General features: G+C 55.0%; 2 protein-coding genes across 5 annotated transcripts in view; one reads left to right on the top strand and one right to left on the bottom strand.

Moving 5' to 3' along the window:
- Window positions 1–439: 439 nt before the first annotated feature.
- Window positions 440–39,121, bottom strand: LOC119112267 (very low-density lipoprotein receptor). 3 transcript variants are annotated; one of them, XM_037236375.1, is made up of 18 exons: window positions 38,978–39,121; window positions 37,083–37,208; window positions 18,359–18,481; window positions 17,014–17,136; window positions 14,477–14,592; window positions 12,914–13,024; window positions 12,349–12,494; window positions 11,323–11,447; window positions 9,938–10,186; window positions 9,346–9,505; window positions 7,471–7,611; window positions 5,857–6,078; window positions 5,215–5,569; window positions 4,616–4,814; window positions 3,195–3,316; window positions 2,808–2,948; window positions 2,292–2,352; window positions 440–1,755 (listed from the first exon to the last, which is right to left on the bottom strand). In XM_037236375.1, exons 1-17 carry the CDS (start codon window positions 39,057–39,059, stop codon window positions 2,308–2,310), a joined length of 2,586 nt encoding a protein of 861 aa, XP_037092270.1. In that variant the 5' UTR covers window positions 39,060–39,121; the 3' UTR covers window positions 440–1,755; window positions 2,292–2,307. The 3 variants fall into 3 exon arrangements, with proteins under 3 accessions (XP_037092270.1, XP_037092269.1, XP_037092271.1); XM_037236374.1 differs by lacking the exon at window positions 17,014–17,136 and adding an exon at window positions 17,207–17,332; XM_037236376.1 differs by lacking the exons at window positions 2,292–2,352; window positions 17,014–17,136 and adding an exon at window positions 17,207–17,332.
- Window positions 39,122–60,345: 21,224 nt separating this feature from the next.
- The window catches only part of LOC119111997 (protein unc-119 homolog B), a 13,925-nt gene continuing 3,200 nt past the window's right edge, over window positions 60,346–71,070 (top strand). For both annotated transcript variants that reach the window (XM_037235923.1, XM_037235922.1), the window contains exons 1-6: window positions 60,346–60,418; window positions 61,039–61,143; window positions 63,281–63,361; window positions 64,240–64,350; window positions 64,937–65,048; window positions 65,723–65,895. In XM_037235923.1, coding sequence (XP_037091818.1) covers window positions 61,056–61,143; window positions 63,281–63,361; window positions 64,240–64,350; window positions 64,937–65,048; window positions 65,723–65,895 — 565 coding nt within the window. In that variant the 5' untranslated portion in view covers window positions 60,346–60,418; window positions 61,039–61,055. The remainder of the gene's footprint in view (window positions 60,419–61,038; window positions 61,144–63,280; window positions 63,362–64,239; window positions 64,351–64,936; window positions 65,049–65,722; window positions 65,896–71,070) is intronic.

Raw genomic sequence — 71,070 nt, forward strand, 5'->3', positions numbered from 1 at the left:
TGTCAAGCCGCGTTCCCTACGCAGGTAATCGTCAAGTGAACCAGACCACAAACCCCAGCGATTTCGACGCCCCGGCAGCATGGCTCGCGACGTATTGAAACAGCCGGTAGCGGTGGTATCCGCAGCCCGCGAGAAGCACCCGGGGAACCGTACGCAAGATGCTGCCCGATCACGGACCATTCAAGACCGGTTAACAGTTTACAACTCTATAGATAAGGGCAGCTGGGTCGCTTCTGCTACCCGTAGACCGCAACGTTTGCTGCGTTCGCTCCTCCATCATTGCGACGTCGAAGGATGACCTTGCTGAGCCATGCGCGGGCTCCACGACTCAACGGCAGCGCGGCAAGAATGGCTCGGTAGAGGTGACGTAAATAATCATGGCTACCAACCATCCGCAGTGGGAGCCGGCCTCACCCACGCGGCATGCGTCCAGCGGAAGTCGTTGGAAATCGTGTATTAACGAATCATGCTGGACATGGATGATGGGACTTTGTCCCTATTGTACGACATACGCGGCACCAAGCCCCTTACAAGTTTGCGGTGATGGCATGGGGTCGCGCCCATATTAATCGATATGTACAAAATAAATATGGGATTCAACACACGCAGCGAACATCTGGCGACAACATTCAGACACTAACACATCGAAAGCTCTTGCCACCGTCTACCAGACCTACATTTCCTAAGCGTCCATCGGCAACGCGAGTCGGATGGCGACACTTGAGTCTTGAGGCAGACTCCCACGGATGCCGTATCCGCTAGCGCATCCGGCAAATGGACTCGGACCACAAACAAGGGCTACGAGGTCGGTCGCCGAAAAAACGCGACGACGAAGATTTTGCAGTTATCACAAACACCTGGTTTCTAGCAAATACATGCCTATCGTCGAGCCTTCACTGCTGCCGTCCGCATGGTGGCGACCACAACTAGCCTCCGCATGCGATGTAGGAAACTTGCAGGCAGCAAGCAAAAGTGGTATATCAGTAGGTATGCGGGCGATATTGGCCGTCGTCTTCCGTTCCCCTTGAGCCAGGGAAGACATCAATTACGAGATACTACCAGCCGCGGACAACTGGTGGCGACGCGCGCAGCAGTACTGCATCAGCCGGTCAGCCTCATGACTTCCGCGACTGGCATCGCTGCCTCCCTCAACCCCGGGTCGCACGGCGGTCGGTAGAGTGAAGACAACCCGGCTCAGGGACCAGCGACGTGCGACGGAGAGTCCGGCCTTCCTCCTGATCATGCCCAGCCGTCGACAGGCGTCCCGGTTCAGACCGCGCCACGCACATGCGTTTGAGACCCAGAGATACAGAACGCGAGATTTTCCCCTGACCGCGAGCCTGCCGTTTGCCGGCGCCGCGTTACACAGCGCGCCTAGTTTCGATCACCGTGGGCTGCGCAGCGGCTGACGGCCTGCTGGGCAGCCGAGCACCGAGCCCACAAGCACCTGGCTCGCAGGAGTCACGCAATACATCCTGGTCGGACCTGAACACATGAGCACGCGAGGACGCGGACGCGCCCCAGAGTCGGCGCAGACCGTCTCTGTCCGGTCGCGCTCGGGCCACTGACGCCCCGCGCTGACAACAATTGGAACGGCGACAGACGGCGCGTGCGTGGACTAGACATCGCTGTCATGGCGGGGCGGTGCGACGCGACGGGCTCCGGGGGCGATGACGCAGGCCTGCCCCCCTATCACAGACGGACGCCGGCCGGCGCTCAGACCACGTGCTGCGACCGGTTCAGCGGCTGTAGACTCTGCCGGGGCGGGAGACGGGCGGCGTCAGTGTCAGCAGCGGCAGCGGCACGGTATCGTTCCAGACGCGACCGGCCAGTACGCCCGGTCACCGCACAGATCGCATGACTTGTAACGGCGCATTGGGAGAACGGGACGGCATGAGTGTAAGACTTTCGGATAAAAGACGCTGGCAAGTGAGGCGTTGGGAACTGGACTGTCGGCACGCCTCTGCAACCAAATACTGATGAACAGTGACGCCAGAGATAGAAGCAAACTTCCAGGAAAACGCCCGCCACCAGAGGTCCGTCTCATTCTGTATCTTCATCGGCCACCTTACTGACAAACGACAACTAAATAAAACCGGTAGCATGCAGACACAACGATGCCAAAACCACCAAACACACTACGCACAGAAACGGAAACAGAGGCGTAAAATAAAATGTGAATTCCTTTTCCTGCATCACCACCAACAACGACAGACACCAAGCGCTCCGGCGGCCCCACCAGCACGGCGAGGAGCGAGGCATGCACGCGGAGCGGACTGCCACCTACGTACCGGGCCTGACAGCGGCTCAGCACACGTGACTGACCAGCATCGGCTCGGCTGTGAGCGGCGGCTGGCGCGGCGAGACGGAGCCGTCAGACTGGCGCGCGCGCGCACACACACCCCCAAACACACACACACACACACGCGCGACACGGCGGCACGGGCGACGGCACAGGGGTGCGGTGCGCACGCCCGTCCCACCGCCCGGCGCCAGGCGGTGCTGCGCTGCAGTGTTATGTGCACTGTGCAAGCGTGCCGTCGCGTGACGCTGTGAGGGCCGAGGTGGCCGAAGACGTTACGGTTATCAACAACCTGGTCCGGGTCATCCTAAAATGAACTGCTCGTGGGGCACACGAGTCCCAAGAAGTATCCTGTTACATACCGCCGGCGTTAGTGGGAAGTGACGGGGATTGCACTCCACTTCACGACAAAGAAGTCGCTTCAAGAGGAACCAAAGCACGGTGCGTCTGTGCAAATGCGCTGTGCAGGTAATGGTCAGCTTGACCCCATCGTGAACACACATACCTCTTCATTTCCTCTGCCAGGGTGGCCAGGACTCCTGGACTTCTCCAGCTTGATGGAATCGACAGTGGTCTTCTTGTAAATGGGGTTATCGAAGTTGCGGAAGCCTTTGGTCGGGCATTGGCGATAGATGATGTACCCAATCTGAGGAAAGAGCACGTCATCAGGCTCCGCACTGCCGTCGGGAACGCTGCCCAGCTCCAGCTCCAGCTCCAGCTCCAGCTCCAGCTCCAGCTTCAGCTCCAGCTCGTGAAAAGCTGGGACAACCAGACTGCCAACGTAACGGACAGAATTTTCACTCCGCGCAACCTGCACAGCGACATCTGCTTCGTCGGGCCTCTGTCTTCGCCCAACGAGTGGACGCCAATCGCCGCGCGTCATGTGTCTCACCGCGGCCAGCACGAGGACGAAGACGATGGAGCCGATGACGACGCCGGCGATGGTGCCGTCGTCGGCGGCGACCGGTGCGTGGCGCTCCACCGACCCCGACTCCGGCGACGTGGCGGCCGTCACTGCGAGCAGACACGGCGAGGTCAGCCCACGGGGAGCACGCGCCCCACAGAGAGCGCCGAGTCCTGCTCGGGGCCGCGACCAGTACACATACGAGCACTTCTCAGTGTTTGCTGATTGGCAGACTGGTAACAAAGATGGCGGACTGCACAGCAATAAAGACTGGCAAAAGTTACACGAAGCACTTGCTCGCCCGCTTGCGCGCTTGCTGGCACTTGCGGTGCAGCTTGAAAAAGTTGTAGGAAAAGTATTTCTGAGCGCAATAAGCTAGCTGGCACTGTCGTACCATTCTGGATGGCAACGGTCGGCTCCAAACGTTTGGCCGGGTAACCGTGCAGCCGGCTTTCGTTTCGAAAGACGGTAAGGTCGGGTGGCGTTGGGACGACCAGTGAATGGCGTGCGGGAGGTGTAAAATTCAACCGTTTGGGCTCATGCTTCCCTGCAAAAGACGTTCAAACAAGCGTGAGGCAATGACGCAGAACGACTGGCTGTGGCCCCGGCCAGTGCATGGACGCCACGCACCTTAATAGGCACGCCCAGACAGCAGATCCCAGGGCCAAGCGGCCGCTTAGCATGCTGGTTGGGAACTCGTGCAGGTCATGCCAGTTCAAATTTCGATGGCATTTTCCACGAAAGATTTCCTTAACCTGGGGTGACGTTGAACTCAAGCACGCGATGCTACGCTATTTCAGGTTTGAACTTTCGTGTGAAAAGCACGGCCATTCTCAGATGTCAGAACGTCATTACATTTAGGAATAACATATTCTGATAGTTCAGTTGGCTCACGCACAACCACCTAAATGCGAGGAGGGGTTGAATGTCCTTACACTTGACATCGGGCTTTTAGTCATAAATGGGTTCTAAGTTGCAGAACGGGCATTTCAAAAATGCTAGTATTACACCAATGATATAGAAACAAGTCGGGCCCATAGATTTTCCCAGAAAAGCGTTGAGAAATGAAACCATGAATAGTGGTAGAAGGCGCCACATAACCCAGACTACGTTTCAACCACGTTCAGTTGCATAACAAATCCATACGTTTTAGCCCTGGATTTCAGCCCTCGCGGTTCGCCTCGCGCATGCACCCACGCGGCCACGCCATGCTACATCCCAGCCATGCCACGGTCAGACATGCCACATGCTCTACCATGCCACCGTCCCGACATGCCAACAGCATCACGCCCATGCCAAGTCTCCTCCCATAGCGCATGCCCTGTCATGCCATGAAGCCACCAGTCGACCACCGCCACGCCGCCGGCCGCGCGGCACGAGGCCCCCGGAGCCCGGCCCGGACCACTGACCACTTTCGACACAGCTGAGCTGGTCGGGCCCGAGCGCCAGGCCGTCGGGGCACGCGCAGCCCGTGCGCCGCCGGCTGCCGGCCGTCCGCGGCGCCGGCAGGCACAGGTGCGAGCACTGGCCGTTGATCGGCAGACAGTGGTTGGTGGCGTTCGGCTGCCTGTACGGGTGGTACACCAGCACGTCCACCGGGAACTGAAGCTGCAAGAGGCGACGAGGCGCGCCGGTCAGCGGGGCTCCACGCGCCACACAAACTTTGACAGCACTGGACTTGGTACATGTTCAGATGACAAGAAACTTTTTGATTAGATTGACTAAATCTGATTAGATGATTAGATGAGATGACTGGATTTTGTGACGGAAACTTAAGCAAGATCGTTTGCAACATCCTCCGCACCTTCAACGAGACGACATCCTGTTCTAATTTCTCCCACGCGGTTAAAACCATCACAAAACGCGCCATTCAGAGCCAAACAAAAAGCTACAATCCCATCTCTGCGTCCTTGCTCGACGAGTTGTTCAAATACGAGATCATCCACTCAGCCAACACGGCGGCGGCACATCAATGCAGTGTCAGAGCGCACAGCCGCCGGCCGCTTACATTCCCCATGGGCGCGACGCTCGTGACACCGGCGCCAGTGAACTTGTTGGCTTTGAACACGCTCATCTTGTCCCAGTCGGTCCAGTAGATCCAGTCCTCGAAGGTGGTGATGCTGAACGGATGGTGCAGCGCCAGCGGACTGCTCAGCACGATGCGCCGGTTAGCGCCGTCGAAGTCGGCGCTCTCGATCAGCTTCAGCTTGGCGTCCACCCAGAAGACGCGCTGCTTGACGAAGTCCAGCGTCACGCCGTTGGGCCACTCGATGCGCGTGTCGACGATGGTCTGCCGCTGGCTGCCGTCCATGCCGGCGCGCTCGATCCGCGGCCGCGCGCCCCAGTCCGACCAGTACATCCAGCTGGGCCGGGGACGAGACAGCGCCGTTAGTCGCCAGCCAGCGCCGCGGCGGCGACCGGCGGCCGACGCGCACCGGCGGCCAGAAGCTGTCGAGTCAGACCTTGTCTCGACAGCGACGCAAAAGCCCAGGCCTTATTGCCGCGGGAGAGCTCAGCATTATCCTTCTATGCACTCATCTCTTATGATCACCCTCATCCCCTCGCGCCGCACCTTTACGAGCAAACGAGTGGTGGCCACATCCGAGAAGACGGCTGCAGTGCACGGCCCGTGCGACGGCGGCTCACTCACCCCTGCACCGGATCGAGTGTGATGGAGCGCGGTTTGAGCAGGTCAGTGCGCACCACCGTGGCGTGCGCGCCGCCATCGAGGTCGGACACGTCGATCGTGCTGCCGACGCCGCGCTGGTTGCGGATCCAGTACAGGTGCCGGTACAGCCAGTCCACGGCGATGCCGTCAGCCCTGACGTCCCGCACCACCACCGTCCGCTCGGTCGCCTCGTCGATCGGCGCCCTGCAGCAGGCGGGGTCAGGTCAGTGATGCAATCCATGCCGAGCTACCCCGGGACGGTAGGGTCCTGGGCAGGACGCCGTGCCCTATGCCGGGCCAGACACCGCATTCGGCTGGAGCACCACAGGCTGCGTCGCTAACGTTCCCACCAACGTGCGAGTACATTCTACGCATTATCCCAGCGCTGGGAAATTCTCGAGAATCCCGCTCCTCGCGCCCCCGGAGACTGTGCGCCAGGCCGACCAGTATGCAGCGCGGACAGCCAGCTCCTCGCCGGTCTCCGGGCGGCTCGCTGACACTCGGCGACAGGCGGCGCGCCGGCACGAGACGAGCCCACCCGGGGGGCGCGCGGCCCGACCGGCGCGCGGAGCCGTGATGCCCCCGGGGCCCGAGCGCTAGTGAGTTAGGAGGCCAGCGCAGATCAAAGACCGCCCGATCCATCACAGGACGGCCGGGGAGTACGGAGAGAGCGGGGCGAGAGAGAGAGAGAGAGCGAGAGCGCCCGCGACCGCCCGCGATATGCCCTCTGACGTGGCTCGTTACGGCCGGGCCAGCCACGTCGGCTTCCAGAATTACGGCCTCAGGTCTGGAGCGGCACAGATCGGAAACTGAGTTCCTGGGCGGGTGGTCAGAGTTTGGCAGGAGCGGCGTCACGCGACGAGATGATCCCGCACTGGCTTTGCGATCGTCAGCCCGCTCGTTCCCCGGCTTCGCCGTCGTCGACGGGCGATGATGGCAATTTCCGTCGGGCGCCTATTGAACGCTATCGTCGGAGGCGGGCCAATTAGTTTAATTAATGTCCACATCAGACTTCAGAGTTATCTGAGGCAGCAGACCACGTTCGAATTGCCACACTAAGCGAGCTGATTCCGTGGGCCAGCAGCGCAGCGCCATTTTCGGAGCGTGATGCCCCATGCCATCACTCGTTACTGACCGCCACCAATGCCCCGGGATGTGCCGCAGGACGGCTCAGTCCACGCTCGCAGGCATAAGCATGGTGCCGGCGCGGCGGTGATGACCGGCGGCGGCTAGGAGCCCCGCTCAATCATCACTGCACGTCGATAGCACATAGGACGCGTCTCGCGCCCCGCCGCCATCCGCACGTCGCCAGCGCGGCGCCAGCAATCCCATTACCGACGGGGCGCCGGCGGGCACGGCGGCGCCGGACGAGCAGGCGCCGCCACCCCTCCCCCCGACCACTCGATGCCGCTCGGGCGCCGCACCGGCCGACGCGCCCAGAACGGCGCGCAATTTGTCTCGTCCCGTCCCGCCAAGATTGCCGCCGCCCGCGGTCGCCTGTCGACGCCGCGGCGCGGCCGGCTCCGGAGCGCCGCTCTCAGATTTGCATACGGCGGCGCCGCCGGCCGGTCGGGACGCACGGCCGGATGGGCTCACTTGTAGATGCGCTGGTCGCTGAAGTCCGACCAGTACACCAGGCCCGTGCGGAACTCGTAGTCGACCGAGCTGGCTGAGCGTGTCTTGTTGACGATTGACGTCATCTCGCGCTGGTACAGGCCCACCTTCCGGATGTCGCGCCTGCAACAGAGCGGCGAGTGTCACACGAAGTCTTAGCGGACGGGTGGCGAGTGCGAACCGACTCGCCCGGTGGCACAACGCCCAAACATCTCATTCCACGAACCACTTTCCGTTGTGACAATCCTTTCCAGGAGCGTTCGTGTTCAGTTTTTCTCACCGGACGAATGGGCAGCTCGGGGGCGGGGGCGGGGGCGGGGGGCAGGGACGGGGGAGGCGCTCGGGACCGTCCGCTCAGTCGGTTTCGGCCGCCCGGGTCACAGGGCAGACAAGTGGCCGGTCCAATGTCCGGCCACAGCTGCGCCGGACGACTTAATGACGCTCGGTCGGCGAGCGCGGACCGGTGCCGGCCGCAGCCGCCCGTTATCAGTGACCGGATGTCCGACGGCGTGGCGCTGACCGTTCCCGAACCGTCGCCGGCTGGGCGGACGGAGCGCCCAGGAGCGGGAGCGCGGGAGGGAGCGCAGGAGCGCCCAGGCACTTTCAGCGCCACACAGCCGGCGTTCACGCGGGACGGACTCCTCAAGCGCGAGCCTCGCCGGTGTCGTCCACGACACTGAAGACGTTCTGCGCCCCAGTCATATCGCGAGGAGAAGTTCAGTCCCTAAGCTCCACGTTCGCGACAAACACCTCCGTTTAGTTGGCCTCACTTCATCGGGCGAACAGCTTCAGCGATGCCCACTCGGCTTTCAACGGCACGGAAACTCGAACGGGCAAGGAAATTTCAACGGCAACCATTCGCGGGCAGGACCCGGCGGAACGGAGCTCGTCTCCGGCCAGATTCTAGAAACAGCACCGTACTCGGCTGCATCGCACTTTACGAGTGTCCATTACGGCCTATCGGCGCCAGGCCGGCCGGCCGGCCGGATATGTAGCCCAGCGTCGGGCTTTAATCACGGCCAATGATTGTGCCAGGTCCCGCGCCGCGCCGACGGCTGCAGGAGCCTCACTCCGTGGCAGACAGCCGCCGCTGACAAGATCTGGGCTGCTGGACGTGGACGTGCAGCACATAAGGCCTGATGATGATTTGGGCTTTGGGGCGCACCAACTACGTTGGCCATATGGCGCCCATGGCACATGAGGTCTCTGCGCAGGTCATGGCACGGGTCACGGTGCAGGGAACGGTGCAAGTCACGGCGCATGTCATAGCGCAATGAACGGTACATGTCACGGCGTAAGTCACGGCACAGGTCAGCGCGCAGGTCGCGCACGCCAGAGCTCCAGCCTGTTTAATCAACAGCAGAAGATGGATTGGCGGCGACGTCAGCGGTCCCCTAACTATTCATTTGATTACCCAAAGCACTGGCTTGCATCTCGTCGTCCTGACATCGCACATCAATTATGCAAACAGCGCGCACAGCTCAGGAAAGTTCTGTCACGACTTGATGTGATTCCCGGTGGCGGATGACAGCCGGGGCCGACTGAGATGTTTCCGCGCCGCAGCCAAAAGGTCACCGGGCCGGCCCTCTCCGTCTGGGATCCGCCGGAGTTGCACTCTCGGATCCGATGACCCCGAGCCAGACCCCATCGATCTCCATGCCGACGGCCCAAAAGTCCAAGCCGGCGGAGCGCTTTAAGCCCGTCCGGCACGAACAGCGACGATATGAAAGCCACGCTGTGCAGTACATAAAGCCTCGAAAACATCAAACGGAGGCGGAGGAGATACTCCGCCGACGAGGAGCGCATCATCCACACCGAGCACAAGAGCGCTGCCGGGCACATCCGTCCACCACCTACCCGTGCGTCAGGAGGAGCGACGCGTGCACTTCGACGGCCTTGCAGAACGTGTGGTCGGCAGGGTCGCGCTTGTAGCCCTCGATGCACTCGCACTTGAACGAGCCTTTCTCGTTGATGCAGGTCTGGCTGCAGGACCCCGGCGTCTGGCACTCGTCAATATCTGCCGACACGGGAGCCCAGTCGCACCACACGCCAGAGAGAACAGGCCACACACGCTGAACAGGCCACACACCTCCGCACGTGACACGCACGGACGCCCCGCTACAAACGCTCGGGTGACGCACCACCATCGTAAAGGTGACCAAGGGTGACGTAACCGGACGGTGACACTATCCAGCTAGCACTGCAGCACCGTCCACGCGACCGGGCTGAGCGTCATCTCGGCGCGGCCGCCTCCTCCAAGACAATTTTTCAAACCAAGCCGACACCCACGCGCATAAGCCTGCACGTCTCAGACCCGACAGCAGGCGGAGAACTGCGACGCTTAGTCAGCCTCTGCGTCCGGGGCCGGCAGGCGCCGCCGGTCCGGCCGCCCGGCCGCTCACTGGCTCGTTCGCCCCCCTCCTCCCCAGGCCGCCGCCCGGCCACTCACCGTCGCACGTCTTGCCGTCCTCCATCAGCCGGAAGCCGCGCGGGCAGAAGCAGCGGAAGCCGACCGGCTGGTTGCGGCAGCCGTGGCTGCAGCCGCCGTTGTCCTGGGCGCACTCGTTACGCTGACAGAGCGCGCCCTCGTCCGAGCCGTCGCCGCAGTCGTCGGCGCCGTTGCAGGCCAGCTCGATGGCCACGCAGCGGCCGCTGGCGCACGTGAAGTGTTGCTCGGGGTCGCACAGCGTCGTCACGTCTGTCGCAGGGCGATCGGTCAGGGGAATCCTAGGGCCGCGCCGGGAGGGTGCCGGCGCGTGCAGAGCTGGGCGGACAGCGGCACCGGACAGACGGCGGCCACGACCGGGACGCGCCGGCGAAAGAGAGGTGTGGGTACTGTGCATCCGACTAGCAGATCAGTTCCGTGGAAAAACGCAGTTGCAGTGCAGGCAAAGCGCAAAACGAGCCAAACGATGACGGCAGTGACTATCGGGATGTGTAGAAAGAAATGGGCGTTTGCGGGGGGCTTCGGCTGTAAAATCCAGACGAGAAACGATCACGCACATGGTCAGTTCCAACCGTCTCGAGTAACATGACAGAATAAGCACATTCACCGATTCCCGGTGTATCAAGTGTAATTTCTGAGCTTTGGCGGAAAGCATATGTAACGTTGGTCCCCCCACATCAGATGTTCCAACCGAACGTCCGGCGTCTTTACTGCATACCAAGTCCTGCCTTTGTTCTGAGTCACCACGGCAGCAGGCGTTGGACAATACCGCGCGTCACCCCAAGTCTGCTCCACGAGCGACGCTGTTTTGCGCGCCGGCGCCGGACGCGCGCCTGTCAGCCCATTAGAGGCGTGACGTGACGGGACGGCCGAGCAGGCCAGCGCCGTGCTCGGAGCCTGCCATTCCGGCCGCGGCGCTCGCCTCTTTCTCGGCTCGGAGCCTGCCCCTGCTTTGTGCGACCCAGCCGCGGCCGACGGCACTACGCGCAGAAGGGAGGCGAGCGACGAGCGGTGGGGTTAGGGTGGCCCGGCCCCTGGCGGGCACGCCAGTCCGGGCCCAGCGCTGGTTCAGCGTGGGCGTTGGACCCTCAGATAAACTTCGCAGACCCACATAGTCCCCCCGGCAGACATCCACCAGCTGGTGTGCGAAGCCCGCTTGTATGGGCTGCGTGCCAGACCGGCCTTGGGCCGTGTCAGCGTTTTTACATTCTTACCGACGGAATCCACACACGCCGGCCGAATGGCACCCAGCCACGAACAGGCCCGATGAAGGAGACACATTTGCCAGGGTTCTGCCCACGCCCGCTCGGCCTCCCCGACACGGGCCCATGGCCCGTCGGCCGGGCCGGCGGAGGGGGGGGGGGGGGGGGGGGTCGCGCGTCACTTACTGCACTTGCTCTCGTCGCTGGCGTCTCGGCAGTCCGGCGAGCCGTTACACACCAGCGCGCGGGCCACGCACTCGCCCAGACCGCCGCACTGGAACTGGTCCGCCGGACACGGCGGTCGGCTGCACCTGAGACAGCGCACCAACAGCGCCATCAGCCTGGCGATCTCCTCACGTAATGGCCACTTCTACTCTCAGAAACATCGCCGAAAATAAACACAGTCGGTTACGTCAGGTCTTCAGACCTTGATAAAAACTGTTCCCTGCCAAATCGACCCAGAGGTTAAAGTGAGCAACATATAATTTCGTCTCGTGCATTAATGATACGATCTGGCAAAAACAGCTTATAAAAAACAAGAAAACCCGTGAGTGGTGTGTGATACGCGCCAGTAGCCACAGCTCTAAACTTACCAAAGAACTCGACGGCGCCCCGTCAGCTTAGCGGAAGTTTATGCGGCTGGATTTCCAGACCGGGATACACTTTATCTGACTGCCAGACCGGCGAAATTCAAAACGCATGCAGCCAGAGAGCGGGCTAAATGGGGCTAATTTGAATACTTTGTGTTAGTTTAACTGATTTATTTTCAGCTCCTCGAATGGATGAGGACGGCTCTAGCGCTCGGGGGACTACAACTTTGGACTAGCTAACTAGTACCACCACCAGAGCACCATCACAGTGAAACTACACCCCGCCGGGGAAGAACGCCGACAAACTGCTTCCGACAAACGTTCACGAGCGGCGGTTCCATTGGGACCAGCCTAGTCGTTGCGTTCCTGTAAGTTATGTGTGACGGACGACCCCGTGGGCGTTGGCGTGAACTACCTCTGGCAATCGGCTCGCCACAGCGGATACTCTCCGTGCCTTTAGCTCTAAACCCACAGCTCTTTCCTACCACCTCTGGAGCACGCTGCACAAAGAAAGGTACTCAGCAGCGCCCGCACGCCACCGCACCATACGGCGACGACGCGCTGGGCAGCGCGAGGCGCAGATGTTGCCGACAGGGGAAGGCGGGAGGGGGCTGCCACTCACTTGGCGGGGTCCTCGTCCGAGCTGTCCGGACAGTCGTGGTCGCCGTCGCATATCCAGCCGCGGTGGATGCACGTCATCTGGTCGGCGCACATCTCCTCCCCCGGCGGACACACGCTGGCCGCAGACGACGGCTCCACCTGGCAGTTCTGTCCAGCGCACGGCAGGCCGCATCACACGTGCGCTCCCAGCAGGCGGAGCGGCATTACACGTGCGCACCCGCGATCTCCGGCCCGCTGCCACTGCCGCACTGCGGCGTTGGCTCGCAGTCGCTCTCAGAAAGGGATCTCACGGCGCGCTTATTTTCCAGCTACTCCGGACCAGAGGGAGCACCCGGCAGCACGAGATGTGTCTACCAAAGCCGCGGCATCAGCCCGACAGCCACACAGTTAGTGTCGCTTGAGAGCAGTCTCCTGCCACCGGAAACATACCGCCGCCGGAGGCAAATCTAATCAATAGCGGCCGCCGGCGAGCCGAAAACAGTCCCCGCACCCGACAAATGGCAGGGGGAGTTCGATCAAACCGGCGTCTCGGCGCGGCTGGCGGCGGCGGCGCGCGCGCGCCTCACCTGCTCGTCGCTGGCGTCCCGGCAGTCGCGGTCGCCGTCGCAGTGCAGGCTGCGACTGATGCACTCGCCGCTGCCGCAGGTGAACTCCGAGTCGGGGCTGCAGGTGGGCCGCTGCGGCACAGAGCAGCCGCTCGGTCTCGGCACGACGGCGGCGCAGGACCAGCGCACAGCGACCGCAGGGCAGGACAGGACAGGACAGGACAGGACAGGGCAGGGCAGGACAGGACAGGACAGGACAGGACAGGACAGGACAGGGACAGGACAGGACAGGACAGGGCAGGGCAGGGCAGGGCAGGGCAGGCGGGACGGGACGGGACGGGACGGGACGGGACGGGACGGGGACAGGACAGGACAGGACAGGACAGGACAGGACAGGACAGGACAGGGCAGGGCAGGGCAGGGCAGGGGGCAGGGCCACGGCAGGGCACGGGCAGGGCAGGGCAGGGCAGGGCAGGGCAGGGCAGGGCAGGGCAGGGCAGGGCAGGGCAGGACAGAACAGGACAGGACAGGACAGGGCAGGGCAGGGCTGGGCTGGGCTGGGCTGGGCTGGGCTGGGCTGGGCTGGGCTGGGCTGGGCTGGGCTGGGCTGGGCTGGGCTGGGCTGGGCTGAGCTGGGCTGGGCTGAGCTGGACTGGGCGGCGTCGGGGCTTCGACTTCCCTGCCTGTTCAACAGACTACGTCCCTACAGCTCGCCCGTTCAAATTCACGCTTGGAGGCACTTTAACGCAGTTCAGCCAAACGGAACTCAAATTCTTGAGTGCCTGGTCGAGGCACGTAAAACGCCGCCATTTCGCAGCCGTTGGAAAGGAGAGCCCAATTTGCCAGAGCTAGAATGCAAATGGGGTCTTCAGAGATGATTGATTACCTAGAATAGCAGCGGCAATGTTCTCACACGGGATTTTACATTTAAGTCATAGACTTCGAAACTTTGCACGATAGCGAGGGCTGAAAGAATGTCATTCGCGCCAATCTCGGTGCTTTATCGGTTTTCAGATTTCCTCGAGAGGCTCTGAAAAGGTCAGGTATCTCAGCTGCCACTAAGCTTGAGAGCGTTTGAAAAGATCTCGGGCTCTCTGCCGCCTTCCAGATTTCCTTGAGCTTTTGTTTTTCATCGTTGTCAGGAAAGAAAACGTATTCGCGGCATATTTCGCTATGTTCCTAGCTGTGGTGGAAACGCAAAAATGAAAATATTAACTCATTTAAAAAAGTGTTATCTATTCGCGGGTTCTAAATAACGCATGCATTTTGGCAAACGGAAAACGCTAGCAGATGCATGGGGTCTCGCTCGCAATCTCTTCCTCCGAATGAGAGCGAGACGGAGTGGGAGGAATGAGCGGCGAGCGCTTGCATTTTGCAGGCTGGGCCGTTACCAAGAAAATCGAAAAACGCCAGTGTGGACGGCCGCGAACCAGCGCGAGCCACCGAGTCTCATCTTCGTGCCTCACCAGTCCGCGGCTCTCCCCGTGAACTTGCTTGGGACCCTCACACATAAACTGCCTCGGCGAGTCGCCACGGCCTGCTCTCTCGCGCCCCTGGCGGCGGAGGCGGCGGCGGGGGACGCACCTGACAGTTGAGCTCATCGGAGCCGTCGTCGCAGTCGCTGTCGCCGTCGCAGACCCAGCGGCTGTTGATGCACTTGCCGTCGGCGCAGGTGAACTGATCGGCCGGGCAGGTGCGGGCTGCCGGCGGGGACGGTCGTCAGCGCAGCCGTCTCCAGCAGGCCGCCGCCCGGCCGGGGAGGCGCGCGCCGGCGGACGCTGGCCACTCAGCGTCTCGAGCTCGCTGGCCATTCAGCGCACCCACTGGCAAGTGGAGCAACTGGATTTGATTAGTAGCAACATAAGTGCCCCCTTTCTGGCCGTCGGCTGCTCTGCGGTATTAGGTTTTATTCTCGTCGGACACTTCAGCCATCGAATGGGAAACATAAAGAAGCGAGTATATTGGCTCCTTTCACAAGGCATACTGAAAACGTGCTCCGTGAAGGTTACCTTGACCGAACGATGACACAATCGAGGCAAAGGATGTAATTTTCTGGTATCCCAGTGTCGTAAACATGTGTAGATACTGACGATTTCAACGAATTTTCAAAGCATGCGGAAGTGCTCGCGAAAGTATGAACAAGAAAAGCAATACAAACGCGGAAAAGAATAAGGAAATGGTGCAGCTGCATTCCGACCAAAATAACTGTTCACCAAGCAAAGTTTCGCGGCAGGGCCGTTTCACGGCTCCAATGACTATCGACGTGGACGACTCAGATCTGCCCAGATACAGCCCAATACGCGTAATACGTCCTCAAAGGAGACACAAAGCCGCGACGTGTTCACTCGCGTCTCGATTCACCCCAAAGCACAGTTCTCTCTTACATAACGGGAAAGCAGGACGTAAGCCCGGCGCTAACAGAATGACATGCTCAAGAAGTTCCGAAATGGAAGACGTAAAATTAGCGTGAATGGAATGATACATCCGAATGACGCCAGATTCGCTCGAATGTTCAACATCACATGGCAAAAACTGAATTGAAGTTTGTAATGTACTTCGGAATATGAAAACAAACGTTTCCGAATGTGTTATAATGGCACTCGGGAAATTCGTCCATAAAGCATTCCATCCAACAGAAGCCTCTAGCTGGGCTTTCCGAAAATTAATGAATGAGGTGCTCGCAACCAGTCTTTGGATTTGCAAAAAGCATCTTTCAGCCGCTCCCGCTGGGCCCTAGCTGGCCGATGACCCATGACGCGCCACTCCTCCTCCCTCGGGATCCGCGGCCGAGGTCACCTGAGGGGCGCCACATTCCGCCGGCGGCTGGCGTGATAAGCCCCCCGCGGGCCCCGCGACGACCTCGAACGAGATGAGCCCGCGGCGGCACGGACAACTCACGGGTCCACAGGGACAGCACCGGCGTGCCAGCACCACCGAACGTCGCACCCCGCGACAGATAAGGCTCGTCTGGCGTCTCTAGAGCGATCTCCGATCCCGCCATCCAGCGAATAGCCTTACGCCGTTGACATCAGCCCCCCCCCCCCCCTCCCCCCGTCCGAATCTCCTCGACATGGCGCTTCAATTATGCCGGCGGCGATACGGCTGGTGACCCGAACCACCCGCGGGGCCGCCACGAACGGGTCCGGTTCTGGATTAACTGGTCCGCGATTTAAATGGCAGCACTCTGTCGTAATGGGCACGACCGTTTCGGATGAGAAATTGACGAGCTCAATTCCAGAGGCTCATCGATTGCTCGGACATTATTTATCGGCCGCGGAGGTGCGAGAAATAATCCCGAGAAGCCCTAATGGCACGGAATGCCAATTGACAGGACTGTCCAGGATCTTGCCTGATTCGTTTTGGACGTGATCCGACTCTGGTTGATGGCGGCCTCTGGATATAATTGTGAACTGGAGCCAGCAATACTGTTGCCTTCCGGCCACCAGATACTTCTGATGCTTTTCCACACCACTTGTATGATTGGGAGACTAGGCATACACCAGGCTCTCGATCCCACCTCACTAGAACTAAGCAAACACTATGAAAGTAACATGACAGGATCCAGGAGCCCCAGCTAAATTTCCCCAAGAGCTATTTCAGGACTCAATATTCGGTTTCTCACGCTCTCGGACGACCGTCCATGGTCCTGAGGGCAGCTGGCAATGCTGTGCAAAGATCAAGCGGGATCCAACGTTGAACTGGAAGTCTTTAATCGACCAGCTCCCCAACACCAAAGGCGATTCTCGGTTCTTACAAAAGCATCCTTTGGCACCCCAACCTCCTTTCGCAAGATATGCGCATGTTCGCCAAGCTTACCTCAGAACGCTCGAAACCGACCACGAAAGTACAACATGCAGAACGCACACATAGAAGCCTTCGCGCACTTCACAACTTACAAAAGGAAGTTTTTACATGCTTCGGCCGCATCTAGGGCACATGCATAGCGGATGCGTGATAATCCCCACGCAGTATACAAGCGGTGAAGGCGGACAGTGGGCTCCCGGCAGCGGACAGGCCGCGTGGGCGTGCGGTGCGGACGGGTGCGTGAGCGGGCGCGCGGGAGCCCCAGGCGCCGGGCGGACGGTGCCCGCTACTGCAGGCGTTAGTCGGGTAATGCTTACTACAGTTGGCCTCGTCGCTGCCGTCGCTGCAGTCAGCGGCACCGTCACACAGCCACGTGACGGGCACGCACTCCCCGGCCGAGATTTTACATGCAAACTGGTCGTCAGCGCAGGTCCGCGCGGCTGTCGGCAGACGCACACGGAGCGTTAGCGGGTTAGACGGCCCGCCCGGGCGGCGGACCACCCCACTTACGGCAGTCCTCCTCGTCGTTGCCGTTCGGACAGTCCGGGTGGCCGTCGCAGTGCCAGGCGGCCGGCACACACTGGGCCGCGGTGTCGTTGCCGCAGCGGAACTCGTCCGCCCGACACTGGCGGTCCGCTGCGGACACGGTCGGTGCTGCAGTGCATGCACGGGGGGGGGGGGGGGGGGCAGCGGGATGCGGCGAGCCCGCCGTCCGCCGCACGAGTGTGAACAGCGGTGGTGCGGTACGAGCGGAGCTCGGAGTTCTCGCAATCGCGTCGCACCCAGGCACGGGCCAGAAAGGTCGCTTCCGTGTAGACTTCACTCGGCCGCTAACGGAGCGAACAGTGTCAGTGTCAAATGCACTCAAATATGCAGACGGCAGACTCGGCGGACTCGCCCGGCGGCGGCCAGCATCAAATAGAACCATCCAAAAGTTTTACGAAATCAGAACTCAGCGAAGGGTAATGCTGCGCTAAGAATCCTCCAAAGGGCGCTTCGATCAGAACTTGGACAGTTCGAACTGAGCGTCAACAGCATCGGGACTGTCAATGGCGCCGAGTCGCGAAGGAATCGGTTCTGAGCGGCCGGGGTCAGTTTTGGAGGTCCGTGACGGAGTTCATGGCTGATATCGGTTTTGAGCCTCCAGAACGGGTTTTGGGTGGCCGGTCGGTTCTGAGTGTCCGGCATCAGCTATAAATGTCAGGGACCGGTTTGCACAGCGTCCCGTCTCTGGTGGCAGGCTCGGTGTGCGTCAGCGGGTCGACTGCCCGACGGGACGGGACGACATTCAGCGATACATCACCGGGCCGGACATTTTACAGACGACGGACCAGCGACCCATCTCGGGCAGCCGACGCCGGCTCATCACCGAGCGAGGTGGTCGGGACGTACGGTAGGGGTCTCACGGACGTCGCGTCAACTTCACCACTGGGCTGGCAAGTGATCCATGCCAACGAGCGTCACTGGGCCTGGGAGTGCGTGACGTGTTCCTCTCATACCGCGCCAATCCACATTAAGCACCTGCGGGCACTTGTTTGCCTCCAGTGCAACACAGGTAACACGGGCAAACGTGAATAAAGGTCAAACACCACCTCAGGACAGCCTATTCCTTCCCCGCCCCGCCAGCCGATATGGTCACAGCCGACGCTGCAGACCACCTACCACAGAGCTTGGGGTCCTCGTCGCTGCCGTCCGAGCAGTCGTCGTCGCCATCGCACTGCCAGCGTGAGATGATGCAGCGGCCATTGTTGCAGGTGAACTGCGTTTCGTCGCAGCTCTCGCGCACTGCAACAGGGGATCCGACCGTCAGACGGCTGGCAGCGGCTCGCCGACGGAGCACGGCGTCAGCGGACACCGCGCTCGGTGTCCGCCGACGGAGCGCGGCGTCAGCGGACATCACGCTCGGTGTCCGCTGACGGAGTCGGGGTCACGGACAATGCTCGGTGTCCGCTGACGGAGTGCGGTGTGCGGACACCGCGCTCGGTGTCCGCTGACGGAGCGGGGTCAGCGGACACCGCGCTCGGTGTCCGCCGACGGAGCACGGCGTCAGCGGACATCACGCTCGGTGTCCGCTGACGGAGTGCGGGGTCAGCGGACAATGCGCTCGGTGTCCGCCGACGGAGCACGGCGTCAGCGGACAACGCGCTCGGTGTCCGCTGACGGAGTGCGGGGTCAGCGGACAACTGCGCTCGGTGTCCGCCGACGGAGTGCGGGGTCAGCGGACAACGCGCTCGGTGCCGGCACACAGCCGTCAGCGCTGCAGCTCCGGACTCGCCGGAAAACAACGCTAACGATGAACGCCGGCACGGCAACACAGCCCCGGCTGCCGCCATATGTTCGAATTTCATCTGGGAAAACGGAAACGGGAAAACACGCCGCTGAGTCACGTCGAACCGACGCAACACGATCCTGATAGCTCGCTGGGCCCGGACCGACCCCTGGCACGCTTCCAGTCAGCAGCATCACATACCAACCCTGCTGGGCCTCGGAGGAGACAGTTATAACAAACGAGAAGTTTCACGGCCGGCGACAGTTGCGGCCAGAATGAAAACAGACTGCCTGACTCGGTTAGGGCCGGTCCCCAGCCAGTCGATACGCAGGACGTATAGCGAAGTGTGGCCAATAACATCCCCATGCATCGGGCTGTGCGGCTGCGCTCGCCACCAAACACTCCGCCGACAGCGCTGAAACAGCTCGGCTCAGCAAAGAAATGAAAAAGTTCGGCTGCGGATAAACAACACCACACATGCTTCGATAAAAGCGGGAGGGCAGGCGGCCACGAACCCCATTGTCAGCTTTCCCGTGTTCGTAAATGTTACGCAGCTATATTATTCATTCCGGGGACATGATTCCGGGGAAAAACAAATGACTTGCAATGTGACAAGCACTCCCAGTGTCACATCAAAACCACCTGTGCCGCCGCTGTGCAGGCCGGGGCGGTCCTTGCTCCCCCCCCCCCCTCCCCTCCCCTCCGAGCCTCTGGGCGCACCGTCCGGAGCACCGCCGCCACAGCCCGGAGCTTGAGCATTCTGGACAGTGTTGAAGCCCCAGCCGACGCTGTTTGGAAACCAGCTCAAACCAGGCGAGAATTATCCGAGGAATTGGTGAGAGCGCGTTATTTCATCGGCGGCTGAGCCGGCCGGCCCCAGCGGGCTAACTTTCCGCCAAGCGGCCGAACTTTGCCAACCGCCCTGCCGCGTCCGAGACGGAGGCAGCTTTAAACATTGAGCGACCTCAAAGCCGCACGAGGCTTGCTGAGGCCTCAAAACAATTCGGTTGTTGAGACAGCTCCTGTTAGATTTATCTCCGGTGAAGTTAATGAGCTGTTCTTTTTCAGGAAATACACGTATATCTAATAAAAGGCGATCCAAAAGAGATTAGACATGTGTGGTATCTTTTGGTCTAGGCACAAACAGTTCGCCCAGTGATAACACGCTTCTCTCTCGTCTCAGTCTTTCATTTTCTTTCGAGACTTCAATCATGGTTGGACATTTCGCTTAGGCCGCAGCCTCATATGCGATTCCAGAATGATAGACCACGCTAGATTAAAGTGCAGCCGCCCTTGAAATATTGAAAGCCCCACGCGTTAGTCAGCTGGAATTCAAAATCTCCTGTTCGTCTATGATCTTCCCTCCAAGAAAAAATGTAAAGCGTATCCAAAAGTGCAATATCAGCTGTTCAATAAGGCTGTCACTTATGGTGCTATCGCGACTTAAGCCATCAAGTCAGGTGCGCAGCCAGGGATTCTCTGCGGGGAGGGAGAGAGAGAGAGCTCAGCGACTACGCATCACGCCTATTTTTAACTTTCTGCCAGAGGCCGTCTACAGAAAAAATCGCACCCCTAAGGTCACCCTTGCATCAAGTGGCTGAGTACGTGAAATGCTAACGTTGCTTTCAAGCTAAAGAAGTCTGCCAAACCGCATCACCTGCTTTTGGTATAAGCCACCAGAAAAGCAGCGATCTTTTTCTCGCAACCTGCGTCACTGTAGATTAAAAACCCCCCTTAATGGAAATCAACCCGCGCGTAAGCCCCCAGCTCCTATCACGGACCGTAGGGACCCCGCGGAACTACCGCGGCACCCTGACCCAGCGTCGCCCCCGCTGTGGCACCCTGACCCAGCGTCACCCCCGCTCGGTACCCTAAGCCGGCGTCCCCCGCCGCGGCGGCCGGCCCGGCGTCCCCTCACCGTCGCGGCTGATGGGCCGCCACTTTTGCCGGCATCGACGTCGGCGCGCTGGTCACCTCTTCGCGTCGACGCCATCCAATCCGGCTGTCCGACGCCATCGGCCGTAATGTCGGTGCCGGGGCGGCGGCGACAATGGGCCGCGGCCGTCGAGCGGGCCTGCCGCGCGGACAATGGCGCTCTAACGGCGCCTCGGGGGCTGCCAGATAACATCAGGGGAAGGCACCGGCATCGACCCCGACACCGGCATTAGGCCATTGGGCCGGCGGCTGCAGAATACATCAGGGGATTCCGGCTTCTCCGGGTGTGGGACCCAACACATCACGCCATGCCGACGGCTTCCGCGGATTGCCGTCGAAGTGAACGCATCTATTCACGGCGAAAAGGACGTCGCTAGCCCAGTGTGGGAGAGCGTGTCCCGCCGTGAACACCAGCTCTCTCCGCCGGTGGCAGCGTCACCCCGCCGTCCGAACGTCCGAACGAGCCGACAAAGTTCAGCTCAGCATAGACCCTGGAAGCCTGAGAGCTCAGCAAAAGCATTGTCGGCACGAGCGAAGCTCAGCCGAGACTTCCCCGTCATTAGTGTTTGAATCCGGGCGTGGTTGGTGCGCCTTTTACAGCCCGGGTGGGTGGGGAGGAAGGGGAGGGGAGGGAGGGGAGGGGAGGGGAGGGGAGGGGAGGAGTGGTCCGGCAGACGGCTCTATGGTCCCGACGGACGCCGCACGGCCGCGCACGTCCCGACACTGACAAATGGCGCCGCGTCAGTCGACACTCGGACAGCTAACCGGAACTGTCAGACGGCCGGCACGCCGCGCCCCTGCGGCGGCCGCACAACGCTGTCAGGACTGATGCCCCCCCCCCCTTTCCCCCGGCGACCGGTGCGCTCGACTGCCATCGGTATGTGCTGTTAAATCCTGGCCCGCGGCCGACGGCGCCTGCTGGACGCGCTGCCGGCACCCTGGTGCCGAGCGCTGGAACAAAGTCCGTCGGCTCCCTCTCAGACACCGTGCAGCCGGCGGCCGGTGGGCTGGAGTCACTGGGCAGCCGTGTACTCTTCGCACGCATCGCACAGTCTTCGACGCGACCCCGACCGGCACGGTTAACTCCAGCAGACCAGCGTCAGGCCGGTAGACATGGAGAGACGCGAGACACGACCAGCGCCGATCGCGGCCGCCGTCTGAGCGCCTGACACGTGCCGCGGCCTCTGCCGACCTCCACTCGCGTACCGGCAGCCTCCAGCCGGGCTCTGCCCCCGTCTAACGCCGACGTGACGGGGCGCACGCCGCCGAGGCGTGATCTCGTAAAAAAAACAGCAACAAACCGGACCAGGCATTTGCGCACCGCCAGTCCAATTACGAAATGGTGGGCGTCTGGCTGGACGGTCCCGCCCCGGGCAAGGCTGCAAGGGTCCAAAGAGCACGACCAAGACGGCGTCGCGCGCAGTGTCAAGGCCAGTGCAAAGGAGCGTCACGGGGCTCACGGTCCGCCGTCGGGGTCAGCGCCCGTGGCGCAGCGGCCCAGCACGCGGGCGGCCGGGCTCGGCGGATACGCGATCCGTGACCCCCAGTCCGGCTCGATGGCGAAGATTGAGATCCTGCGGGATGCAGTAGCATGGCCCTTCCGCTCCTAGGGTCGCGCAGCGCTAGGGTTTGGCGATGGTTAGGATGGTTTTCCAGAAAAAGCAAAATAGCTATCACCGCTTTTCCAGAACAGGTCGGGAACAGTGAGGTGTCAAAACCGACCTCACCGTGGTGGTGGTACCCGCCCGGCACCAGTAGTTACTCCATTTACGACAGCAACATCAGATTACTCAGGCATCTACGACCAATTCAACTCGGGCCTGCTTGTTAAGAGTTCCGAGAGCCGTCAGCCATCACGGAGAAATCAATGCAGGTTGGTGTGGAGGAACCTTCGCCACATTCAGCCACAGAGGCTTAAATGAGTCGTGTGAAAGTGCAGTGTCCGCTACACATTGGTGGTCATCAGCAAAATGATTAAATCTCAGAATTTCACAGCAACGTTCACGGCCTACTGCGGGTGACGCGATCGTCGAACTTATCCCGAAAGCTTTGTGGACGCTTTAAGAGATTATCAGAGATTTTCGCTGACGCCCAGTCATCAGAGTCAACGGCTTATACACAACAGCACGCACAAGCTGCACAATATATGCACAAATTGTTTAAGTAAGCAGAGTAAACTGCGCAACTTGAATGCCAGAAGTAATTAGCGCTGGCATCAAAGACAAAGACAAACAAAACATTAACGCTACGTTCACCTATTCACAGAGGGATCTCAGCAAACTAGTGATGCGATTCAACACTGCTTTCACTCGATAGAGAAATTCGCAAAATCTACCATACCAATAAAAACCAATAGGAGGTTGTCATTTATCTGACTGAGAAAAAGAGATTCCATGGAAAAAGTCGCCACATTATGTCCTAACGCGATATAGACAGTGACTCCCCCTCTCTCGTAACAGTGGCATGACTGACAATGTTCCGACATTATTGTCATTATCACTGTTTAGAACAAGGCCTGGGGTAATCGCCATCCTCACACCTCTATGCCCCAGAGCTTGGATCGGTGCGAGCACGCAGACAGCATCTCAAACTAAGACATTAAAACGCCAAGTCTATTCGAATGTGGCGCTGTCATTGCGCTCCTTCGATGTGCTGAAGCCACGACGATTCACACGCCTTCTTGAACGGGAACCATGAACCTAGCGGAGTGATGCGCTTGTAGTACTTCCGAACACGTGCTCTCTGTGCTCGGAAGCACTACGATGACGCTCTCACTTTATGGACGTGGGAGCGTCGCAAGAGCCGGAAGGCTAGGACCCTTTTTGAAACTGATTTTTTCCATGCGCCATCACGGGCTTTATGTTAAGCTTTCACGAACAATGGGGGGGGGGGGGGGATAATCCCTCCGTTCCCAAGCCCACGCTGCTCTTGCGTGGCCTCAGGCCAAATGTTTGTAGAACGTCGTTGCCCACCACTGTCGTCTAAAAGGGTCTTGAGAAGCATTCCACAACACGACCATCAACTACGATAGATGTCAAAATATTAAGTGGTCTAGTCCACCCAACATGATTAGAGACCTGCGCGCATTAGTTACCTGCTTACCAAAGATAGGCAATCGATCCCATTAATAGCCATTGATATGCCATTTAAACTTGAGTTTCGCGGAATGACAGCATTTGAGCGTTGAAGGTTGTGGAGAGAGAGAAGGTTGCTGTTCCATGGCATATGCCTGAGCTGTAAAGCAAACCAACTAGCTTAATATCTAACGGCGGTGGCGGACATGGAAAGAAATGCACCACTTCAGCACTTCTTTCACAACATTCCTCGATTTGATTTTTTGAACTGGCACGCGCACGTCAACCGCAGCCAACCACTGGCGCAAAAACATAACAGCCAGCTAATCAACGACTAGCACGCAATGCAGTTCTACTTTGACTGCACGTGCTGTAAAACATCCAGCATTGAATGGCATACCTGAGATAGATACACGATCGCCCCGTTGTACCAGGGATACACCGGGGCGACCACATGCGGATCGAGCCCAGTGCAGTGGACACGGGCCTACTGCGCCTCAGGGGGGAGTCCCTGCACTGCGGGGACTCGCCCCTGGCAGGAGCAGGAGTGACAGCGGCGGCCTCTCACGTGTGGTCAGGGGGGAGTCGGCCAGCACGGCAGCGAGACAGGCGGCCAGCAGGAGCGGCGGCAGCAGCAGCGGCAGCGGCGGCGGCGGGCGGGCCATGACGGCTCAGGCGCTGGTCGGCCCCGGTGGCGGCTCCGGTGCGGACTGGACGGCGACGCTGGAGCGGCGCGGCGGCGGGCGGGCGCGCGCCGGGCGATGCGCCGGCGAGCGGCGCTTTACCGGCCCGACGCGCCGACGGCCGGCTTTATACGACGGCCGTCCAGCGTCTGCCCGCCGGCCGCCCCCGGAGCAGCAGAAACGGCCGAGGCACCGTCGCCGCCGGCCAACGCCTGGCTGGGTCACCGCTGTGCCATGAGCACCATTGGTGTTGTGCCTGGGGCACCATTGGTTGAGCAACATCGGTGTTGCTGTATCATTGCTGGTAGCGACCGGCCAAAACAGGCTTCGCAGGAACGGTGCAACTCGGCTTAAGCCAGCAACAGATGATTTTACGCGACGGAAAAGGTGATCAGATAGCAACATAATATTCATAATGACCAGGTTGGACGATGTCTTCGTTAACATACGGTGCATCACGGCACGGCAATGACACAGCTGGGTTAAAAGGACTTATATGGCAACGACACCAAAGCCAATAAACTGCTCTCCAAAGATAAGCAACCCCAAGTGTCCGCAAAAAATTGTTACAAAAATTTCATTTCTGACTACAAAACAACCTCTGTCTGAGTGGAGACTACCACCAACGCACTACAACAGCCCATGTCACTTCATCTCTCCCAAATACACGTCACGTCATGTCACGCCCCAAATACAGCTCCGAGCCGTGTACCAGACCCACGGTGCACTGTTGGTGTCGGCGACCAGCCGCGCGGCTGCCGTCCCCATCCATAACTCTACGCTCCACCACGCCTTGCTTAGCCGGGGTTTTACTGTCGGCAGCCAAGGCAAGGTGCGCCCCACGGGCTGGTCGGGTTTCCGGTTGCGCCAACTAACTGCTTACCGCCCCGTCTGCGGCACGGCGGGGCCGTTCAATGGGGATCCAGGGCTCACGGCTTGAGTTATTGCACGCTGGTTGCAGTCTCGTCCCACCTCGTACTTCTCTTCCCAATCTCAAGGCTCCCAAACCGTTCGCGTGGAATGAATACAGCCACGCGGACCATTTCGCAGGGGGGGGGGGAGGGGGGGCTCTAACCAAATCCAACTCAAACGAAGCCGCTGCAGATGGAGCTCGGTATGCGAAAAGTTCGGCTAATCATTCTGCTCCCAATGGCCGCGCAGTCTGTCGATGTAGAGGCCAGACTAGATTCGCGGTTCTCTGCAAGTTTCTATGACGCACATGTGTCATATTTTTACCGCATACATTATGGATGTATATATATATATATATATATATATATATATATATATATATATATATATATATATGCGATAATAGTATATAAATATATTGCGATCATAATCAGAGCACGGCGGCAGGACTGACACTGGACGAGCAACGGCCGGTACGGTGCGGCGCAGCCACGCTGTAGCATTACGTGACAAAATAAAGACCCTGACTCATTGTAGCCAAAAGATGTCCGTTTCAAACGATCTAGGGGAGTGAAAGCGGTCAGTCATCGACACATATCCCCGAAACCATAATGGTGTGTTACGAAACCAATGTCATGGCATCAATTTACATGTCAAAAGATCTACAAACGCCAATCTACAATGCTTGAGCTGCCTTGAGCAGGTTCTTTGCGCCACGTCTCAGTCGGAACGTAACCCACCTTAATCAACGCAATTCGAACCTAATCAACGTAATCCCACGCCTCTTGCACCATGAATCACTGCTGTGACCATCATCTTGTTCAGCGGCCCTCCATCGCAATCGAATCCTTGCAATTGGCGAATCCTCGAATCGCATCCTTGCTGCATTGTCACAGACGAACAAGAGCTCAAACAGAAGACCCGTGATCCCAGATACCGCCCCGGTCTGGAGCGAAAGGATTGCCAGCTGTTAGTCAGTCCACACAGCTGGGTCCGGCCCGCGGTATCCGCCGTATATCGCACAGCAGCGGGCATTGCCGGCTAGATTCAGAAGAAAGATGACATCCCCTGGATCGTCAGCTGCACCTCCTGCCGGTGGTATGGCCGGGAACTTGCCTCAAGAGGAGAAATGGGCGGCCTTTCCAGCCTCCGCGGTCTGCTCTCCCATCCGCCACGGTGGAGATGTTGGAGACTGGCCGCATGCGCCCAGTCAATAGTACTGAGGAAAAGCTCCATTTACTGCCGCCAAGTGTCATCCGCAAGATCGACACCAAAAGCTTGCGGGTGACGAATTTGCACGAGATCTCGAATTGCTTAAAATACAACGCGCAGCATGGCGTGATTACCTAAGTGCAGCTACGAGCGAGCATAAGGCCAGGAAGGCGCGGCACACCGAAACACTGGCGTGTCCATATCGCACCCGCTTGTTTCCGCAAACGCCGGCTTAATTATTTAATAATCAAGATCATAATTTAATATATAATATAAATATATATATATATATATATATATATATATATATATATATAATAATGAATAGATAGATCATATAAGTCATATGATATAATAATTAAAATCTCGAATCGCTTAAAATACAATGCGCAGCATGGCGTGATTACCTAAGTGCAACTACGAGACAGCATAAGGCCAGAAAGGCGCGGCACACCGAAACACTGGCGTGTCCATATCGCACCCGTTTGTTTCCGCAAACGCCGGCTTCCAAGTTGGAGAGCCGGAAGCCAGGATGGTTCATGAAGGCGACTCCAGTCCGGGCGGCCGTATCCCCACGCGCTGGCTGAGCAGCGGCCCAAATGAACTCATCTGTTACGTACCGCTTCCACAGGTCACGCGGCACGCACCCATCATCGGGCGCTGAGAGTTCTGCGCGCTTATTTGACAGAGCTGATCTACCGCCTTCCGCCCCAAACGCGGCGCGCCGCCCCACTGTCGCATGGCGCCGCGGCCCGACGGCGGCTGGGGTGGCCGCCCACGTCCAAAGTTCGCGCGCTGGGCTGCGTTGCGCGTGCCGCCCACGTCGCCTGCAGCGCATCAAGGGCACGCGGCGGCGGCTGCGTGCGGCGCCGGCCGCCGGTCGCCGGCGTGCCGCAGCCGCAATACATTGCACGATAAACAACGCAAGAAAAACGACCTCATTGAGCGTGTGGCGCCGCACCTAGCCGAGACTGCAGGACGGATTGAGACGGCCGGCAGATCGGCGGCCGCGCGCACTGGCGGAGCCTCTGGCGTCTGGTTACTGACCCAGCCGGGCCCAGCGAGCCAACAAGCCGCAGCCGGCCGTGACAGGCTGAATCGCAATTGCCTATGTATAGCAAGCGGGTTTGCGGAACAGTGCGGTATGAATCCGCTTCGGTGTAAATTGCGGATTCCGTCAAAACGCACGCCCGGTGTACAGGAATAGCCTGCGATGTAATCTGGCATGAATTGATGCCGGTCCAAACGTCTGTGCGGACGGCAGGTCAGCTGTTCGTGTGGCAAAAATGACAGATAATATTAGGAAATTCTTCAGCTTACGTATTGCACAATATTTGCAGTTTTATAACAAGAACTGCCTCACAAGCCAAGATCATGACATTCATTCGTTGCAGCTGACAAGTTTCGAGAACATTTGCCCCACAGTTACTCCAGATGAAACAAGATTGTGTTTTCGTTGCTGAAAAGATGACGTCTCTCTGTAATACGCGGGCAGCGACGGCGGAAACGTTCCGTTCGTACTTCGCACGCATCGTACGATATGTTGTGATTATGGCATCCACATATAACAGTTAGTTGACGTCCATGGCTTCTGACAAAATCCGTGGAATCCCCAGGTAAGCACATGTAGAGCTGACGAGCCAGCCCGATGGCAAAAATAGCAACGGAAGCCGTACGATTGCGAGCAGAGGATTTTCAATCTCAGCCAATAAAACCCGTGATGGCGAAAGCCCGTGCTGGCAGCATTTCAGCGTAACGTATCAGCTCCCAACGATGCTGATAACATCAGACTGTGGAACAGCATGCTTGGAAGCAGGCCATTTGAATTTTTGAGAATTTTGAAATGTGAGACGCCTGCACCTACTGTACCTACCCCGCAAAGATAACAAGCGGTATGGCGGAACCTTCTTCCAAGCACACAGAGCGCGTGGCTGAAGCACTGGTTTCATAGCTTATACCTTGCTATTACACACCTGGACAGAAAGACCCAGGAACTAGTTTTGCCATGGGAAAGCCCTATATCATTTGCGAGTCAACAGTACAGGATGTCTTCAGACTTTTGGAAAATTGGTAAGTACTCACACAATACATGCCTGGGGGAACAGGGAATGAAACATTTGTGTGCTTATTGATATGCCAAACACAAACACCATAGGTCCTAATTACTGTGCTGGTAACTGCATAGTGCCATCTAGCGTCAGAATGCAAACTAGCAGTTCAGTCATCGATCATCTCAATCATTAATCTGGTCGTCGGCCCGGTGAGGACCAATCCGAATTAAACGAATTAATGGCTCGACCAGACATATTTCAACTTAAAGCACACTTAACTGAAAGTGACAGCACTTCTTCCCCCATACCACAATGCTCCTCTGTCTAGCCGTTCGCTCCCTCTGCTGCAGTCTTCTGCAAAGTTTCGACTTCGGCATGGGCGAATGGGTGTCAGTGGGTGCAACATACTGGTGCAGGCTCCATATGCACAAGCATGCTCTTAACGACAGAAATGTGTAAGTGCATGCTTTTGCACAAGGGTAAACACCGTATTAGGCTATTTCGGCACCAGCACACACCACTGTTCTCTGTGTGTCAGACTGATTTCAGTTCCGCGGTGCTCGATCTGTTGTCCAGCCCTCACGGCGGGCAGTGCCGCCCGCCATCACGTGACGGTCTCTCTGCACCGACAGAGTGGCCGCACCGACAGATGGCTCCCGGCGGCCCGACCGGCGACAATGCGTCGCCGGCTGGAGAGCCCAGCGGGACCATTAGCGCACGGGGCTCCCGGGGGCCCCGTCGGTCACCGCACACGGCCGGCGGGCCGCGCCGACACCATCGCAAACGGCGCCGCCGTCCGGCCCAACCCGGCGGCAAAACAGCGCCTGCAGGTGAGCAGAACTCATCCCAGCGGCCGCGCGCGGAAAACATCGTAAACAAGCGGCCCCGGGAAATGGGATCCCCTCACGAGCCCGGCCGCCGGGAATACGACCCTAACAACCTCAGTGTCTGACCGGTGAGGAGATGGCGTCAGACGAGCCGAGACAGGGTCAAACGAACCGGGAGGCGAGCGGGAAGAAAACAGCAAAGTTGCCAAGACGACTACTCGTCAGGCAGTGCTGTTTAGAATGGAACAGAATGGGGGCGGCGGTGCTCTGAGCTTTGGGTTAAAGTTCAAAAGGCAACTTAAGAAGATGAAACTGTCGTGGAAGGGTCCGTATACACGAGTGGGAGGTAACGGAACATCGCGTGACATAGGAGCCAGGTGCAGCATATCGGATCTTGTGTCCCATCCATAAAATTGAAATTTTGTATAAAACAATGGTGGTGCTTAATGAAAGTAAGGGACTAGATATCCGCAGGCATAAGGCACTGATCATGAAAGGAAAGAAGAAAGAACGAGGAGGAATATCACGCAGAATGTCCTAAGGAATCGGCTATTTGCGAAGTCCTATAGGAGCGGATTTATCGTTAGATGTTCAACTCTTAAAAATACTATATTCGAAACCACGTCGCAAAATTTTACAAGCGCTCCAAAATTGCCTAATACGAGCAGCCTCTGAGGCGCTTCTCTTCCACTTAATGCATAGATATCTCCCGAATAACAGCCATGGCGTCGAATAACCAGGTTCGGGTTAATAGATTCATTTTTCCGTAATTTATCACACCAATCTCACCAGCTGCCACTTAAACGTCGCATCTAGAAGTGGGTTCCGTGCTCTTATCAGCCGGTGGCCACAGCGCAAAACACGAGCTGCAGACCACGGCCATACAATGACACCAATATGGCCAGAAAGAGAGACAGCGCACCACACCCAGAATGCCGTTAAGTATTCGCGGAAGAGGAATGTGGTACGCATCAAGTCGAGCGCCGACCGGGGCAGACTTGACGAGGTTCTGAGCGGGTTACAGACGAGAACATTCTCAGGAGCCTGCTTCATCTCAGCTCAAAGCGCATCACCATGGCCTGGCCGTGACACGAGCGTGATTGGTATGTAGTCCCGCCGTGCCCTGTGATCAGCCTAATATCCCCAGCAACGCTGGGCTGAGCTGATTTAACTTCCACGAAACTATATCGCACAATGTCCCAAACACTCGCACGTGGCACCAGCCTGGTTGGTAACGACACGTTTACAGAACGGACCGGCTTGTTTTACCGCCGCGTCCGATCGCCGCGAATCGCAATACAGCTGACGTGTCGCGCCACGCGACAGCAACGCCTTGGGGCAAGGTCACGACAGCCACCGGTTGTCACCAGGCAAACACAGTGTAAACCGATCTGGGCCGTCGACAACAGCGGCGGGGGGAAGGGCGTCACCAAGCCAAGTGTGAGCCGCCTGCGGACCGTCCGCGTTGGGGGAGCGGACGGGTAGTCGCCACCCAGCAAGGTGTGAATTGTTAAGCCCATTAGAGACAGGGTCACTTACCAAGGATGAAAGCGTGATCTAGCCGAGGAGTCGCCCGTGATAGGGCGGCCAGTTCTGGCCGGGCTATCTGGGTGAAAACTTTGACACCAGGTTGTGTCGGCAGAGTGTGACGCAATCAGATGAAGAGGCCTTCGTCTGTGTCACTGGCAAACGGGCTTAGCGACCAGGGGTCCGCGATGCGAGCCACGTGCGTTGCTATGCTCGACGGCGTGACGGCGAGGGCTGCCGTGGCAGTCCCGTGATGGCAACGTGATCAGGGGTTGCTTGAGATCAACTGGCAACAGTCCGACCAATGGCTGGCCTGGCGACAACAGCAGCGCCGGCGGGACGTTGGCGACCCTGAGGTCCCTCGTGACGTCTTGGGACGGATACCAGAGCACCTGGGGCGAACATTGGGACGTCTCAGCGGTAACTGGAGCATGTGCTTGAGGCCTGACGCGAGAAAATCCATCCCGAGTCCGAAGCCCAGGAATGTAACGCCACGCTGGTCAATTCAGACGTGATTGTTCTGCTTACTTCACAGAACGGAAGATCACTGCAGATGAGAAAGCTACTTGCCGTTCGCAACGCACAGTTGTTACATTTGTTTAAAAGCAAAAAAGAAGCTCCGGCTAGTTTCATCTCCGTTCTATTTTCCGTCCGCGCTTCCACGAACGGCCCTGAGCGTGGCCCACGAGGCCCACGAGGCCGATTTATGACGATAGCCAAATTCAACAATGGTGTTGGTAAACACATCTCAAATCTTGAAAAACTGGGAGATCGCATTCGGCGTAATCAATAGCTGCCGGTAGCCACAACAAAGCTTGCATTCAGCGCAATAAATATCTGCCAGTAGTCTGAGCAAAGCTTTCAACTACCGCAGTACCTGGGTTACCTTCGGGTGTAACAGGCGCCAAATCTGGGACCAAGGGTACGTCTGAGAAAGCGTATAGAGCACTGGCGGTCAATCCGATGCATTGTGGCTGCACCAGCTGCACGGTCTCACTGGCCATCACATCCGACGCATCCAACTCTTGATGCAAAGCGGTCCGGTGCTCCCCTACGCCGTCAAATACAGTGACGGCCGAATACTCAGTCCATTGCCCATGCACCGCTGCCCGGCTTGAGCTGGCTTTCCCGCGCCGCTGTAAACATGCACGCCGTCGCTGCATTATCGAGCACACCGGTGGTGGCGCAGCTGACTGGCCTCGTTCTGGCTCCACAGCGCCAAGTGATGCCGCGAATGTGGAGCGACGGTTGTTTCCCTCTCACGCCTCATTACGTCCCTCCGTTGTCCAACGCCGACGCCTGCCGTTTCCGACAAACACCATCGGCGGACGGCAAGACCGCATCCAGACCAGCTCAGCCCAGGTGGCGTCATTTCCGAGGACTACGTGACCGTTCGCTGACGATTCCGGGTTCAGCAGTGAAGCGCGTGCCGAGCATATCAACACATCCTCCAGAAGGGGCCGCCCCCCCCCCCCCGGCGCCAGGCCCGCTGGCGCCATGTGACGTCAGGGAGACGCCACATCGAAAATCGATTCGGCGGGGCACGGCGCCTGGCGGAGTCCCTGCACGCCGCATCAGCGGCAGCCCGCCGCCGTCCGTGTATGGCGCCGCCGTCGGCCGGCCGTCCCAACACGGCCCGTCGCCGCCGTCGTGAGCGATCGCCTCCGTTGCGGCCCGGACGGCCGTGCCGCTTTTGGCGAGCGCCCCCGCTCGGAGCGCTCCGCGGCGGCCCCCGTCCGGCCTGGCTGTGACAGCTCCGGGGAGGGGTGACGCGCGGCGCGGGGCTCCGCCGGGCTGCCGGCGGAGCGCTGGTGCGGGCTGCCGGCGCGCGCGCGCGCCAGCGGCGCGGCGCGGACCAGACGCGGCCGTATCGATCACAATCATCGCGACACACGGCCTATTTATCGGCCGGTCAGCGGCGTCCGGTGCTGATGGGAAGACGGACGCAGTCGCCCGTCTGCAAAGTCCGATCAAACAGTGTCGGCCGGGCGACACGCGACTGGTCGATTGACGCGCTCCCGGGAACGCACACGGCGTCCGACAGCAACTTGATGAGGGGCGTCCCGCCGAGAGGGGATCGCCCCTCTCGGCACCGCCGTGCGAGCCAGCTAGTTTGATTTTGCTCTCCGCGCAAGCTCTTCGCCAACAGTTGGAGCAGATCCTAATTTTGTGCGAGCTGGGCTTCCGTTTGTAAGCAAAACAAAGAACTTTCTCAGCTCCACTTTTAGAGATTTATTTGGGCGTTATCTTGTCCGACGCGATGTGGGCTGCTCACGCGTGACATACGAGGAAACTGCGCCGCTGAAGTCAGGACGTAGCCAAAGAGGAAGCGTTTGAGGTCATCCCTCCATCCTACGAAGAGGCAGCGGCGCTTTCTTGGGGCCAAAACGTCCAGGAGGTGCTCAAAAGTGCAACGAGCGGGCTCCCCCCTCCCCAAGCATTTAAATAGGATCCAGAGCCTAAAGCTGCTCCCCCTTAATAAGAGCGGGACCCCAAGGCGACGAAGGAGAGGTCAGTTCCCTGAAAACGCCCTGGGAAACGATTTGACCCCACCTCGAGTGAAATCCCGGCTAGGCCAGTGTTTGAAGTCCTTACGATTTCGACCTCCAGACGCACCGCCGCTGGCGCCGACCTTGGAGCACGTAGCCAAACTCAGCTCCCGTTAGCGCCGCCTACACGGTGGCGCCGCCACGTCACGTGCTGTGGCGGGCCGGGTAGGATCAGCTGATGGCCGCACCTCCTGACGTCACCCAGGTGCACGCCACTGCGTCGGCGGCTTCGGCCGTCGCGCGGTGGTGTGACTCGCCCTCGACCAATGAGAGACGGCCGCGCGGCCAGTCAATTGGTCGCGTCAGCCAGGGGCCGGGCGGCCTGTTGGCGGCTCGCCAGCGGGCCACGCGCCATGGATCCTGCAGGGCGGAATGCGGCGGGCGGGCGTGCCTGTATAAAGTGGAGTTGCCAGATGGTGAGCGAACGTGCAAGGCGGCAAAATTACCCTATATGGCAACCTTCGAATATCCAGGAAAGCGAGGCACGCCCATTGTCAAGGGTGTGACGAAAATTGACTTGCCCGATCAGAGTTTATGTCAGGAAATTGGTAAATGGGATACGAATGTAACTAGTGATTGTGGCACGTTTGAATATATAAAGGTAACAGATGGGATAAAAAAGATGCGAATAGGAGGGAACGGCTCACCAGGCACTTGCAAGTAACCGTAAGTAAATAAATGTGTAAATAAATAAATGGGCAAGCACTAGACCCTGGGTGGTCTGCTCGCATCCGGATTCGCGAAAACATAAAAACGCAATGACGGAAATGCATTTTAAACGAGTGGACCTTGGCCCGAGTGAGGTTCGTTCGTTGAGCACCGCTCAGCCGTATTCAGTGCACCATCTGAGCAGCTCAGTTCATGGTAGTTCGCAGTGTCCGTCTCGCGGCTGAGGCTTCGCTTCCGACCTTCCCGGACCAGCGCATGTTTCCGGGCCCTGGAGTGCACGAAAGCGTTACATAATTCGCGGGCGACATCGAGCGGCGCTGGCGAGCCCCGGCGCCCCCGCCGAGAGCCGTCCGCCGGACCATCGGAAATACCCGCGTTCGCGGCCGAAATCCCGGATATTTTGCTAATGGTTCACGCTGACGTCACGGAACGGCGACAGCGCTGCAACCCCGCCGGCGCCGGCGGCTGGCGGCCATCCCACGAAGAGCGGCGGCATCATCGATCGGTGTTGTTCATGTGAGTCTCGGCCGGCGTGGGCTGCGCACCCCCGCCCTGTGACCGGTCAGAGCCAGCCGCCCGCGAAGCGCGGCGCCGGAGCCAGGTCGGATTTAGACGGCGGCGCCCCGGCCACGTGCCCGCCATCCTTGGCCCGGGTCGGCTGGCCGCGCCCCAAACGTCGCCGGCGACGCGCACATCAGGACCTCGTCGTCGGCGATGTCCGCGTGACCCCCGCCCCCTCGACCCATCTGATCGGGGCGGGGGCGGCCCGTCAGACGAGCCGCGCCAGGCCGACGGCCAAAGAAGTCAGTTGAGAGGCACGCCGCCGCGCCCGGCCGGTCGCCGAGGGCCGACCTTCGCTTGCCAGGGGGCATCGGAGATAACACGCGCCTGAAAGCCGGCCGAGTGATCGATTCTGAAAACTTTCCGCCGCAGCGTATTGGGATGGACGCTAATGCAGTGGGCCGGGCTGAATGGCACGAGTCTCTGAAGATGAGCGCGGTGACACGCAAGGCCGCTCGGGCGCCGCCTGGCTGCCTGGCTGGCTGCCAGCCTGCCTGGCTGCGACGGGAACCAGAGCTCCCCCATCCAGCCGGGCCCTAACGGCCCGGAACTCACAGGTAAACTGAACACTTAAGATCAGCAGCTGGGCCGTTCAGATACGGCGTTATCGTCGAGAGCGAGACGGACTTCAGTTCCGAGATCCCCTCAATTCAAAGATGACAGGCCCCGCTCGGCGGTGAGCGTGTTATGGCCAGTAATGTAAATACACGCTTTACCCGGAAATGAACACGAGTCACCAAAGGAGGTAGAATATCCACGAAAAGTATGCATTACTAATCAGGGCCCACTACGTGATATTTTCAGGCAATTGGGATAAATTACGGAAAATGTTACGACTTTATCCACCAAAACTCCGACAGCCGAGAGGCGCCCACCTATTGTACGTCAGCCAATAGCAGGTCCTCCCCCCCCCCCCCCTTCCCCGAATTAAAGCGGACACTCGTCTGAGGCCGCTCCGCACGCCCATGCCTAACCTTACGATGGAATGCCTCCCAGGCGCCATAACTGACCTCGCCGCAAATCCACGTCAACTTGCGTGCGGGTTGACGCGGATTCTGACAAATCTGAGGCAAAGCAGGCCTTTACGCGAGACGGGGAGGAGCTACATAATCTACCGGCGGGCGGATGAGAGGAAGTCGCGGGCCGTTGCAGGCCACTGCCCTGTCGCTGCACCAGAGCGGGAGCCGGGCCCAGGACCACCAGCCTTCAAGGCTCGGAAATCACCATAGTCTGGCATACAGACAGATTCAGCTTGGATATATGCCGAACTTCAAGAGCGGTGGCAAGAAACAGATTAAAATCGAGAAAAAAATATGATTCAAATGGTGCAATAACACATGGACAAAATTCAAATCATCATATCGTCTATAAAATTTCTCAGCCTTGTCCGGGCAGCCACATATGCCTTAAGTCTTCATGCATCTCTGACAAGCAATTCATCTCGTAAAATACGTCCGGCATGAAATTATTGTTTCTCGCCACCACACTGTGTTATGCTCAACCACAGGGAAACACGCAAAGTGCGGTCTGTGCAACACTGTCATTATCCCAAGGGCGATTTGAGCAGAAAGGGTGCGTATGGAATATTAGGACTGTCCGAAATGCACAAACATGGGTCCATTCTCGTCATCGAACGCCAGAGATATAATTCCAATTTTCTGAAATTTTTCAAGGACAACTATTTCTACACACAGCCTCGTTTCATCCATGCATTCGCCCGCAAGAGTGGAAGTGGAAGGGGGCAAACATCTTCATTCGGACGAGAGGCTGCCGCGGGCGAGCGGCCGACTCACGCGGGCGAGCGCTGACAGGCGGGCGAACGCCGACTCAGACGGGCGGGCGGCAGTGCCACGCGGGCGAGCGCCAACTCAGGCGGGCGAACGGTGGGACCACGCGGGCGAGCGCCGACTCGCGAACGAGCGCCGACTCACGCAGGTGAGTGACCGACTCACGCGGGCAACCGGTCGAATCACGCGGGCGAGTGGTGGGACCATGCGGGTGAGCGCCGACTACCGCGGGCAAGCGGTCGAACCATGCGGGCGAGCGCCGACTCACGTGGGCAAGTGACAGACTCACGCGGGCAAGCGGTCGAATCACGCGGGCGAGCGCCGACTCACCGCCGCAGATGTCAGGCTGCTCGTCGGACTTGTCTCCGCAGTCGTCCTCGCCATCACACACCCACGAGCGCGGGATGCAGCGCTTGTTCTGGCAGGCGAACTGTAGTGACGAGCAGACGGCCTGACCTGCAGGCGCGGTGCGGGAATCAGCCGGGATCGCACAGGCGAAGGGCGCCAACACAGCCGGGATCGCGCAAGCGGATGGGTGCCGACACAACCGGGATCGCGCAGGCGGAGGGGTGCAAACACAGCAGGGATCGCACGAGCGGAGGGCGCCGACACAGCACGGATCGCACGGGTGGAGGGGCGCTGGCACGGCAGGGATGGCACAGCAGGGATGGCACAGACGAACGGAACCGAGACAGCAGGGATCGCAAGGGCGAGGGGCACCGACACAGCAGAGATCGCACGGACGAAGGACGCCGAGACAGCAGGGATTGCACGGACAACGGGCGCCGACGCAGCCGGGATCGTGCGAACGGAGGGGCGACGGGGCGGCGGGGCGCCGACAACAGCCGGCAGATGCGGACCGACGAGCTGACTAGCCGACCAGACGGAGGAGGGCGGGTGCGAGGGGAGACGCGTGGGGGAACGGTAGCGGGTGGGGCGGGACCAACGTCGCGGAGGCCCCGCGCCGGCTGACAAAGCATGCCGTGTGGGTGTAAATCTCGACGAATGTAAACAATGACAGCCAGCTTTCCGAAACGCTGCGACGACAAAGAGCGGGGAGGAAACATGATGCGAGCGGCGGCACACTGTTCGCAACCGCAAAGCCGCCGCAACGTTGATCTGGGCGGTAACCCGCGAGTCACTTGTTGACAGGGGGAACAGTAAGTGCCTCGTGCCGTCACAAAAAAACAAACTTATTCGCCCGCCACGTGCGCATCATTCCGTTACCGGCTGCCAACCTTGCTGCTGGGACAGGCTGCCTGTTTATTTCAGGCTCGCAAAATTGACGTCAGTCCGGACAGGCGGTGCTGAATTCCCGCCAGTTTTTATTTAGCCGACGGCTGCAGCAGGTCGGAGGTCGAAGCCAGTGTGGAGGCGCGGCGGGTCGGGAGGGGGCGCGGCGGGTCGAGCAGGGGGCGTGCCAAGGACGGTCATTCTCGGCCTGCTTTAAGGCCGCTGCGCAAGCGCCCGCAAACGGCCAACGTCGCTTAATCTCGCAGGAGGGTCGTTCTGGCGAGTTTCCAGAGCCCACTTAGCCATTTAGAACCGCCGGGAGCGCACCCAGGCCAGGCCCCAGACCGAGGGGGGGGGGATCACAGACGACCCCGCGGTCAGCTGCGCCGGAGGGGGCCACGCCCCCGCGCCGCTCGGCCCTGGCCGCCGCCCGCCGGGCGCCGCTGCACGTCGGTCACCAGATTCGTCGCATTCTTGCCACAAGGCCCATGGAGCACAGCGCCCGCGCCAGCGCCTGCCCGGTCTGTTTACACTGGCCGGTCAGGAATGATCGCGCGGACGGTGGCAGTCTGAGAGATCAAGTATCGGAGATAAACACGGGACGGACGGTGTCTCGGGCGGCGCGCCGGCCGTTGCACGGTCGGACCGCGCCGCCAGCAAGGCCGACCGCTCCCACCCCGGCGCCGACACGTGGGGCCGCCGTCGCCGCCGGCCAGCCCCACGCGTCTGAACCGGCCTCGAGAGAGAGCAGCAGAACATCGCGGCAGAGGGCTAGCGAGCGGTCAAACCGGGCGGCAGGGTGTCGGGACGGGATTCATCACGCTCCGGAGTGGCAGACAGGTCACGGCACGTGAGACGGCCACGTCGCACGCGAACCTTTGACCGCCGGCGACTGTAAGCGACGCGCCCCACTTTCAAACGCAGCGGACGGTTTGCACGGTCGACGCCGGCGGACGCGACCCTGGGCGGCCGTGGCCTCAATCGGGACTCACCGTCGGCTCCCTGAAGGTGGCTGCTCAGCACGAGCAGGAGCGCCGCTCCCAGCAGGCGGACCACGGTGGGCGCGGTCATCATGGGACTGCTACGTGGCGCTGGCGCGGCGCGGTCCGAGCGGCTGGCGGGCGACCGGGCGGAGCGTCGCGCTCTGACTGGGCCGATCACCTGAGCCGGCCGGCGCCCGCCGCGTGCGCGTTGGCTCACCGTAGTGGCGTGATCGTAGGCCGGCTCAACCAGCTGTGCCCCCGGACGGACGCCGGCCCGCGAAGGCGCCGCGCGGGAGGCGGGCTGTGGGTGTGGCGCATGGCGCGGCAGGAGGACGGGGACGGGGTGTGGATGATTCCAGTTCCAGGCTAAGGGTGGCGTCATTGGCCGCGCTGTTGGCGGAAGTGCTGGCGTGCTTCGAGCATGTGGCATGCATGGCGTGAGGTGCACTAGTTCTTTAATTACGTGTCCGGGCAACGGTGTTTGCCGTGAGTGACTTGCCCCAAAACTTATCCGTCATGAGCAGGATCCGCGAAGGGGAAAGGTATCAACCATGCCAATGTTGAGCGCCCTGACGCACAAACTACGTGTTCAACTACCAGATCAACTAAGAGATCAATGAGTTGTCTTTAAATGAGTTTACTGGCACGCGAGCAAACTTCCGCGGGATTTTGGAGCCAAAAAGTCCCTCACTCATGGTACGCAGGAGCCTTGGTGTTAAGCCTCTACTGGTATGATATGTGAACTTGAACGCAGGCAACGTGGTGAAATTAAAATGACACAAATCGGCTTATAGTGCACCACAAACTACTTCTTGTCTTTTGCATATGTTGTTAGTTGCAAAAAGCTCGGTGGCATAAACCAACAATGGCATTGCCTTGCCTATCAAAGCATTGCTTATCAATTACATTTCCAGGTATTCTTTAGGTCTGGCTGCCAGGTGCTGCCAGGTATTGCCGTCGTCACGAAACGATTCCATGACTCCATCAAACAATGACGTAATGGGGCGCATTTTTACAAACTTTAAAATCGTGCTACTTAGGGTCGTTTTTGAGCTTTGAAAGCTTACCAAAAGTTACAAGTAAGCTTTTCCCATCATGTCTGATCCTTGTCTCAATATCGTCAAAAGTGGAACATTCCCTTTAATCCCGCAAACAACCTTTTCACAGCCAGCGCAGGCGCTGAGATCCACGCAGCGAGATGAACGATGTAGGCAAGGCTGAAGAGTCAGGGGCGGAGCAACGGCACGCTGTTGCCGGCGATAAGAGTACAATGCAATGTTTGTTCTGATTTAACACGCATTGGTAGGTTAGTTTTTGGTCGAGCGAAGAGAAAGACAACGCAGTAATGAAAATAGCTACAAATTTTCCAGCACCATTCGCCCATGCGGGGCGAATGATGTATCTATACTTACACATGCGGTAAGTATTTTAGCGCACGAGCATATCAGAACGTCGTTGGCAGGGACGCGGGTAAAGCCTCTGCTATTCTGCATTCAACTGTCCACGTCAACAAGTTCTGATAACCGGCAGTTTAGCCTGTCCAAAACCACAGCCAGTGTGGTGCTGTTAGATCTACTAGACCCACGGGGTGCGCATATAATACGCATTGGACCATCGTGTCATTGGCTCAGCCAGGTGAGGTGCTGCGGACTTTTGATACTGGACAGTTTACTAATCGTGGCAAACCTCCAGAGGAAAGGGGTTTCCTCAAGCTGAAAGGGCCCTCCAGCAAGTTACGGTCTTGAATTATGTCTTAGTTGCTTCCTACTGCGACGTTTAATCGTGCCTGCACCTATCGTGCAGGAACCCGGAGCGGAGCACGAGAACAGAGCCTATCTCTAAAGCTTGGGTGAGACAGCCCTTTCAGAAGTGAAGGAGAAACCATAGCAAGCATATGTCAAATGACATCATTTATTTTCCAGTGCATCACCAATGGCTCACCATACAACTAACCAAGATGTCCACGCCGAAGTCTCCATACCGATGAAGTCTCCTCCTTGATCACGAAAGAGTCCCGCTTCATGCGCGGTAGAGGTCTGGTTCTAGTCCCAGAAGCGGCTCCATCTTGGTTTGAAGAGGGTCTCCTGCCTTTCGCCTTGATCATCACATTACGTCATCACGTCGCATCACATCACGGGCTCCGGGTCGTGCCTTCCGATTGCGTCATCGCTGCTTACATTGGATGCATCACGACTTTTGAGAGGCATCACGCAAGTTCGGGATAGGTAAAAACAAAAATGTTACCCCATTCTGTCCATCCGGTGGCACCGCCCTGGAACTGACGCTGGGGAGAAGAAATACGTCTGAATGAAATCTTACTTACGGGCTTCTGATATCGTCGTGAAAAGTTAAGCTAAGAAGCTTTACCCTGTTTATCACACCTGATAACACACTCTTGAAGTTCTCTGACAAGGCACGTGGGGCATCTCAGAAGCGCCCCATCTGTTTGGACAGCCGCTCTGGCACTTGAACGACAGAGGAAGTCGACGATTACAGCTATCAGGTTTTTTTAATCTGCATTCCGTAGCAAAGCACCAATATTGCACACGTTTACGGAAAAGTAACGTATCTGTTTGTCATATTCCGACAATTCCGATATGCCATGTAGTTTTCATACTCGCCGTCAGGTCTCCGCGCTTCATATCTTATCAGTCTGCAACGAACGCTGTAGCTCTATGCAACGAAATGCATAGCAAATTTAGTATATTTCCACTCGATATGAGTTTCAGTGCGCTTCTAATACGATCCTGACTTGATCCAGGAAAGGTAGTCCAAGCCAGACCAAATTCCGACTAAAAAGGCCTACCGAAAGTCCAAATCGGACCTAATTCCGACTAAAAAGGCTCACGGAACGTCACAGTCTGTGACGGATGTTACGCCAAATATGCCTAAATTGTGTTTACCGCTTAGACATACCCTCGCGAAAAATTCCCAACTATTCATCCAGAGCCTATCTGCCTGTGGATCTGGGATGGTTTGGCTTCTTCGGGAGGTCAAGGGCCGCCGAGATAGAGCGTGCCGTGCTTCCTGGAGGCACTCGATGCACGTGAGTACATGTCTGGCCAACAAAACTCTAATGGAGCTAAAAGACAACAGAGATTAACGTAATGAATAGCATCCATGGAGAGACCTTTTAAGCTATGCGATAAATCGCGGTCCGAATAAGGGTACTGAAATCTTTTCAGACCAGGTGTGTTCCTCTCTCAGATCAGTTATGGGGGCTCAGTCAAAAAGTTTGACCTTTCTTTCTTTCGAGTCCTGATTTCTATTCGGATTTCGTCCACTTTAAGTTGTATCCTGGATGTTAAGATATAAAAGCTATTCATATTTCGTGGAATCAAAATGTTTGCCATGCAGAGGAATGACTTCCCATTCCAAGCTAGTATGATTTCTTTGTCATCATCGTGGCGGACCCGGTCCTCCACCGCAGTGGAGGACCGGGCCCCTTCGTCGTAGATGACTTCAACTGCTGCTAAATGTGCGGACATCCGCCCCGTCATCCACCGGTCGAAGTCAGGCGCCAGCCGCCATCGGGCCTCGCGGCTCCTCATGACTCAGGCCTATTCTCGCTGCCCCCGCCCGTGACGTCACATCGTACGATGGTTTGCGTCGTTCGTTCCGCGGTCTCGTGAGACGTGGCGTGACTGTGTCCCAATTCCGGCGCCATTCGCGCCAGAACTGCGCTCTGATTCTCGGGCCGGTGAAGCGCAGGGGGGTCGAACCCGCGTCTGTGGGCACGGTTGTAAATGTTGAGCACTTTCGTAGCATATTTCGTTGATTGTTCGACACCTTTCTTCGACGAGTCCCACTTGGCGTATGGCAAGTGGATTGTCATAAACAGGACAACGCACACAATCCAAACATATTAGTTAAGGTCCTTCTTATGTCAATGGCGTTTGCCTGCGAGGCTTTCAGAAGGCCGATTTCTATGTTATCATCTGTGAGCTTGCACTCTTTCCCCACTCTTCCTACCAGCGGGCCCAATCAGCGCGATATGTGTATGGATAGCTTACCTCGGATATCCGTGCCGATAGCAAAGCGTGAGATTCCAAACAGGGTTGATTGTACAGTGGATGCATGTGTCACGGCGTTATGTACATACCAGCGCCGCCTGCCAAGCTGGCGCTGACCTTATTTGCCGTTAGTCTATGCGCTGGCCTTGGTATATGGAGGATATCTCATGTTTGTATAGGCGATTATGGCAGGCATGAAATTCACAGAAGTTTCATCCTGAAAACAATCGATCCCCATTTTATTAGGAAGTGGACGTTAGACAAACATTTCAAGACATTTTTGAAGTGTGTAATGAAAATATTCGACGTTCCAACAGCGACCAAGGGCGCCATGGCCGTGAGCCATACTGGAGACGTTAAGAATATATTCCAGTGACTGCTCGCCATCTTTTCTGACCAGTACTTACTGGTGAATTTGAGGTTGACTGTCTTCAGGATCACAACCGAAAGGGATGAAAAGCAATGAGCTTAGGCTCTTTGATTTTGCTTGTTGGCACAGGAAGTGCAGGGGGCTACAGTTGAAATGGTCACGACTAGGGTCCGGCTCAATTAGCCTCCAGCGTGCGTTAAAATGCGAATTGAGCAATAATCCAACTTGCGTTGGAAGCGTATCACCGAGAGCACCAGTTGTATGTATCACCCAGTCACGAAAGCCTTCGGACGTGTGCAATATCGACACAAAACTGGTTCTTACACCCCATGGCAGGGCGGGCAATCCGTACTTTGGCATTGCCTTTGTCAATACGACCCTCCGACCGGCAGGTAAGCCACAGGATTACCACGTCTGCACACGGTTCTCAACAGCCTGAGGGTGTGAACACGCATAGGCATTTTAAGTTGCGGTGAGGTGACCATGGTTGGGACGACAAGCACTGCTGGCTTGGACAGACGACGCGGCTGAAAAGCAGGGGCTAGTGGGTGTGGGCTGGGTCTAATAACTTCATGCATTACCGTTACAAAGGCTTCATGCATTAGCGTGCAGCAGCATCAGGGTGGCCGTAAGTACAATCGTGCGGCGACTAAAGAGCCAACTCAATTAGCAACGTTATCAAAACAAACTTGAGTTACATGCATTGAACTGGAGGGAGCTTCATGTGCCATACGTTCGAAGTGAAGCGGGTGAGGTTCGCTTACCCTTTTGACGCACAACGGCTAAAAGCGGCGTTCCTCACAGGCAAAGCAGACTCCAGTGCATGTTTTTTTAACGAGCGGGGAAAGTGTGTTCTTAATTAGGAGGGCATCGGCCAAAGCGTATTTGGGGAGAGGCTGATAACCATTTCTGAAATGATGCGTGAAAGGGTACTTATGCTTTGTTTTTCATTGACTGAAATGTTCATGTTTTATCGATGCAATTTTTATATTGAGAACTTGCGTGTAAACGGATTACGGTAGCCACATATCTTGCGGATTCTTTATCCTCATCTGTATGTTGATGCATATGCTACGAATCACAAAAGCATAAATGATAAGCTATGCGCAGATTGCACTTCAAATATGCCAGAGAAAGGTGCAAATGCACCTCTTAACCTTTACAAAACAGGTGCGTTTAAAGAAGCTGATACAAACTGCCAAGCTTTAACCTGTGATTGTTATGACGGCACATTCAAGAAGTATATATATATATATATATATATATATATATATATATATATATATATGTAATGCATATGTGTGTGTATGTGTGTGTGTGTATGTGTGTGTGTGTATGTGTGTGTGTGTGTGTGTGTGTGTGTGTGTGTGTGTGTGTGTGTGTGTGTGTGTGTGTGTGTGTGTGTGTGTGTGTGTGTGTGTGTGTGTGTGTGTGTGTATGTATTACATTTAAAAGTGAGTACGGTTAAGTAAATACGGTAATAGTATAAGGTAAAAAAGTGAATATGGGAACCCATCTTACAGTGCGAAGCCCTAGAAAGTAAGGCGCGCCAACTATGCACATACGTGGAGCTGATCGATTTTCTTCAGACCGTGGCAAATCTTGTCATTTTAAGGCTAAAAATTTGGAAAAAAACAAAGAAAATAAACGTAAGTTGGATGCTTAACCCAACAAATTCGAGCACGAACTTAATCCCTAGCTTATTTACGGCTAGCCGAGTAGTCAATGTGATCAGCTGATGACCGATGAGTAATGCAGAGGTTTTCCCTCGTTGTAAAGGAGTACAAAATATTCCAGCATTCAAAATTAATCAAGGACGTGACACACAAGTACAATAAGTGTAAGACATTCAACAGCCAAGGGAAATCACACCTAGTTGCCGTCGGCACGCAAAACCGCTTTCGACAATTGCGCGTAAAAAATCGTCGGCGCATATCCGACTGCTGCTCTTAGGTTAAGGCAACAAGGTCAATAGAGACGGAACCTGGGCGATCATGGATGCCGCGGGAGACCAACAAAGAGGCTTCCGTCAAGAACTATAGGGGCCTCAGAGCAAGCGAGAGGAACCCAAGACCAAGGTGGTGGACCCCTGAACGATCGTTAGTGCCCCAACAGGATGAAATATAGGACCCAGGCCAGAGCACAGGGCCCTCTTAGCAAGGGAAATTACCTAGGACCAATGTAATGAATAACTACCCTCTTTCGATCAAGAGTGTCCTGGCAGGTTAAAAGAAAGTGCCCCGACAGGAGTGAAAGGTCCTCCGCAGGTGAGATGAAGAGGAAAGAGCCCTCGATCAAAGTTGAGGGCCCTAAACATCGCGTGGCTCGATGTCTTGCCTTATATGAGGCCCACTAAGAGCAAGAAGTCCTCCGAACAAGTGGAAGGAGCTAAACAACAATGTAATGGGCCACTGAGTAGCTGAGTGCACCCTGACATATGGGGCCGCTTAAAAAGCGTATAGAGCCTTTCGGGCGAATGGGAAGAATCCGAAGATGAAAACCTGATCGATCAAGAGTGCCCAGGCATGTTAGCAGATAGTGTCCCAACAGAAGCGTGGGACCCCAGGGGAAAATGCAAAGAGATCAAGGGCAACGTGGAAGGCTCCTTAGCAATTAGATTGACTCGGCCATTGGACACATGGGACCCGGGTAAAAGCGTAGGGCCTCTGGACTGCGTAATGAACCCCAAAATTTGCCCAAATTAACACCTCCTCAATCAGCAAAGAATTACCTTTGTCTGATGATGGGCTCTTCACTTTCGCTCGCAGCCGTGCTCAGTCATCTTTGGGCCCAAAGACGTGCAATTTTGTTCTGTTTTTTTTTTTTTTTTTGTCACAGAACAGCGTCTTTTCGGCCGGTCAAGAGCTCCTTCAGAACCTTTGAGTTCCCCGGGGCACAAGAGGAACATGGTCTCATGCCTCCCGTCATGCAAGTTGAGTCACAAAATTACGCCAAATAGTAGCTTTCATCAAAATAATTTGTATTATATTTCTAGTAAACTTCTACAACTCTATCCTGAGCTCCAAAAAGCTATTTTGACAGATTGTTGTTAAATTATGAATTGAATGTTAATGAATTGCTGTTGAAAAATGTTATACCAGGGCTGACGTCACAGATCAGTGGTGACACAGTGCTTTTCCAATGGCCCCAGATCAGTGTCTTTCACATATTATTTTGAGTCAAGGTTCACTTCACATCCTGAGCAGCATAAACTCCCAAAATAGCTATGTTATTACTAGTTGCAAGAATCGTGGCTGGCCTCAGCACCTTGCAACGAGCTTGATCAGCCTCCTACGCAGCACGCATCACTATTAATATTATGTTCATTCTATGCTTGATAGTATCCCGAATGTGCCTATGTTTTTGACATTGATTAGTACCATGAAGCACGTCCGCTACTAAGGTCTTTTTCCATGTTTTTGTCATGCCAACTCCATTACATAGTTGGCCAGTCTGCAAATGCTGGAAGGTTTCCCAGCAAACAACACAGGTGGATCGGGGCAGCAATGAACGCCAGCTTTCTATAGCATTGGGTGGCCCAGATCGAGGTTCACCAGCTGTCCTCAGCGGTGGAAAGCTCACACAACCGTGAATGTATTAGCCTTCGACTGCCGTCGAAACGCGAGTTACATTGTCCGATATCGATAGACAAATGGGTGCCAGCCACGCCGAGCGTGAAGCCCGAGAACACTTCCGGCACGACCCGCCAGAGGGACCGGATGGCCGGCATAGCAGAGGGACCGGGTGGCCGGCATGGCAGAGGGGCTGGGTGGCCGACAAGGCAGAGGAGCCGGGTGACCGGCATGGCAGAGAGGCCGGGTGGCCGGCATGGCAGAGGCGATGCCGGGTGTTACACTGGCACTGCAGGGCGTCAATAACAACTGCAACTTCAATCGCCAAACACGTACAGCAACAGTGGTGGTTATCAGATTTTCCGTCGAATCGTGGCACCATAAGATATTCCACATGGCCTTCTGGTGACATGACATGACCCTACATGGTCCAAGGTGCACAACGTCTGAACCCGCTGCAGGTGGTCGATTGTCCAGTCACTCTTGTCAATGATGGTGCCTCCTATTTCAAGTCTAAAGGCGGCCTGGAGCCTTTGACGGTAAGCTGGCCCGTCCATGTGGACGTGGTTCTTGTGCTCAAAGGCAAACATAAAGTTCAGGGACGGCATAACGGGCAGATGGGAAGCCGCTTGCCCACAGTCTTAAGGTAACGTGCATACCAGAGAAAAGGTCATCAATTAATCCAGAAAACGTGATCGGGCGACGCGGTACTCATTGCGTGTGCGATACCGCGCCATCCTGCTGGAGCCACCCCCCGTCCTGAGCGGCTCAGTGAAAATGCCGCAGGGCATCTTAGAAGGGCAACAGAGCGGGGCATCTTAGAAGGGCAACAGAGCGGTAGCGATGTGGCGCTCTGAGGTGGTGTGGACGGGATTCTCGTTCTCTCCGCCAGAGAAGCATCTTCTGTAAGAGTCACGATTTGACGAGTCTGAGATCACTTATGACTGTCATTGTTTTTTATCCTGTTTTGCAATTGCATGGCCATAAGAATGACATCGCAGTCTTCTTTGTGCCATACATACATATATATATATATATATATATATATATATATATATATATATATATATATATATATATATATACACATACACATATATATATATGTATATATATTTACATATATACATATATATATACATATATACATATATATGTATATATATACATATATATATATATATATATATACATTTCATTGCTGAGTAAAACATGGCTAACTTATCTGGGAAGGGCTCAAGATGCACACTACACAAACGGTAGTTTCACACAACCTGTTTATTTCACCTCCCTGCCGTTTCTTTACGAACCTGATGCTATTGTACTATCAAACCGAGAACCTACAGCACAGTCGGAAGACCTCACTCAGTATTTCTAGTACATGCACTAGCAGGAAGAAAGGATATGTTAGGACGACTCCGTTTATGTGACCGGGGATCAAATGATAAATATACCGTCTTTCACATTTATGATATAAGGACTGCTTTCTTGGTTGTCATGGTAGGTGCCGATTGTAGTGCGTTATGATGGGGGCGGCCAAGACTCTTTTTATTTGGTTCGAGCCTTTTGAATGTGTACATTTCTGGGATAAGCGCCAGCGCTCAGTGTCGGCATTGACTCCACCATCCGACTGTCAAATTCCAAAACTGTTGAGTTGATAGCAAAACTTTGTAGCGGATTGTAAATGCTAGAGATCTGCATTTTAGGAATTGTGGAAAACTATGAAATCTTATTTCAGACACTGTACTTATAGATATAAGCCATGGCTATGATATGAAACGACATAGCGATTCTGAACTTGGGATAACGCAGTTTATATTATCACACAGTGTACGTCTGATAAGAAGCGATGGGGAGTGATTTGTATGGATGGATTAAACCCTGTAAGAGCTCTTTCTCCAACACTGGCATTGCCCCAGTGTGTCGTAAAATAGTGCATGGGGTTTATTACATGCCATTAAAGGTTGTGCTGGGGCTGCTGCCCGAATAATTTTCACCTTTTCCGTACATGCGACGCCTTTGTTTTTGACGAAATCGATGTGCTCGCAGGCCTCAAGCCCGCTGCGCAAGCCAGTCATGCACGCAGACCTATGCCCTAACCGCCGGGGTTTTGGCATGGCCAGTAGATGCTACTTTTGTGCAAATGAACCTTCCAAAATGAGATTTTTTGACGATGTTTATGACTCATTGCACTTCATCTATCTTCGTTTCGTGTGGTTTATCGAATTTTCAGTTATATGACGACGATTTCTGATAGCTTTGGCTCCAGGTGTCAATTAAGGCTATTCCAAACTTTGTCGGTGACAGAAAAGACACGTGTTCGCTCCCGCTGAGCGGCTTAATGGATGGGGCGAGCCAAGAGCGTAGGCCATCCATTCGAATAGGAAGTACCTAAAACACAACGTTGGAAATCCCCGGAATGATCGAGTGTGCCCGATGAGGTTAAGAGATGGGGCCTCCGGCAAGAGCGTAAGACCTTCCATTCAAATAGGAATTACCCAAAACTCAATGTAGGGGACCCCCGAGCGCTCGAGTGTGCCGGTGCAGGTTATCAGATAGGCCACCTACAAGGGCCTAGGGCCCTGCATTCAGATAAGAAGTACTCAAAGCCCAGTGTGAAGGGCCGCCGAAAGGTCGACTGTATCCGATCAGGTTACCTGATGGCCCCCGACAAGAGTTTGGGGCCTTACATTTAAATGCCCGATATGCAGGGCCCCCAAGCAATCCAGTGTGCCTTAGCAGGTTAACAGATGAGGCCCAGACAAGTGTGTAGGGCCCTCCATTGAAACAGAAAGTACCGAAGACTCACTTTGGAGCGCCCCGAAGGACCGAGTGTGCCCAAGCAGGTAAACAGATGGGCCCCAGAAAAGAGCACAGGGCCCTTAGCAAGTGACAATGAATTGAAACGGCCCTGAGGATTGGAAGAACCAATGAAGAGAGCTGATGGGCATGTTCCGAATGTGTCGGTAGGTTAACCGAGACCAACGTGAAGGGCCCCTGAGCTACTGGGAATACCTCAGCAGGTTAACATGTGGGCCCCCTGACTTAAGCGTACAGCGCCTTTAAGGCGAATGTGAAGAATCCGTGAAAGACCCATGATCGACCAAAGCGCCGCGGCACGCTAGCAGGAAGGGCCCAGCAACAGCGTAGGGCCCTTCGAGCAAATGCAACGAAATCAAGTGCAACGTGGAAGGCTCCTTAACGATGGGATCGGCCCTGCAGGCAGGCATATAGGCCCCCCGGAGATAGCGTAGGGCCTCTGTGCATTATAATGGGCCTTAAATTCTCCAAATCGCGAGCCCTTCACTTTCGCTTACGGCTGCTCTTGGTCGCGTGGAAGCCCAAAGACCCCAAATTTTGTTGCGTTTCGTATTGAAAAATTGCATCTGTTCGGCCGGCTTTAGGGCCCTTCGAAGCTAACAGGCCCATTCAAGGCTCAAGGGGGCCACGACTCCTGCCCCCTCTGCCGCCCCTATGTCGCCAGTGTATGATATATATATATATATATATATATATATAATCTATAGTCAGAACATAAGTGGACCAAACCCGCAATATTTTTTTTTTTTTTGGTATCTGTCCCCTTATGGCGACGACTCCCACATTTCTGCCCCTCCAAATCATTTTGAGAAATCGACACCGATAACGATGTTCGTGTGCATGAGGCTGTGTTTCACATTTAGCTTGCGAGCCGACGCGGGCGTGGCACGTGCCGAAAATGCCGTTTTTAAGCACGCTGGATTTCGATGGGAAACGCCCAGAAATGTTACCCGCAGGAAACGACCAAGCAGCCGTTGGAAACCGTGGCCGTAGCTCGGCAACGAAATGTCGGAGCGACATGAAATTTTCACAGTTCGACAGGGAATCATATATGGAATAGCTTGCTGGCCGATTTGTGATGCCACGTGGCACGTGGCACGTGCACACGATTTGGTGTGGTAAAATGGTTTGTTTTGACGGTGTTTCGTTTTAGGTCACATCTCGGCACTCTATGCAGGTGTAGGCGTGATTCATGTTTCAAAACATTTCAAATGTGCTGGCTACAGTTTCACCACGCATCACGAGTTTGTGCGACGCGCGGCTGTGCCATAAATGGTCGGGAAAATCACGAAAAATAGGAATTTGAAAATACCATCGACTACGGTATGCTGTGATCAGAATTGTGAACATTTTGACTTTCATAATTACACCAGCGTGTTCGCCGATTCTTTCTTTCCCTGTCTACCATCCTTTTTTGCAAATTTCGTTGGCAACTTGTAATGTATTGCATTATGGCTTTTATGCCGCGTTCAAAAGGTACTCTCTGACCTCCCACCTGCCTATGCGGTTTTGAAGTGAAGTGGCTGATGGCGCACGAGCGCCTGTGGAAGCCACCGGCGCGAGGTCGTTTCACAGCAGCCGGGCCAAGGTGGTGATTGATTAGATATACTAAGCGGCGTCTTTGCTCGCCATCCCAGGTCGAAATCTCGGCGATTACGGGTCGGAGCGACTAGCGCTGAGTCGCTTCGATAGGGAATGGTGCAGAGATTCTCGTGCCGATCTGCCCACATCTAATTGCGTGGTATATGGGCTGGGTAACTTGCCGTCGTTCTATTCCAAGCCAGTCAACGCTACGAAAAAGTACGATAGACGGCCAAGCTGACTGACCAGGCTTACTAACTTGGCAGGATGCATGGGCAAGACCATGTCATTCAAAGACTGAAGAATTGTTGAACAACACTGGGTCGCTCCGAAATGAGCCGTGAATTCGGCACCATTGCAAAGTCGCGATAGAATGGCAACAAAGTACTGAAATTATTTAAGGACATAGTTTTCCGTGTCTGACGTAAGTGGGCAGTAAACGGGCAGCAGAACTGTCCTATCAGCCCATATCCCATTTGTGTGGGAGTGCGAAAATGGATATTTTTGCTTTTTGCTTACAATCCGGAGTTCTAAGCAAAAGCGAAGAGTCTATGAGAAGTTCAAGAAATTCTTCAATGATTGGAGAAGTCGTGAACTGGAAATTTTAAGCCCATTACACTGTCTAGGGGCCCATGCTATTTCCGGAGGACCTATATGTCCACTTGACGGATCATTTCGATTGCTAAGGAGCATTCCACGTTGCCCTTCACTTCTTTGCATTTGCCCGAAGGACCCTGCGCTGTTGTTGGGGCCCTTCCTGTTAGCGCGCCGGTGCACCCTTGTCAATCACGGCCCCTTCCACGGATCCTTTCCACTCGCCAGAAAAGGTCTGTGATCTATAGCCGGGGTATTCTCGGTTGCTCAGGGGCCCTATACGTGGGTCTCGGTTAACCTATCAACACACTTGCGATATGCCCATGAGGCCCCTACATTGGTCTAGGCGTTTCCAATTCTCTGTCACTTGCTTGGTGTCCTATGCTCTTGTCGGGGGCCATCTATGGCCTGCTTGGGCACACTCAGTCGTTCGAGGACCATCCACACTGGGTACCCGGTACTTATTTTCTGAATGGGGGGCCCTACGTGTGAGGAGGCCTATCTGATAACCTGCTTGGGCACATTCGATCGTTCGAAGGCCCTCTACATTGGGCCTCGCACACGTGCTGTTTGAGTGGCGTCCTACGCACTTGTCAGGGGCCCTCTCTGTTTGCCTCCTCGACCACACTGGATTGCTCGGGGGGTACTGCACATTGGTTCCTGATGTTTGAGTTTAGGGCCCCCTGGGCAATTCTTATTTGAATGGAGGGCCTTACGCTCCTGTCGGGGCCCCTCCTGATAAGATGCTCGGACCCATTCGATCGTGGGGGACCTCTCCATCCGGTTTTGGGTATTTCCTTTTTAAATGGAGGGCCCTCGCTCTTTTCGCGGGCCCTTTCTGTTAATCTGCTCTGGCACACTCGATTGTTCGGGGCCCTCTTCATCGTGTCGTGGGTATTTCACATTTGAACGGAAGGACTTACGCTCTTGCCGGAGGCCCATCTCTTAACCTGCTCGGGCACACTCGAATATCCGGGGCTCTCCAAATTGTGGCTTGGGTACTTCCTACCTGGATGGAGGGCCCTACGCACTTGCCGGGGGTCCACCTGTTTGCCTCCTCGGCTACACTTGACTGCTCGGGGCCCTGTATATTGGATCTTGGTGTTTTAATGTAGGGTCGTACACTCCTGTCGAGGCTATCTGACAATCTGTTCGGGTACCCTTCATCTTTCGTGGGCTCTCCGCACTGGGTTTTGGGTACTTCTTATTTGAGTGGGAACCCTTCGCTCTTGTCGGGCCCCTTCTGATGGGCCCGACAAGGGCCCGTCAGAACACAAACATCACAACATCAGGACAAACCTGCTCGGGCACATTTCATCGTTCGAGGGGCCTTTTTCCTTTCCTGATTCTTTCCCGATTGAAAAGATGTTGCTTGGGGGACAATTTTTGAGGTCCTTATGCTGCCCAGAGGCCTTATGCTGCTGCCCACGTCCTATATGTCCACTTGCCGGATCGATCTGATCGCTAAGGAGCTTTCCATGTTGCCTTTGATCTCTTCACATTTCCTCTTAGGGCCTAACGCTGCTTTTGGGACGCTACCTGCATCCATGCCTGGGCACTCTTGATTGATCACGTTTTCCTCCACGGATTTTTCCCATTCGTTTGAAAGGCTCTATATGCTTTTCCGGGGCCCTATATGCCGGGGTACACTCGGTCGCTCAGGGGCCTTTCTTATTAGTCTCCAGTTCTTTCCACTTACTTGGAGTGCCTTGTGCTGCTGCTGGGGCTCTTATAAGGTAAGGCGCCGAGACGCTCGATGTTCGGGACCCTCTACCTCAATCGAGGGATCTTTCACTTTGATCCCATTTGCGGAGGACTCTTCACTTCTATCGAGGCTCTTTCGGTTAACGTGCTCGTACGCTCTTGGTCGCACAGGGGTATTAATTCATGGTTTTGGGCAACTCCCCTTTGCTATACTTAGATCCTATGCTTGCTGACGAGAGCCACTTTGTTGGCTTCCTGCGGCACCCATGATCGCTCATGTTTCGTCCCAATTGCCCTTGGTGCTTTCGAATACGCGCCGATTAATTTTTACGCACAGTTGCCGAACGTAATTTTACATGTCGCCGACGTCGTATGTGTCATTTCCATTGGCTATTGAGCGTGTGACACTTATTATACTAGTGCATCACGTTCTTAACATACATTGAATGCTGGGATATGCTGCACTCTTTTATAACAAAGGAACAATCCTGCATTAGTCATCAGCAATCAGGTGATTACATCGCCCAGCAGGCCAGCCGTAAATACATGAGCTAGGAAGCAAGTCCATGTTTGGTTTTGATGATTGCTAGCAGCCAAATCAAGTTTACTTGATCTGTTGTTCCGAAAAATTTAGCCCCAAAATCAAAGCATTTAGCACGATCTGTAGAAAATGAGCGAGCTCTATATGTATGCATGCGTAGCACGCCTATCTTTATAGGGCTGTGCACAGCAAGATGCGTCTCCGTATTTATTAAATAAATAAATACGTATTACATACTTGTATTGAAATGTAATGACCAAAAAGCAAGAACATTTTTTGGGGGGCCCCAAACTTCAGGAGTCCCCACAATGTTGTGTGCCCCCTCCCCCTTGACGAAATTCTGCATCCGCCGCTGAATATTGAGACCGCAAGCAAGCAAAAACTTGCGAATGCGTGTTACGAAGTGTCAGGAGTGCACTTTTTGGAACGGGTGGACTGGGTGATAGCCTCAGGCCACTTGCATGAAACACAAGTCCTCTGGGCAAACAATTTCTAAAATTTCATTTCCAACCAGTGCAGCGCGGAAGTGCTTTTAACGCAATCATGAGTGTAGATTCTCAATTGTTTGTTAGCGGTCTCAATGTCTGGGTTCACTCTTTAGTTTATTTGTTAAGTCTTAAAGGAATACTCAAAGCCAACCCACAACTCAGTTTCCATTACCAATCCAAGCTGCTGGTCCTGCCATGTTCGGTCTCTTCGGCCTCGGTTCGGTTTGGTAGCGCCACCGTCAGCGACGTGCTGGAGACGTTGAGTCGCGTGGCGCTAGGTGGCACCACCGTCGGCGCCGTACCGCCGGGCCGGCGTCGCTGAGACTGGGTAATGGCAGCACCATTCGCGCAGGTTGCGCCACGATTGCAGTTGGACGAGGTGGACGCCCGTGAGTTTGACCCGTCGTAAAGTCATTAAACTGAATATGCATTTACTCATATCACACGCTTCGCAACATACGCGTGCTCAAAGAAAATCAGCATGGCCATACGACAGCAAAAAAGGGTAGACCACTCCTTTAGATAGCAGAACGAATTCATTAGTCGCACTTTACAAAATCAAGGCGCTACCGTTACCGGCATTGCCATGGCCACTGTTAATAGAACCACATCATTGCTGTTACGAAACGATAAATCTGACAAATTCGTTTTTGTTTCAGAGCTGAAATATTGCGTTGCACGCCCGCAACGTTTATGGCGTAAATGCGAACATGATTGTTTAGTTCTCGCTTAAACAGAATTGCTTGCAATTCACTTGAACAACTCCTGTAAAAGCGTCCCATATCTCAATGTCCAATAAGAAGACAATTGACCTAGCTCAGTGCAAGCAATCAACTCCCAAGTAGGTAATAACTCAGTAAATTGCTGCCTGCTGTTAACGACTAGCATGATATTGGCAATGTGACTCCTCCACGTATGCTGCGGCGAGAGTGGCGCAGACAGTTTACAGCATCGTCGATGAGTAACGGAGGCTGCTCACGTTCGCGACGGTCGAACAAGATCCATAATGATGTGTTCGTTTTCAACAATGTTCCGTGGGTTCATGCATCCTTTGTGCATCAATGCTGCCGCGTCATGGAACAACAAAATAATTCGCGAATGGATCAGTTTCGGTGAGGACACGATGTGAATTTGAATGAAAAATACACGCGTACATTTGATGCACTGGTTTTGTCTGCCTTTGGGCACTGTCTCTTGGCAATCATTTATCAATAAACCAATAAGCTGTGCGGCATTCCCTGCATCTACCATTTGGCCGCATTTTAAACCACGGAAGTTTACTGGAGCGGTAAAGTTATGGTGGAAGTTAGCTGCAGTTGTGACAGGCACGTGCATAATGCATTTGTCACGGATGTGGATCACCAACCCTTTGGTTAATTGAAATGCAGCTGTACTGTCGCTCGTGTAGCCAAGTCGGTGGGTGATTTCGCTGTAATGCACTCCAATTCCGCAACACTTTGCGGAATATTTGACACCTCGTGCCGCCCTAAGGCAAATTTTATGGCTTTGGGCCTGACAATAGGCAATGCCATGAACTTTAATTATCCTCGCCTGGCTTGATAAAGGAGATGGATTCACAATTCTCGGCTGTAGCCGAAACGCCGATCATTACGCCCCGACTCTATGGTCGCTCTCGTCCCCATGGGGTCATTTGGTGATACGGCCGGGACCCAAGGCCGAGGATTCACTTCAGGGACCCGCAACCACGTGACTGCGGCAGTTACCATGGATAAGCTTGGCTTAGTTGGACATTCCGCTACCCTAGTGATATGGGCATCCCCGCCACATTTCTTTTACTGTGAATTTGTTACGAACCTTCCGACTTTTGGAAGTCGAGCTATCTTTATGAATGAATGCCAGAACTGGCATTCATTAAGATATTGATATCGTGACTCTGTGATATGGTAAGTTTTTTGGGATGACCTGAAATCCAGATTAGGTCCCATGAAGTGCGTGATCTATGCTGTCACCCACCACGCGACCCGTTCATTTTCAAGTTAATTTCGGACCTTTTGAATGAATGTATATATGGGATCAGACCCCATGCTAAGTAGAACATGTTGCGTTCATCCTGACTACCATCCGATGGTGAAGTTCAGTTAAAGGGCAGAATTATGTGGCGAAAGTTTGACGTACCGCAACGCTCGGCACTGCCCGTCGCGTCCTCTGACGTCACCTGACCTTTGGCGCGACCGCTGCCACCGGCCACAAGCCATCTCAATCAGGTGTAAATAGCGAGCGTTCAGCGCGGCCCAGACCCACTACGCCAAGGATGCGCAAATCTGAATGTCAACGATTCTTTTAGTTGAGCTCTCGGGATAAACACGGGCAACTATGTGCCGGTTCTCCGGACTGTGGTATTCGTCCCGTGTGAGAGCCCCTCCACCTCGGCGAAGTCATTAACAACTCGGAGGTCGTTGGCTCACCAGCGACGGCGAGAAATGCCGGGTTTGCACCGACTCGCTTAGGTCCGTGTGGAAGAGGGGGTGTTCATCTCGAAGAGCTTGAGGGGGAGGTCATCGGGGTGACGAGGCCGCCGTGCTTACCGTCTTAATATGCTCTCGGGTTGGGGGTCAAACTGACTCCCCGCAAAGGGTTTTCCGGAGTGGTTTCCGAACGCCAAATTCTGCATAGCTGTAGGCAATTAAATAGCAGATCGTGTGGTACAAAAAACTGAGTTTACCTTGCAAGGTCGCCGACCGACGGCAGGTTAAAGTCAAGCCGTGGATTCAGGGAAGTCAATTTCAGGGAATCGGTCAATTTGATGGAACAACGCAGTGTTAGACGAAGCCATACATCTCTGAGATGCTTTTTTAGACAACACAACAATCGAATGTCCAAATTCCATGGACCTAAGGTCAGATAGAAAGGTCAGAACAAGGTCAAATCCAAGCTGTTTCATTCATCTAGGGCTTGCTGTTTTGAGTTGCCTCTGATGCTCATTTCGAATTTATTGACAACATAAACCTTATCAGAAACCTTCCATGTACATATCACGTGCGCGAATAGGTCCCTGACCTAAAGTGACCCAGGCCGACATTTCGTTTCCATGAACATACTCTCTAGCTTAATCTTTCTGTCTAGCTTAATCAGTGGACACCCTCGTTCTCCCGGACTCTTGAACTCCGGGACGCCCCTTTGCATCGGCTCGGTGCGCATCGACTGGACTTTAGTCAAGGGCGTCTCTCCGCCAGGACTTACTCCTCGCTCTGATAGGGGGAGGAGTTCGATGCGGCCCCCTAAGACTTCTTGAGAATACCTGCTCGGAGTGTTTTGCAATCGCACGCAAAGTCTCAGTAGCCTATCGGGCATCCATTGCGCGTGGTCTGACACCAAAAACGTGCTCCAAGCTTTTGTGGTTTGGAACAGCAGCGGTTTTTGAGAAACACTGTACGGCGATCTGCGGCCTGAAGTGTTGGGCGCGTGGCAGCCAACGGTGCCGCCGAAAGCGTGCGGCGGGCTGACATTACTACATTAACATAGCTAAGTATCATAAATGTTTATTCAAAACGCACCGAAATGTACACCATTTTACTCAAAATTGAACACAAATCAAGCCCATATAGGTCTTATGGCGTCAGATGGTGTGGTCTTCAATGCTTGATGTAAAGTGGATAAAGTACGATTTTCTGCAAAAAAATTGACTTTTGACCTGACATAACGTAATCAATCATTGACCTAACAGCACACAAACTAATACCAATCACGAGATCTTATTAGGACCAATCCACTGGTGCTTTCCAAAAAGCTCTATCTTCATTACTTTGGAAACGCCCGGAAACGCCAGAGCATTGACCCCTCCTATGAGTCCACACATGAAAAACCGCTGAATCAGGGCGAGGATTAGAATGAACCCTTCACTTGGATCTAATACCAGCACCACTGCACTTTTGTTTTGAGGCAACTTTCTTTGGGGGTCCTGCAACGGAAGCGCCCTATTTAAACAAAAGAGGTGGCACAGTTTTCAGATCATGCTGTAGAGGCCCAGGCGGTGGAGGGAGGAGCAAAGGGGATGAGCCTGGGATCATCAACTTTCTGGATGTTTTAGCATTGGCCCTTTGAGCATTGAGTAGGAAACAACGTAACTTTTTTCGGACAGCTCAGAGCCCGGTTAAGTGTCTGAGCGGCCTAAGCAATCAACAAACATGAAGGATAAAAAAATAGCGTGAAAGATATTGACAGAACAAGAGTGAACGGAGGAAATATCAACTACAATAAGAAAGGCAACAGTATATTAATTAAAGTGAGTAAAGACCGACCAAAATAAGAAGATACAGCCTTCATATGGCGAAGTGCACGAACAGCGCACGCGCGCCCTGTTTATGCCGGGCCCACGCAGCGCGCGACGTGACCGGTCCGCGGACAATCCTTCAGCCTGCTCACAACTTCTGTCAAACAAAGATTGGCTTAAGGACCTACTTTCGTCATGACAGCCGTCCTGTCATATCGTGGACGGTGGTGTTAGATCTGATGGGTCCCGTAGAGTCAGCCTGGAGCGCAGCAGGTAGTGCGTGATGGCCGGCGAGCCTCGGCGCAGCGTCGGCATCAAGCTGATGACGATCAACAGCAGATATGATGACCCAATCTGGGCGTCACCGACGGCGTGGCGCTGGTAGCGGCAGCGCCCCGGTGTCCGTGTGTCTGCTGGCGCGCAGCTGGTCCAGCGGTTCGTCCACCTGGCCATGTCACAGGGTCGGAGGCGCCGGGTCAGTGCCAGGCCGCGGATACTGGCCGGACGGCGGCGGCGGCGGCACCGTGGCGTCGCGGCGCCCGTGTGATCGACGGCGTGCAGCTGGGTGAGCAGCTAGTCTGCCAGGTCATGCTGGGGCAGCGACGCTGGGCCGGCAGTCGCAACCGCTTAGTCGGCTTGATCTTGCCTGGTCGATACGGGCAGGGACGAACGGCGAGCGGGATATGGTCGAATGAGGAGCCTGTTATGATTGGCAGCATCAATTGGCTTTTGATTGGCTCCATCCCATGGATGCGGATAAATATAGCTCCTGAGGATATGTGGTCTAGGTGTGGCCAGGACGTGAGTAAGGGAAAGTTTCTTTGACCGGGGATAACTTCCGATGGCCGGCTCCGACTGACAGCGTCGGTGATGATTGCTGGCGATTGCTGCGCAGCACGCGACGCGCATGTCTCCCGGGCGGCAGAGGCCGCACCGTGCGGCCATGTTCAGCTGCCCGGTTGGTGAGCACTGACCTGAAAACCGGCGCTGCTCCGTCCCAAAGATGACAACCTGTCCGTCTCGGGTCGGACGCGACATTCCGCGGCTGCTCGGCCGATTAGCCCAGTCGGCGTTGGTCCGATTGTTTCAGACATCCAGCGGTCTCCGGGAAAAATCGTTCTGACAAGAATAGCCAGAACTGATTTTCGGTGCCTCTGTACGGATCCACGTTGTTGTGTTATCGGCTACGTCACTCCTTCTGTTGCTCTGATTGCCACTTAATTTGATGTCACTGTCGTAGCATTCCTATGATTGGACGTGATTTGGCGATATCTGGCGTTATCTGGCGATATTTTTGGCACGGATATAGTCCAAGCAAAGTTATTATCGTTTTTGGCAGTACTTTTGGCATCAACGTTGCTGACGTCATGATGTCATCAGCTGACTGTGTTTGTGGTCGCTCCTTGCATTCCCGTGAGGGCTGGCTGCGTGTTGCGGCACACGCCTCACCCCAAGTGCTGTTTTTGGGGTGGTGTCGCGCTGTGGGTGGGCGGGGCAGGCGTCTCTTATTTGTGAAACGATATCTGGTGCGGGCAGGTAAGAAAGACACTTAGTGTTCGCCTGGGAAGGCACATTTTTACGTACATATTTTGTTCATTTGGGCAGGGTATATGTCGAAAGTGAAAGCGAGAAGGTAGCAACCGATGAGGACTGTTTGACGATACCCAAGCACTGTGTGTTCTGTATCACAACGTGCTACAAAACCACGACCTTCATAGCATCGACAGAGGTATACTAAGTGTTGGGTTACAGTGCAAATAACCCCATATCAGTAATGCTCACAGTCAAACATCTTTCTTTGGCCCACCAAAACAAGTGAATGGATGGCACAGTCAGTGAGATGGTGAATTGAAAAATAAAAGAATGCATCTGGAGCAAGAAATCACAGGATGCCATGTCATTGTGTACATTGATACATTGTATACATTGGATACCTAATGCTAAACTGTTAAATTGTTTATTGATTGCTGTTTTATGCACAAATGGTAATGATCAGTATTGCTTTTTAGGCTCATCTTCACATGATTCAAGATGATGTCATCAGCATATTTGTATGCATAGTATGATAGAGATTTATGATATGTAATGTACCCATTGATGCACATGTTTTTTTTTTTGCTGAGCTTGAACAATGCACTTGTGTCCTATTTTTGTAGTAGATCACCGAGAAGCAATGAGTGTCAGGAGCAGTCAAGCTAATGACAAGGGCACTGGCATCCTATCTGGAGGCAACAGGAACAGTTCTACCAAGCCAAGTTCAGGTCAGTCTTATACCAGCATTGGGGGCCAAATGCTGAACATCATACAGCATGCTACATAGTAGCATCCATTGAGAAACATGCCACATGATCCCATTCCAGCTGCAGACGTGCTATGCTGAGCTGGGACTGGCTGACTTCCTGCCAGCCAAGTGTATGATGTGTGGGGGGAAATGTCAGGAATCTATTTTCTCCCAGAAGGGGCTGCCTGGACTTTGACTTTGCACTGATGTGTTAGTAAATGCATGGTCATGCAGAAAAATGGAAAAAGATAAATGCACATGGCTCAACATGAAGTGGTGTGTAAGGGTGTGATTGGCAGCCAGAAAATAACTGATGCGAACATTCCAAACTATGTTGATTAAAGTCTTCCTAGGGGTTCATTTCCAAACATTTTGAATGTGTGGTTTGGGTTTTAGGACCCTTCTCAGGCATGGCTTGTTGCTTGCACCTGGAAGCTACAATCAAAGGTAAACAGTCCAGTTCATCAGATTAATTAACCACTAATCTTGGTTTGATTTGTACCTTGCATGTTAGGTGTACATTTTGTCTTTGTCTTATTCAACTTGTGTACCCACAGGGCTAGGAATGTTAAATGTGCCATACACTGCTCCCATATAACCATCCCAGACCAGTTGCTTTGGCCAGTTGCCACCCATCCTGCTCATGCCTGCCAGCCTACACATTGTGTCTGCTCTTGGACTTGTATCCAGAACTGCTGGTATAGGTTGAGCACCTTTCCCATTGAACACAGTGGCAGTGAACTAAACATGTGAGTCAAAATGCATGCCACATGGTGTGTCAACCTGCTCCAAACATCTGGTATCACTCAGAGGCCTGGCAATCCTTGCATGCACTGTGTGACAGCAGTGATCTGCACTGCCATGTGTGTCAGGTACAGGTCACATCTGATAGTTCACTGGTCTGGTAAATGCTTCAGAAGGAATCGTTTGCCCAGGTAGCTCACTGCAGGCCTCCAAATGGATTTCCAAATAGGTTCAGCAAAAGAGCAGACCCTGTAGAGTTCCATGAAACAACCCACACCTTGACATCTTTTCAGTTCCGTTATGTGCACGGAACACAAATCAGAACTTGGCTGTCCTCTGCCCAATATGCAATCGTCTGATAGCATGGCATTACGTATTCCAACGCCGTCGGTTTTCCGTCTGGGAAGACTGCGCAGCAGTGTCATGTTCGTGCGATGTCAGATTACGGTTTCTTAATTAAATGTGCCGCAGCTCCCGACCGACGGAGTAAAATAGCCCACGAACATTCAAACCTCACCACGAGCTGGTTTCGGTACCCCACAAGTGGGCTTGTCATCAAGTATGCATATTAATGATAACGAGAGCTGATGCTTTCTCCCATTCACTCCTTCAGTATTCCAATGTTTAGGTCTGTGTTTTCTCCCCAGTCATCGGAAGCAGCATAATAGCCGCCACCTGGCTTTCCCTTATCTTCCAAAAATGCCTGTCTACCGGAGACGGTCACGATTTGGCGACAACATGGTTCGGTTCCGTATAATCTGACGGACGCGTGAACCGATTGACTCGCAATAAGGAAACTAAAGCTGAATTATTAAGTTATGTGCCGACTCTATTTGTGAATTTTTGTTCTAAGACGCCAGGAATGGAATCGGCCTTGAATTGGCCCTCCCCCAAGTGTGAAGCGGTGTCGAAATGGTTAAAAGTTACGAGGAATGAGGTACGATAAACCGTCACAAAATAGAAACATACATTGAGGTGATTTTATACGAGGTTGGCTCGGCCATGGCAGTGATATGCGTAGAAACGTTCGCACTGTATTATTTGACAAATATGGATGATAATAGGCGCCCCTGTCGGCGTGCTGGTCTAATGGCGCAAATGGGAGCGCATTTATTTGAACGTTTTCACCAAAGTGGTCATTTTGCATCTCAATGGTACGAGGATTTCTGACGGACGAATTGTTGCGTTTGTGGCGGCTGTCATGATGCGCCGTGGTTGGCTGCGGTTAACTCCATCAGCGTCGCCAAAACCACCAACGTCGCTAACATCAGTGGCACGACGCGCCTCTTGCAGCCTTGTGACGGCTCGTGTGATGCAATGCTTGCCCGTGCTGCCAGCGTCTGCCGAGTGTGTCATGCTGTGCGCCGTTCCAGACATGATCTCGGAAGAATCCCTCGTAGGAAAGCCTGTTGTCACGCCCGAAGACGTGCTCCGTCTGGACAAGATAACTCAGAGTAAGACATCGGCAGCCCGCTGGACTCTGCTATGGTTGTCGTCAGGACTGCTACCTGGGGCGGGGCCAACACATTGTATAGGGATCCAAACTGACTCTCGGGAGGCCAGCCAATCGTTCCACTGTTGAATTAGAGGGCTACACATTATATGGAGATCCAAACTAACTCTCGGGAGGCCAGCCGATTATTCCATCGTCGAATAATAGGCCTCTCGCCACCACCAGGGGGACCGTGCCAGGCCTCAGGTGGGGCCATGTCCCTCACCCTCGCCCCAATTGATGGCTCCCCATGGATCCTTTCGCCAGAAGGATTTTCTGTATCCGACCATTCGTGTACATCCCTGCTGGCATTTCAATACTGCCAAATCAGTATGCTTAATAGTGATGCTGTAGAGAAACGTGTGTATCACGCGCTTTTCTGTCCATTCTTTTTTGGATCACGTCCAAATAAGATATGGGGAGGGTTTTTTCTGGTTATCAGCCGACCGACCCACTTCACACAGCAGCGGTTTCGAAATTGTAATCTGTCCACCGCGGCTCCAGTTTTTGTCTGGGGCTCAGCGATAAGATAACCGTTTCACACTAAGTGCCTGCATAGTATTGTATGAAGATGCGCCTGGCCAATGTCATGAGAGTACGATTCGTGACGCGATTCCGGCAGATTAGTAAATAAAGAAGGCCCTTGTTGCTGGGGGTTACACTTGGTTGTGGGAAATCCGCTGATTGGTGTGGTTTTACGTGGTTCTGTGAGGACATTCGCACCTGTAACGATAGTACTGAGTGCGTCCATACAATGAGTGATATGAAAAGGAAACTTCAAAAGTTACCGCGCCACCCGTCGATTCCACGTATCAAACACTTGGCTCCTTATCCTCACAGATTATCTATGTGTTCCGGAGGCCAATATTTACGATATCGATTTCACTCGCTTCAAGATCCGTGATTTGGACAGCGGAGCGGTGTTGTTCGAAATCGCCAAACCTTCAGTAGGTAAGTCATTGTTTCCGCTTCTGTATCAAACGCAAAGCATTGTGATCCTCCCTGCCTTCATCGCCCATCGTTTCATCCCCAGTGCCCGCACCAGCGTCGTGTGTCACCGGGGTGTGCCCTGGATGTCAGCCATGAGGCGGGGTAACCGCCGCCCTGGCGCGAGCCCCGGCCGGGCACCCGCACAAATCCCTAAAGAATGGCCCCTCTGCGCTGAGAGGCTCGTTGGTTTAGGACACGCGATGGCCACATTGTAGCCCCACGAACGGCCTCTCCCTCAATGACATAGTCCTGAAATGGCCAGGACTGACGTAGAAGACTCAAACCCAAACTAAGTGAAGCAGCCGCGCGTACTGAGTGGATTGTCTTGCAGAGACCAACTTAAGCCCAGGTTATCGCCATTTCTGAAAAGGATATCATCGCTCGATAGCATTCGCTGAGTGCACCTGGTAGTATCTTGATAGCATCTGTGGACTGCACTCATCAATATCTCGATAGTATTTGTGGACTGCACCTGTCGCAAATTCGTTATTGATACGAACACTATGACCCCACCCCAAGTATCAGCTGGCCTGCTCGCGCCTTTCAGACTACGAGCCGGATGATGGCTCGGAGCCGGAGGAGATGGACCAGAACGCGGGTCGCTTCGTGCGTTACCACTTCACTCCCAAGTTCCTTCAGCTGAAGGCCATTGGAGCCACGTAGGTCACGTCGAGCCGATCGTGTGGTGACGCTCGACCTTGTGTGTCGCGGACCGCACCAGTGTCGTGCTCTGTCGGGCCGGGCTGTCCGCTGACACACCAGACCTACTGACGTTTCTCGTGACGTCATGTGGTGACGTCATGTGGTGGGACGAGGCGATGGCAGCCGTCGGTTTAGTGCCTGCAGTCTGGTCACTCTCTGGGTCATGGCGTGTGGGAGATGCTCGTGATGCTGTTGGGTCCGTGCAGTGCTAGAGCAGGTCGTGCATTGCTGTGGACACGCCGCCGAGCCGGCATACACCGCTGCTGACGTCTACTTTCCTGATTGCTGTTGGGCCCGGCTTCCTGGGACGTATGAGATGAAGCTCTGCATCTAAGTGCGTTGCTAGGTCTCGCTGGCTTCATGATAAAGACATTCATTGGCACGGAAGCTTCGAAAGCTTTCCAATCAGGACACATTAACTACTTAAAACGCCCTAATACCCAATCATCATCAGTCGTTCGTGATGCATCTTGCCATCCCCTCCGTCATCTTTCTTGTCATTCCACCATGATGTTTCGCGTGGTTTCATTTCAGCCCCCAGGAGCGTCGGTGTCAGGCGTCTGTCCGTGATCGAGTGTCAGTCGTCTGCGACGCCGGGACCGTTGACTCATGAGCTGCGGCCCGTCGGCAGGGTGGAGTTCACTGTCGGCGCCCAGCCCGTCAACAACTTCCGGATGATCGAGCGCCACTTCTTCCGCGGCAAGCTGCTCAAGACGTTCGACTTCGAGTTCGGCTTCTGCATACCCAACTCGCGGAACACGTGCGAGCACATCTACGAGTTCCCCAACATCGGGCCGGACACAGGTGAGTATGCCGTCCACGACGGCACGGAAGACGTGCGAGCACATCTACGAGTTCCCCAACATCGGGCCGGGACACAGGTGCGTATGCCATCGTCAACAGCGCGGAACACGTGCGAGCACGTCTACGAGCTCCCCAACACCGGGTCGGACGCAGGTGTGTACGCCGTACACAACAGCGCGTAAAGCTCGAGGTTTTCGATGACATCGCGCCTTCCAAGCGGTCCGCAGTACTGCCACGCCTTGCGGAGATCGGACTCACCGAACAGCGTGTTTGAGCTCTGTATGTGTAGGTATTAGCCTGTGTGATCCCCTGATGCATTGACAATTTGTTTTGGAGACATATGTGTATTTCGCCGTTTTTTCAGCGGTTAACGCTGTAATGCTTTTGTGTAGCTTTGGCACGGACATTGACCATAGGAAGGGCAGTTTGCTTCAGTGATGCCGCCATTCCAGTAGAAGCATGTGAGCTATAGCTTTACCGCGTCCTGGTCCGTAGCAAAATGGGGTCATGATAAAACACGGTGCTATCATTCTTGGCCAGTTTGACCAGGACTGGCAATAAATTCAAGTTGGGCGAGATTCCCGTCGCTCTTTGTTCGTTCTTTGTGGGTTTTCAAAAGCTGAACCACATTCTGACGCTTCCTTAATCACAGTTTAGCATTTTTCGCCTAAGAATGTAGTTCGAGAACCCCTGGCAGCTCCACTTGTTTGGCTTTCACTGGGCAGAATATACTCAGCGTTTAGCTTCTTACTGAACTGGTGCCGCGGTTAAAAACCAGTGAACGGGTTGCATTGCTCGATACCCAAGGAGAGTGAATGCTGGATGAGAAAAGGGAATAATGGGGCTTGCCATAGCAAACACCGTGCAGGTTTGGTCTACATTGTTCCGGAATCGTATTCATAACCAGTTTTTGCACAGAATGGTGGCTGAGGACTGTTTGCGACGGGAATGGTCAGGGGCAGGCAATTTTCGTGCTTGACCTGTCATCGGGCTATCACTCTAGACTGACGAGTATTGCTTGGGTAATGGGCCATTATTGTTGACCAGATTCATACTCTACACCCACACCTGGCACACCCGCTTATACGCCAACCATGCCATACATCCTTGCTGTCCGTGGGGTACTGAAAACAACGCTACGTGTAGGAACGGCCCTGCGTGCCGTTGAAATCACGTGCTCGGTGGTCTGACGTGGCTGAGGATCCATTGTGGGTTGGAACGTGCACAACCAAGGTGATCATCAGCTTTGGCAAGTTACGCGATCCTTTTGTTGATCTGTTGTTTATGGTCCCTAGAATGCCAAGTTAGGGAATGACAGTTACGGGTTCTTGAGTGATGGTTGAAGGAAACGGCTAGTACCTGAAAGGCCTTCAACTAATGCAGGTGGTTAATAGTGGCTGAGCTAATTTTGGTGGTGTCCTAGGAGTCCGACCAATATCAGCGAGTTGAGACTCGCTCCTCATCCTTGCTTCGGGTTCCCCAGAGTTATTGGCATTGGTCGCGGTGAACGGCTGCTCGTCACTTTGGCCAGTGCTAGACAGGCCTCCATTTGGTATGCATGTATTGCGCTGGAATGAATAATAGCTTCGCTATTCGTTGCCCTACCTTTTTCTGTGCGCATGCCCTGACAGCTGACCCCTGACTGCTTCGCTCCGGCCATGTCCCGCAATATCCACCCCCCATGCCGTGGTGGGGGGACGACCCCTGGCCATCCCGGCGCACGGCGGTGGGACGGCCCCTGGCCGACCCGCGAGTCTGGCGGCGGGCGGGCGCGCCGCCGGCCGCCGGAGACACTGCCGGCCCGGCACGGCGCGTATCGAGCGACCCGGCCCCCGCGTTCATTACCGGGCCCGGCGGCGGCCATACAACATGGCACGGCGCCGCGGGCGGCGTGGCGCGCCGCCACACTGCCATTGGGCGGCGGCTCACCTGGGGCGGCCGGTGACCGAGCGGAGCCGTGGGGCTGAGGGGGTGTCCGTGGGCGGTGTGGCGTGCCGACACACTGCCATTGGGCGGCGGCTCACCTGAGGTGGCCGGTGACCGAGCGGGGCCGTGTGGGAGCTGAGGGGGTGTCCGTGGGCGGTGTGGCGTGCCGACACACTGCCATTGGGCGACAGCTCACCTGGAGCGGCCGGCAACCGAACAGGACCGTGGAGGGCTGACGGGTGTCCGTGGGTGGGCGAGGTGTGATTTTGAGGTCGGCCGGGGAAGCCAAATGAATAGGTCTAGTTGGCCAGGTGAATTGTCCCAGATTCGTGTTTGAGGTATTTCCGCTCAGCGAAACGCCTCTAGCTCCGCAGTACCGCGCGTCCGGCAGATCGGTTTCAAAGCGTCATTCAGTCAACGGAACCTCCAAGTGGTGCAACGTGTTGTCTGATGTTTCATGAGCTGAGTCCGATCTGCTTGCTTCTAATCCAATCTAACTCCCTCCAGGCGGAGGCGTGGATGTCGCTCTCCCTGTTCCTCCCTCCAAGACGCTATATTTTCACGACCACAGAAAAATAGTGTCGCTTCTGAGGGTGTGTAGCGGCATTTTAAGCCAAATTTCAGGCATGTACTGTTCATTAGCAGTGAACGGTGTTCTGAGGCACAGCTTCTGTAAACGATGATAATGTACAAACACACGGGTCACTTGGTATTGGGCATTTCAAGGTCGACCAGGGTCAATCACGGTATTGTAATGTCAAATGTAATTTCGTACATTTTAGGGGTCCTCAGTCACTTCTTTGCACTAAATTGCACTGCAGATTCGCACTGGTTCAGAATTTTTTTTCATTCGCATTTTTTGACCTAATGTTCTTCAGTCTTAGAAATAAGTTGGCCTAGAACGTCACCGTTTGACATGATGGAGTTTCACCGTAAATCGTTTTTCGTAAATCCGTAATTCCGTTTCACCGTAAATCGTAAATCGATTTCCGAGGCACCAGGTTATCGACAGGTTTGTACTGCTCTTCTCTTGCACATTTTGGGGCAAAACGCCCCCCCCCCCCGCCCCCCTGCATCGAAAGGGAAGCGCGTGGAAACAACGTCCGTTCGGCTAGGTTTAACCCCAAAACACAAAGGGAAGGTGTCGCCCTCTGCGCATAGACTAGTAGGTAGTGGGGTCACCTGAGGTTATAACGCATGTACTCACCTGATCGTTGGATGATCTTGACTTTGACTGACGCTGAAACTTACCATTTTCATGTGCATCTATAGCATGAGTTCGCTGTAAAAGGGCTATGAACGTTATTTTGTTCGATTCATAATTACCACTATGCCACCATAACCACCACTAACGATACCGTGCGTACGGTGTCAGGAAGAAGACCGTTTCCATTTTCCGCCGTACATGCTTCGGGAACAAGGTCATATCTAGATGACAGGCCTCAATGATAGGTTGGAACCTTCAGTTTTCATGTAAGATGCTTCTAAATAAGCCATTCTAGATTTCAATGTCCGACCAAATCAAGATTATTCGTCTGAGGGGTTCGCGGTATACCCCCGACAATAGCTGGAGTGTCGTCACCACCTTCTCGGGCGCGGGCTGACTTGACCTGGTAGGGAACTGCGGACACCGCCCAGAGGCTTTTGTGCAAAATATACCCATTTTGTGCAATATATATGTATATATATATATATATATATATATATATATATATATCTATGTAGGACTATTTTATTTACAATTTTACAATATTATTATTTACAATTTGCTCATTCTGGTAATGGGTTCAGAACAGACGCGCGTCCGTGCGGTCTGCTGGCCGATGACTGGTCGGCAGACCGCACGCAACAGAGAGATGGATGACCGGCTACACGCTAACGGGCACCTGAATTCAGTTATTGGTATATATATATATATATATATATATATATATATATATATATGTGTGTGTGTGTGTGTGTATATATTAACTTGATAAATGCCTAGCGGTATTCAGAAATTTCCTAACATACCCAGTAGCTAAGTGTCATATTATATTTTACTGCGAAGATGGAATTCAATGCAAATATGAAGATAATCGCTAAATGTGTACGTAAATAACCGCATGTGATGTCTCGTGAATGCTTTTATTTACAATTTCAATTTCAATTTAAAAAAGTTAACAATTTCAATAGTGCCGCTTTTGGAGTAGATCTGGCGTGCAGTGCAACACCCCACCACGGCAGCAGTGAGCCGGCCTGCAACAGGCGGCGGCACGGCTCTGGTACGGCCGAACCACGCTTCGTTGCCCCGCGTGACGCCGCAGGTACCGCTGGACCAGGCGTGGAACACCCCAACAGGGGCGCCAAACATGCACGGCTATGGGCCCCTCGCTGTCGCGTTTGGACTCTGCCCCAAGTGTAGACGGGACTTGCCGTATTAACGGATACCGGTCGTTCTGTACAGTGCACATACGCCGGCCGGTGCTGCCACTGCACACACGGATGTAGTAGTTTGTTTCAAATTATGCCGTGACTTTTCGGGTGCTGCAGCTGTCGCGTTTGATGTGCTCTTGACTGCACGTGCGCCTTGCACGCCGCCGTGTGACTGGGCCAGCGCTCTGTACATGCGTCGTTACGTGGCTGTGCAGTTAGCGTGTGGTAAGGGCAGGAGGTGCATGACGTCACACCACGCTGTTTCGGGCGGACGCCGGACCGATCGATCTGCGGTCTGTTTCCCGGACAGCGACCAATGCACGGGCGTCTGTCAGCTGGCCAGACATCGACCAGTGCATGGCTGTCGCTCTCAGCTCTCCCTCCCTCTCTCCCTCTCTCCATCTCTTTCCCCTCTCCCCCACTCTGTCTCTGTCTCTGTATGTGCTGTCCGTGCTGAGTGATGCGTTGCGTTCGATAGCAGCTCACAAAATGGCTCCACAAATAAATGATGATCCTCTGTAGAGTAGGCAGACTGTCCATCTTTTTGTTACTTTCGACTGCTGGTTGTCGTCCATGTAAGCCATGATACTCACTTTTGCTTTCACCAGACTGGTGCACACGCACACTCAGCAATAATCTGGGAACCAACGCATGGGAATGCGACGTAGAAATTCTAAAGGGCAGATGATGTCGCGTCGATTTGTTTGATGCTCAGTCTACAGTCTAACGTGCGTGCACTTACTGAGCATTCGTCTCGAATGCGGTGAACAACCCACAGATTTTGAAATCCGTCGACGTGCGTAGAAACTATTACCGCGTCGTTTAACGTTTACT

Source organism: Pollicipes pollicipes, unplaced genomic scaffold (genome assembly GCF_011947565.3).
Source record: "Pollicipes pollicipes isolate AB1234 unplaced genomic scaffold, Ppol_2.1 Scaffold_7261;HRSCAF=8764_pilon_pilon_pilon, whole genome shotgun sequence".
NCBI classification, from domain to species: domain Eukaryota; kingdom Metazoa; phylum Arthropoda; class Thecostraca; order Pollicipedomorpha; family Pollicipedidae; genus Pollicipes; species Pollicipes pollicipes.

Bases quoted from the DNA above. Each gene is read 5' to 3' on its own strand.
- LOC119112267 (XM_037236374.1), bottom strand. From the start codon at position 39,059: ATGATGACCGCGCCCACCGTGGTCCGCCTGCTGGGAGCGGCGCTCCTG. The intron at 14,593-17,206 runs GTAAGTGGGGTG...CCCCGCCGGCAG, and splicing joins CAACGACGAGGAGGACTGCC to CCCGCACCTGCCCGGCCGAT. The intron at 13,025-14,476 runs GTGCGTCCCCCG...TCTGTGCCGCAG, and splicing joins CCGATGAGCTCAACTGTCAG to CGGCCCACCTGCAGCCCCGA.